The sequence below is a fragment of the Mixophyes fleayi genome, chromosome 2, assembly GCF_038048845.1.
Source record: "Mixophyes fleayi isolate aMixFle1 chromosome 2, aMixFle1.hap1, whole genome shotgun sequence".
NCBI lineage: Eukaryota > Metazoa > Chordata > Amphibia > Anura > Limnodynastidae > Mixophyes > Mixophyes fleayi.
This window is the reverse complement of record NC_134403.1, coordinates 15359335-15431423: the sequence shown is the minus strand read 5'-3', so window position 1 is coordinate 15431423 and position 72089 is coordinate 15359335. Positions and strand designations below refer to the sequence as shown.

General features: G+C 45.5%; 1 protein-coding gene across 4 annotated transcripts; it reads right to left on the bottom strand.

Annotated features, from left to right (window-relative positions):
* Positions 1-24230: 24230 nt before the first annotated feature.
* LOC142140724 (kelch-like protein 35) lies at positions 24231-47465 on the bottom strand. Of its 4 annotated transcripts, XM_075198548.1 has the most exons (8): positions 47032-47465; positions 46394-46470; positions 33665-34547; positions 31892-32076; positions 30636-30754; positions 30309-30497; positions 29645-29833; positions 24231-24619 (listed from the first exon to the last, which is right to left on the bottom strand). In XM_075198548.1, exons 1-8 carry the CDS (start codon positions 47154-47156, stop codon positions 24431-24433), a joined length of 1956 nt encoding a protein of 651 aa, XP_075054649.1. In that variant the 5' UTR covers positions 47157-47465; the 3' UTR covers positions 24231-24430. The 4 variants fall into 4 exon arrangements, with proteins under 4 accessions (XP_075054649.1, XP_075054648.1, XP_075054650.1 ...); XM_075198547.1 differs by lacking the exons at positions 46394-46470; positions 47032-47465 and adding an exon at positions 46064-46378; XM_075198549.1 differs by lacking the exons at positions 46394-46470; positions 47032-47465 and adding an exon at positions 45661-45724.
* Between the last annotated feature and the right edge of the window lie 24624 nt (positions 47466-72089).

Here is a 72089-nt window from a genome sequence, read left to right as displayed (position 1 = left end):
AACCATGTTACAATGCAAGGGGTGAAAATAAGTTTTTTTATTTTGCACGTAAGTTAAATACTGACTGTTTTTTCATCTAGGACACAAATACTTGATAGCTTTATTTGTACACTGAAATTTAAAGTTGATCTAGGAAAAAAAAGCCAGTATTTTCCTTATGTGCAAAAAAATAAATAAAAAAATTGCACCACTTACATTGTAACATGGTTTTGTCTAGAAGAAAAATAAAGTAAAACTATGAGTCCTTTCCTTAATGAATGAGGCCCTTATAGATATTAATAATCCCTCTCCTTTCGAATAAGATATTCTTGTGATATTTTTTACAATGTGATTATTACACTATAGTGTATGTATAACAAAACAGTAATAAAATGCCCTGTAGGCTGAATTATGCTCTCCCAAAAAATAAAAAAATAAAAATGTGACTTTTTGCAAAACAGGAAGTAGGGAAAAAAACGGCAAGATTTTCAAATTTAGACTTCCAATTTTGTCATTTTTTTATCCTTTTATTCTGAATTTGGCATTCAGCACCCAGAGGCTTTTCTCCGCTCGAATGCTAAATTTCAACTTAACAGCTCCAATACTTTTAAAGACGTTGCCCTTCAGATGCCCCCCCCCCCCCTCATCATTAACATGGCGGAATGCGGTTTATTAAAGTCGACATTAAGCTAAGGGGCCGACGGTGCTAGAAAAAGTATGTGAATCCTTTGGAAATACCTGGATTTTAAATGGGTCATAAAATGTGATCTGATCGTCAGCTGAGTAGCAAGAATAGACAAATATAGCCTGCTTACACTAATATCACACACTCGCAAATATATTATATCATACTTGCCTACTTTCGAGAAGTTATTTCCGGGAGAGGGGCATGACTGGAGGGTGAGAGGGGGCAGGACAAGGCCAAATGCGTCATTTTGGCCCCACAATGAAAATTCCGGTTTGTCGCGGGGGCGGGACCAAAATAACGCGATTCACCGCGAATCGCGTCATTTTTGGAAGCCAGTAGCGGGATGCGGGACACTTGCCAGCTCTCCCGGGAGTACGTGAGACTGACCCGAATTTCGGGAGTCTCCCGGACATTCTGGGAGAGTTGGCATGTATGTATTATATTCAATAGGGTTAATGCTGATATAAAAAAAAATGTCACCCTGCAGGTATAACTGCGGAGGGTAATGCTGGTATAATGAAATATGTTAAATCCTGGATAATCAATAGGGGACAGCTTGTATACTTGTGTGAGTGTGAGAGTACATCAAGTGGAATCAATACAGGTACGTTATTACATATTTTTAACACATCCTACAAGTGTTTATAATTAAACAGACAAAAGGGGGGGGGGGAGGTCGGACAATTTCACACTTCACCTTGGTAGCAGAAAGTAGAAGAATCGACTCAGTGAAATCAAATTTTTTATGTTTCTTTTTCTGATATTACTACTAAACATCACCATTTTTATTACATGTTTGCCACCAGAATTTATGCGTTTGTAATGCTAAATTAATGCATTTTAGGAAGTATACAATATAGAGGATCTATAAACCGTCCTCTGCCTTACAACCCTGAGATATGCTAAGAATGCTATTGAGCCATAATATACATTTAGTATTCACTCCTGTGCATTTACGTTTGTGAGTAATTGTCCTAACCGGAAGGTTAATGGATCATTTCAAGAGAAGACTCATCTACATAACTGTTGCTAAACAATTTCTCTCCTTTGGCTGGAAGTCGGCGGCTAATTGTTAGTTAGTTTAGTAGTTTCCAATGGATCTTACATCACATTTAATAGGTGTTGTATCTTTTACACTTATGTTATTTGCATTCTTCCTTTTCTGCAACAAGGTCTTATCTATGTCCCATAACATATATTTCATATGATTATCCTATTTTTGAGATGGATTTATCCCCCTCTCCATTTTTTTTATTTATGGCAATCTCTTGTGATCTATATTGTCTTAATAAACTGTATAGTGTTTATTGTTAATGTTACAATGGTATAGTACTAGTGGTGTGTCCTCTGCAGGTTTGGAATCCTCTCACATTGTCACTTATTGTGCACCGTTTGTGTATACATAAAGTTAATTCTGGTTGGCAGCACGACGTAGTTGTCTCACTGCCCAGCGGTTACCCATGTGATCTGCCGCTGCTGCACATACACGGGGGGAATTGGCAAGGGGTACATTTGGGGAGGTCTGAGTGTCATGTCGGGAGTTTCCAGGGTCATGTGGGATATGAAGGCATGTGACGGCTTTTCGTGACAAGTGGGGGTCTGAAGGCATGTGGGGCTATTTTGTTGCAAGTGACAGGTCTGAGTGGTCTGTGGTGGGATTTTGGAGCAGGCGGAGGGCAAGTGGGTGCATTTTGGGATGAGTAATGTTACGGTGCCGAAGTTGTTTTAGGGCTGTTTTTTTATATTCTTGAAATCAAGGGTAATGTGCGGCCGTGTTGGAGGTTGGAGAGCTGCACATGAAGTACATCGTGTTGCCCATCACTGGCATAAAGACTTTACTACCTAAGTTGGTTCATAGCAACCCAGTGGGATTTGATCTGCGATGCGAAGCTCACAATAGCATAAATAAACTTAATACATCATATTTCACAGTTAGACACTCCATCTATACCCCTGTCACTAGAACCAGAGAAGGTCTTTGATAAGGTGGACTGGAATTTCATGAATGGCTTGCTGAGGCAGCTGGAAGTGGGGTCTTATCATCATCATCATCATCAGTTATTCATATAGCACCACTGATTCCGCAGCGCTGTACAGAGAACTCACTCACATCAGTCCCTGCACCATTCGAGCTTACAGTCTAAATTCCCTCTGTAATAATCATTTTAATTTAAAATATACCTTTTATTTGTATGGTTTAAAATATAGTGTTCCCATTAGAAGCCTAAATATAGTAGGCAGCGAAATAATAAAAGGAAGAAAAAGTAATGAAAATAAAGACTTAAAATAAAGATGTTAATAAAGTGGCAAAATATGCCTCGCTGTGTTGTTTTATTTATTTAAAGATATATTTCATTAATTGATAATTCTCACGCTGTATGGATCCACATAACCAAATATATCAATGTATGAATGCAGATTACTATATATCACCTTAAATTACACAACACAAGACATATTTTTGTATATATAAATGGTGATTATATTATACACATTTATGTGAATTATGTGACTTATGACAACTGAGAAGGACTACGGCAGCCTGAAGACGTGGGGGCCAGAAGAAGAGGAGGGATAATATTCCAGCAACATTTCACTTGTACACAGGAAAATTACATGAAACTTAACTATGGATTTGATTTACAGCGTAGAGGAAATTAGCTGCAATTTTTCAACCATGGTATAGGCTATAAAGTTTCGATGCAACTGATATAAATGCAAAAACATGCTGCACACAAATACTGGGCGTCTGCGAGATTGTGCACTTAACTGTATAGCTTGTCCTGCTCACGTCGAATTCCATGACCTAAGTTGGATGACACGTTGGATGCTCTGCAGCATTTCCTCTTCTGCAGCACATTGTGACATGAAAAGTTAGGCCTATTTGACGTCCTAAGTCACACCTTATCTTATGACATGTTCATACGGCATGATTGAATACTTATAAGCATTTTGGCTTAATCATTCCCCCCGGATGGTGGATATCGGGCCGGTACCGGTAAGAGACTATTATTAGTGTGTTATACACCTACCTACGCTTTGGAGAGTGAAAGGTGAGGATCCCTTATGCCAATTGAGGTACTATCGTTGGGAACTGGAACCCCTCTCTATGGTACTATTGCCGACTATTACTTTGGCGTGCCTGTTGTCCGACTAATTCATCAGATACATGACACATTGAAAGTGGATGCCTACATAATTGCCTATTGGCTAATATATACATTACTGAGTCAGGAGATAATCCCATCCAGTTGATTTCTTTATATTGTTCATTATGTTATATTGTGTATTTATTTATTATCTATTTTATTTTTAAATAAATGTGTGGTTTTACTAGAACCAATCCTTTATTTTATTGTAAGATGAGGAGTCTTTTACCCTATATTACCACGTGCATCTGATTACTGCATCATAATATCCACAGTGCGTTCCTTTTGTTTTGTGTTTTCTTTAGCAGTTGCATATGTTTTATTAGAAATTCAACATAAAACAGTTTAATGTATAAGCTAAAAATAAAAAAGACATTTCTTTGCCATTGTATATGTTCAGCTCATAACCCATATAACACTCTAAACTGAAGGAACATATATATAAATGTGTTATGGAGATTATAACATGTGAATAATATGTAGAACATTCAGATGCATGTGTCGTTACTTCATTTCTCAGGTTCTCTTTATACATTGTGGCAGACGGTCAAAATCAAGTCAATAAAAACGAGAAAACCCCAACAGTACCCCTACGTTTTGACTGGACTTCCTGCACGAGAGTCACGGAGTGTCCACTGGTGTAACTCTGAATGAGAGAGACTGACAGGCGTCAGGTAATCACATTGGGCCTGAGGCATTAAGGAAAGTAAGGCAAAAAAAGAGGAGTAAATGTTCTCCGGGACAAACCATGTTACAATGTCAGGGGTGCAAATTAGTTTATTATTTTGCACATAGGTTAAATAATGGCTGTTTTTCCATTCAGCACACAAATACTTTATTTATTTTTAAACTGACATTTAAAATTGATCTGGGACATGTCCTACCCCAACTATAAATCAGTCTCCATATTTTTAAATTTACCCTCCCCCCTCCAATGCAACATGGTTTTGCACAGGTGCAAAGTTACTCCTTTTTATGATTGGCTCTCCTTAATGGCCCCTTGTGTGAAAGGAATGAAATGACTATTATAGGAGACGGGAAGAGAGGAACAACAAAAGAGAGAGATAAGTGAAACAATAGAGCAATAAAGAGAATTTGGGCAGTGAGAAAAGTAACAGGAAAGGGATGAAAAGATTAGAGCATGTGTAAAGAGTTTATTAGCCAGAGAAATAGCAGACGGTCGGGTAATAAGAGTGAAAAGATTCAGACAAAGACAAGAGTGATAGGTAGTAAAGAAAATTAAGAGATAGATTCTAGCATGTGAAGAATTTCAGGCAGAGAAGTGACAGAAAGAGAAGCATTGCTGGAGGATGATTACTGCAAGTTAAGAGGAAGAGAAGTGACAGACAGAGAAGCATTGCTGGAGGATGATTATTGCAAGTTAAGAGGAAGAGAAGTGACAGAACGAGAAGCATTGCTGGAGGATGATTATTGCAAGTTAAGAGGAAGAGAAGTGACAGACAGAGAAGCATTGCTGGATGATGATTATTGCAAGTTAAAAGGAAGAGAAGTGACAGAACGAGAAGCATTGATGGAGGATGATTATTGCAAGTTAAGAGGAAGAGAAGTGACAGAACGAGAAGCATTGCTGGATGATGATTATTGCAAGTTAAGAGGAAGAGAAGTGAAAGACAGAGAAGCATTGATGGAGGATGATTATTGCAAGTTAAGAGGAAGAGAAGTGACAGAAATGGTTTCCATGTGAGAGAAAGGTTATAGTAAGCAAGAAGAGGCAGTTAGAGAGAGAAGTGACAGACAGAGAGGTGATGTGACGGAGGAATTTGAGTGATTCAACCTAGACAGAGAGGAAGATTATTAGATATAAAGAGAAAACACATAAAAGCAAGTAGCAGAGAGCAACAGTGCAACTTACAGAGAAGTTACAGTAAGAATATAATGGAATAAATCAAGAGACAACAAGGAACCTGGATGCCAGGAGAGATTTCAGTGGCAACTGAGAAACCAAACCCTGCAGGTATAAGTGTCGAAGTCAGATAATTGGAGACGGTCATTTCAATTAATATCTAACAGCTGATTGTCTTTGTCTGAAAATTATGCATATAGCACACTACAGCGTGGAGGAGCGTAGTCAACCGCAACACGTGGAAAACACTTACACACACATTTACACAAACACTTACACACACATTTACACAAACACATACACTTGTAATTAGCTCATATTAAAAGTAGTTGCAACACATAGTTATTTGTACTGAAATGTAGCAGAGTTTATGGTTAAATATTATAATGTTATATACACATTAGTGAGATCTAAGGTTCAGAACATAGGAAACATATAATGTCAGGGATAAGCCCCTCTAGCTACTCCCTGATTGGATATCTTATCATAAATTCCAACAGTCATACAATATATCACCTCTATTCTGTCAGGAAACCGCTTCTAAACCCCTTTATCTATCACAAACAAACCTCTGCGCACTTGTGACTTGGAAGTTTATTGTAAGAGAACACAGGATTCCAGCCCAAATCTATCACTCACCTCTTTCTCTAAGGCTACAGATTTCGCTGGTCCCTTTTCCCAACACAGACGCAGTCTTCACACCTCTCAGCAACAGCCACCAGCTACAAATAAGGCCCATAGCAAACCTATGACCTAATCACCAAATTGTGCACACTCTGTGCTCTGGTAGCTAAATAGTTAACCCTTCACACACTGGTTTCTAAAGAGTTAATCCAGCCAAGCAATCTGTCTCTTCTAAACAGGCAATGGATTCGTTTAGAGCACTAAGGACAGAACTATTACATTTTAGATTTAATATAAAAAAAGTACAAAGTTTACAGAGAATAAAAAAAACAGTTAAAGATTTGACATACAAGTAAAAAATTGCAAACAGTTATAAAAACAAATGGGACGAAAGTACAGAGCATCACTTACATATAATAATCTGTATGCCTGAGGCAGGCAGAAAAGATGGACAGTCCTTCAATTATATTGATCCCCAAGAAGCTGGTCCATTGTGCAATATGATGTAGCACGTGCCCTTGTGTTTCAAACTCCCATTGTCCCATAGATTGTAAGCTTGCGAGCAGGGTTCTCTTACCTCTACGTATGTATGTATTACCCAGTATTGTTTTTTTAATGTTTGTTCCCAATTGTAAAGCGCTACGGAATTTGCTGGCGCTATATAAATAAATGTTGATGATAAAATGTTGATGATGATGTTTGGTATCATTCTAATCCCCTATTTATTCTCAGACGACTGGTTCAATCGCCAAACAGATCGCATCTTGTGTATGCTAGATATGAATTATAGAGGAATAAATGATCAGAATGGTATTGTCTGTATAATGCTAATAGACCAGTTTGAACTAGTTCTTGGTGGGAAGATTAGTATGCATCTTCTGGAGAGCTGACCCCCACCCTTGGAGGGCATCGTTTGAACTGGCCAATGACCTGCATTATACTGGACCTTCCTGAAGCCTGAACCTATAGAAACATGCCAAGTCATCTGTATTGTTTTCACTGTATCACTGATTGTATATAAGTAGGGGCTCTGGGACCAGTGTTCAGTCTACTTGACCACAGACTTCAGGACTGAATGACTGTACGCTGGATCCAAGGCGCCTGCTATAAGTAACGGCTGTACTTATTTTATATTGCATTGTTACTCTGCTGTTTTTTTCTATTAAATTGCATTGTGCTTTGGAACCACATCACTGGAAGCGGACAATCGTTATTGGATAGCGACTAGACGTACAGGTGCCAGTGACCAATAGCGACACTCCAGTAAATTCTGGACATCACCAGATAAATGATACTGAATCACTACTGGACATTCAAAATTGTAGTAAAGCTCACTGAGTCCTGTCAGGTGGAATTATTTAATATATTCATCTCTGCAGATGTTTCAACAATACCTAAAAGCGAAAATTTAAAAACTGCAAATTTATAAATTAAATTTGAAACTGAACATTGTGAGTCATTGCCCAAGTCTTCCCTGCTTTGGTAACTGGACTTTCCCCCCTACCAGGGGCAACAGTACTGAATATTTAATTGTTCGAAGACTAGTTATCAACTCATCAATGATTTTCTTACTCGTTAGGGAAAATGTAATGTTTTGTTTTAGATAGGAAATAGTGCTGCCTCTTATTTGGTGGCATTATTTTTCACCTAATTTATTACCTAGCAGAGAGTTTTACAAAGCTTTCACAATTTAATTGTTCTGTTGTGAAGAGATGCTAATTAGTTAAGAGGATTCTCATCGTGTTCACAGGACAAACTGTATTAACATTATTTAGTATTCAGTATAGTAGAACTTTGTGTTAAACTAATGTGATAATTATTGCAGAGTGTAAGTATAGAATTCTAGAGAATTATTATTAATATGTTTCTTCCTCCTCAGTTTCCCAATGCTTACCCGTCCCCAAACCTCTCCCTATTCACTCTCTAATAAGCACCATTGCTAAGTCTATGTCCTGGTTTCTTGAAGTCTTCTTCCAATTGGTGTCTTATGTTCTCTCTACATCACTATCAGCGGCACTGTCTCTCCAGGAGACAAGGACCATGGTGCAGCCGTTGGTAAGAGCCTGACAGCACCAAACATCACCGGCAACGGTCAGATTCAGACACAGGTTAAAGTTGGCCGTGCTGCCCCCCTTCACTGGAACGACCTCCCTCACTCCATTCGTCTCTCACCCAATCTGTGCTCCTTCAAGCGGGCTCTTAAAACTCACCTGTTCCTTAAGGCCTACCAACCATCCACTTAACCTCTCACCTCTTCTGGTTCTCCCCTGCCCCCTTTCTCTCTCCCCGTTGCTTCACTGGCTCCCTTATGTACCTGATTCTGTTTACCCTCCCTTAGGATGTAAGCTCGTATGAGCAGGGCCCATCTTCCCTCCTATATCCATACCTGTTCTTCCACTCCGTCTCTACTGTATCTGCCTGCCTGGAGTTTTTGAAGTACTGGTACTTTGTGTTTATTGTTCTGTACTGTCTTACCCTGTATAGTCTACTGTTTGTACCATGTACGGCGCTGCGGAAACCTTGTGGCGCCTTACAAATAAACGATAATAATAATAGACCAGTGTGGGCTAACCTGTGACACTCCAGGTGTTGTGAAACTACAAGTCTCAGCATACTCTTCCAGCAATAAGCTGCTATATTTTGGCAAAGCATGCTGGGACTTCTAGTTTCACAACACCTGGAGTGTCACAGGTTCGCCACTACTGCTGTAGATGGTCCAGAAGGATTTGCCTACTGCCTAACTTTGCATTTATAATTTCACTTATTTCCACATTTACCTTTGTGTTCTTGTTTATCTGCAATGTCCCTTGTCTTGTTTACTGAATTTTATCACGTCACCAAATCATACTTTATTCCCATTATGTCAATCATCTTTGTAAACTGAGATTTCTGTACTTAAGCTTTTATATTTCCATCACATGCCAGGCCGTCCCGGGTTTCAAGCTGCAGCTTTGCATGTGGTTTTAAATCTGTCTTCCTTTGGATGTGGTTTTAAAACACAAACCGATTTACTTATAAGAATGCAGTGCACAAAAAATAGCATCTGATGTGTGTTTTATGACATGCAAACCACAGGCAGTCTACGGTAATATATATAGGAATACAGGAATAAGTGCATTTGTGCATCGTGTCTCTTCAATTTTGTCACACGACCCATGCAAACAGCATGTCACCGTGATTTGAGCTGCGTATATCTTACACTCGCAGCTCCCTTTATTAGGCGAGGTGGAGAGGGGCTTCACATATGCTGTACAGTAGGGGCATGCAGACACAAGTTAACCACATTGCATTGTAATGCAATTTTGTTTGCACATATAAGTATTAGTTGCCTACTCTCCCAGAATGTCCGTGAGACTCACGAATTTCTGGGAGACCTCCCAGGAGATCCTCCCGTTTCCAGCTCACTTCGTTAGTGAAGTGGGTGGGGGCAGAGATTAATGACGTCACTCACGAGTCATCGTGGCCCCGCCCCCTGTTGCAATAGGCTAAAATGGTGCTGCCCGTTTAGGGGGCGAGGCCAAAATGACGCGATTCGCCGAGCCCCGCCACCACCCCCCCACCTCCCCCTGGGATTTACAGGAGACCAACACACAAAAGTTTGCAAGTATGATATTAATAGATGTATTTTTGCTTCTATGTTCGGCCTGCATTTTTCCAATCAACTCTAAGGGGTATATTTACTAAACTGCAGGTTTGATAAAGTGGAGATGTTGCCTATAGCAACCAATCAGATTCTAGGGCCTGATTCATTAAGTATCTTAACTTAAGAAACTTCTTATTTCAGTCTCCTGTACAAAACCATGTTACAATGCAAGGGAGGCAAATTAGCATTCTGTTTTGCACATAAGTTAAATACTGATTGTTTTTTCATGTAGCACACAAATATCAACTTTAAATTTCAGTGTACAAATAAGCTATCAAGTATTTGTGTCCTAGATGAAAAAACAGTCAGTATTTAACTTATGTGCAAAACAGAATACTAATTTGCACCCCTTGCATTGTAACATGGTTTTGTCCAGGAGACTGAAATAAGAAGTTTCTTAAGTTAAGATACTTAATGAATCAGGCCCCTAGTTATCATTTATTTAGTACAGTCTACAAAATGACAGCTAGAATCTGATTGGTTGCTATAGACAACATCTCCACTTTTTCAAACCCGAAGTTTGGTAAATATACCGATAAATCAGGCACCTTTCTAGAACCATTATTGTGAAATGTGGGATTTGAGCAAATTCACCAGTGAGCAGTTTTGCAAACCGCTGTTTGATACGCTGCAACGTTTGTATGGATAACAGGTTGGTAAACTGGAGGTGCAGTTTGCTATATGTCAGTGCGAAAAGATGCGTCTTGATGTTTCGCTGTAACTTTGATAGAGTGTTTGGTTTGTAACCGAGTACAAATAAATTTAAAATTGGGAAAAACTACATTTATAGACATCCCAGGCAAAGCCTTCAGCAGTCAACATGTATTAATCATAACAACTGGCTTCAGTTGTCATATCTAGTCTGCAATTCACACAGTCCTTACACAGATGATCTTTATATTAATCTGGAATGCTGAGTTTGCAGAATAATAATTTGGAAAGTGGATCACATCTATGCACAAAAACATTTATATCCAAGACAAGATTAATGCACAAAAGGGAGAAAAATTCCTCTTGTGCAAACTACATCCGCCACCAGGATGTCTGTATTTACGGTTAGCGCATATCGTGATGATGCACATGGGGAATTGTGAATGTTCTGCAAGACATGGATATATTAATGTAACATGTGTCTTGTACCCCCTCCACCCCTCTCAGACCCCAGAGTCTGTATCATATCCTAGACCTGTCTGTATGCACAGATGATCTGCTATCTATAACAGCCAATCAGATTCTGTCATTTTTGTAGTATGGTATAAAACATGACCAGAGAAAAATAAGCCCGCGCTCGGTATATCATCATCATCATTTATTTATATAGCGCCACTAATTCCGCAGCGCTGTACAGAGAACTCATTCACATCAGTCCCTGCCCCAATGGAGCTTACAGTCTAAATTCCATAATATATGGACACATGGATATATGGGTATATCCCATATTGTATGTGGTACCAGCTACATGGCAATATAAATGTCCATATATGTATACAAAACAAAAAGACTTGTCAGCACTTATCCTGAACACTACATATCTGTGTGTGTCAAGCAAAATGAAAACATGATGTATTAGTTCATATTTTGATCAAAACATTTAAGCCTGCATCCCAGCGTCAAGGGCACCTCATTATATGCAGGTCCTACACTGATCTATGTGCTTTAAACAACATTAAAATGCAGTTAAAATCAGATGCACTGACCTCCCAGGTATAGGGGTTTACATCTAACAAGGGCTGGCTTGTGAGCCACACATAAATGTGCCTTAAATAGGCTTGATGGACAGCTGCTATGACAATAAGGCAATATTTTGAAACAAAACCAGAGGAAAAACAAGCCCACGCTCGGTATAAAACATGAAATACAATGCCTGGTTGTCGGGGGTTTCAGTACGTTTGTGTATGTAGCATCACTGCGCTTATTTAAAGGAACCTTAACATTTTCTTTCTTTCTTTTTATCGTGTGCAGGAAAGTGAATGACAATATATTGTGGGGGCAGCCAGTTGGCGAACACAGAGCTGGCAGCTGTGAGTGGTTCTTAGCGGCTCTATCTACTCCCTCCATCTCGTCTCTCCCACCCACCCTCCTCACCTGCAAGACAGTAAAGTATTTCTGTCTATAGTATGGTACAGACAGGTGGAAGGGTTTTCACACGTTTAGGAGATGGTCTTCTTTCTAAACTGTGCCGTAGAGCAAAACAGGAATAAAGTAAATAATGAAATTCATACTGCAATATATGTTTAACTGGCCAATAATCCCTTATTTGATGAGTTATGTGAAAGGGTAACTATTCAAAAATGATGTTGACTAATTAAAATCAAGGATGAATGGAACCAATGGGTGAAATTTCTGCCTGTATTCACGGGTTGAAATCTCATAACCATGCTAGAACTTGTTTAAGAAGAACGCTGAATGCGCACTGCAAAATGCCTTGGTTTGAACTGGTGTATCTGGGCATTCTAATCCAGCAAATATATGTGCTGGTTCACACTGTAATGTTTGTGAAGGGATAGAGCACACAGCATTGCCTGAGTATTTTAGCGGGAGGGATGGGGTTGGAGAGGAGCCTACCACTATCTATAATGATAACCACGCCCATTGCACACTGGTTATGCCCACTGTGGTCACATGGTGTGCATGGTGGCCTAGTGGTTATCACTTCTGCCTCAGATCACTGGAGTCATAAGTTCGATTCCCAACCGTGGCCTTATCTGTGTGGAGTTGGTATGTTCTCCCCGTGTTTGCGTGGGTTTCCTCCGGGTGCTCTGGTTTCCTCCCACACTCCAAAAACATACTGATAGGTTAATTGTCTGCTAACAAATTGACCCTAGTCTGTGTGTGTGTTAGACTGTAAGCTCCAATGAGGCAGGGACTGATGTGAGTGAGTTCTCTGTACAGCGCTGTGGAAATAGTGGAGCTATATAAATAAATGGTGATGATGATGATGGTGTGAAAATTCCTCTCTAGAAATCCTCTGTTTGCCCTTCATACAATACTAACAAAAATGTCATTGTCACGAGAGAGAGGAGATTTTGACGTTGATATGGAATCAGTTCCTCTGTGAGGAATTAAGGAAGGAGATAATGTGATATCCCAGAAAGTCTGCAATGTAAAACTTCATGCGTTAAATGCCATGTTTTCTTTTCTCTGATGCTGGTGGTTACATAGGGAGCACATTTACATAGTATATGGTGCATAAACACAGAAGAGATAACCTGAATTTGACTTATTGACATAACAGAGAAGCGTAGATTTAATTTCTTCTGTAAATGACTGAAAAAAATCAAATAAAATATGGGTTAGAAATAACTATTACATGTGCTCATTGTCAGTGACAGGGCAAGTTCTGGGGGTGCCTTGTGTACCACAACCCCCCGTGAATCTCGCCACGCCCCCCTGCTGCTTCTTACCCTACCAAGCGGTAGGTGGGGGCGGCCTCAGACTTGGAGTTTGGAGTGTGACATCATAACCAGGCGCCACTGTCCCAGCATCACACAGTGGCAGATCCAGGGGGGCGCGATCGGGTCATGCGCCCTCCCCTAGCGGCAGAAAGCCTACCTTTAAAATAGTTCCCAGCCGCCAATCAAAACGGGAGGGGGCAGGGACAATCGCGAGCAGAAGGCGGGGCTAAACGCGGGCCAGCCATTCAGAGTGGTCCCAGCCGCCAATCAAAAAGGAAGGGGTTGGTGCCAATTGCAAGCGGAAGATGGGGCTAAACACGGGCCAGCCAATCATTGTAAAGGAGGGGGGTGATTATGCAAAATCGCCCCCCATAAAAATAAAGTCTAGGCCCGTCCCTGGCATCACATGTACGGAGCTGCTTCTCCTTCGTGCCAGCAGCTGGCGCTACACGTGGGGGTGCAACGGGGGCTTTAAAAACACTGGATGAGTGATATTACGTCACTTTATCGATTTATTGAATAACTCCTTCACCTTTGGCGCCCCAGAGTCACCTAACGGTTGTATCGAAAGCGGCCTATTTTCCTACCAAAATCAAAAGCAATAATTTGTAAATCACCGGATTACCAATTTGGGGGGACCGGTCACCTACACACAGTGGAGACATTTATTATGGAGGTGCAGCCTATCAAACGGCTAGGAACCGGTGACATCACTGAGCCACTGCCTGATTAATATTCACCAGGCTCTGACTTTTAGGGAAAGGATTGGTCACTTTCTGTTTTTATTTGTCAAAAATGCTTTATATAATGATACATTTGAGAAAATATTTTGTTTAAAATAGTATTCCTACTCTTTGGTCCCCTGTTTATTGTATGTTTTAACAATAACTAATCATACAACACTAAATGACTCACTACGACAGTACATGACTCACTACGACATTACAGTGCAGAGATAATTCAGACATAATTTGGGTCAAAGATACTTAAGCATCCTTGTTCTAGTGCATCAGGGTGGAGGATTATGTTGAAAATGAAAATTTCAATGTATATGATTAGTTTAATGAGCATATGGTTGTGCAACCTGTAACTCCTATCTCATTAATTACTTGAAAACATTTTGTATTGTTTATGCTCAGCATGAAATATGTACCAGATAAACCATTTGCTGTGAATTTCTTCCTCCCATACAACAGACAGGTTCCTCTACTTTGGGATGTTGACTTTGGCACGTAGTCTAAAATAATACGGTATAATTACAATGCACTTGGCACAACTACAATAATAAGTCACAATGGGAATAATATTCATACATGCACCTAGCAATTACTGGCATCTCACTGACTTTCTTAACTGGTCTTCCACCTTCAAATAAATTTAATTGATTGGTTTGTATATCACCTCTTGCAAGTTTTATTAAATATATTGCTTTTTTTTTTTCCTGGCTTGCTGCTAAGCTTTTCAGCCATGAATTAATATAATCGGCATACATGGAGTTCAGGGAGTACTGTGGTTAGGGTCTCTGAACTGACTGGAGGGTCCCACCGAAGTAGATGATTGACCTGATTGGACAGGTGTCATTGTCAGCCAATAACAGACCTGTGGACTCACCTGGTCTCATCACCCGACACAATGTTTAATATGGGCACAAGTTAACTGGTTATACTGGAGCTCATCACACGAGGAATTATGGTCAGGGAAAATAGCAATTGTTGGAAAGTAATCTGCACCTGCTAAAGATTAGTGCAACAGTTATGATTCCCATTAAGCATTAAGAACTCCATCCAAAGGGAGCACGTTGTTACTTCAGATACGCTCCTAAAGCCCCCGGCACTCAACGGAAAGGGATTCTAATTTAGAAGGCTCATAGACACATAGCCCAAGTGCCAAGTACCCCAAAAAAAAACAAGACGAACTTCCATCTGAACGTAGCCAAACTTTGTAAGGATGTCTGAGTGGAGTTCTAGGTATCACTGTACATGATGGATATCGGACTCAATGTGGTAGGCACGGGACTGTAGATGATGGACATAAGGCTATATGTGGTGGACATGGGACTGTAGATGATGGACATAAGGCTATATGTGGTGGACATGGGACTGTAGATGATGGACATAAGGCTATATGTTATGGCCATGGGACTGTGCATGATGGATATGTGGCTAGATGTTGGAGGCATGGGACTGTACATGATGGACATAAGGCTATATGTGGTGGACATGGGACTGTAGATGATGGACATAAGGCTATATGTGGTGGACATGGGACTGTACATGATGGACATAAGGCTATATGTGGTGTACATGGGACTGTAGATGATGGACATAAGGCTATATGTGGTGTACATGGGACTGTACATGATGGACATAAGGCTATATGTTATGGCCATGGGACTGTGCATGATGGATATGTGGCTAGATGTTGGAGGCATGGGACTGTACATGATGGATATAAGATTATATGTGGTTGGCATGGGACTGTACATGATGGATATGTGCCTACATGTGGTAGGCATGGGACTGTGCATGATGGACATAAGGCTATATGTGGTGTACATGGGACTGTGCATGATGGACATGAGGCTATATGTGGTGGACATAGGACTGTACATGATGGACATAAGGCTATATGTGGTGGACATGGGACTGTACATAATGGACATAAGGCTATATGTGGTGGACATGGGACTGTACGTGATGGACATTAGGCTATATGTGGTGGACATGGGACTGTACATGATGGACATAAGGCTATATGTGGTAGACATGGAACTGTACATGATGGACATAAGGCTATATGTGGTGGACATGGGACTGTACATGATGGACATAAGGCTATATGTTATGGCCATGGGACTGTGCATGATGGATATGTGGCTAGATGTTGGAGGCATGGGACTGTACATGATGGATATAAGATTATATGTGGTTGGCATGGGACTGTACATGATGGATATGTGCCTACATGTGGTAGGCATGGGACTGTGCATGATGGACATGAGGCTATATGTGGTGGGCATAGGACTGTACATGATGGACATAAGGCTATATGTGGTGGACATGGGACTGTACATGATGGACATTAGTCTATATGTGGTGGACATGGGACTGTACATAATGGACATAAGGCTATATGTGGTGGACATGGGACTGTACATGATGGACATTAGGCTATATGTGGTGGACATGGGACTGTACATGATGGACATAAGGCTATATGTGGTAGACATGGAACAGTACATGATGGACATAAGGCTATATGTGGTGGACATGGGACTGTACATGATGGACATAAGGCTATATGTTATGGCCATGGGACTGTGCATGATGGATATGTGGCTAGATGTTGGAGGCATGGGACTGTACATGATGGATATAAGGTTATATGTGGTTGACATGGGACTGTACATGATGGATATGTGCCTACATGTGATAGGCATGGGACTGTGCATGATGGACATTAGGCTATATGTGGTGGACATGGGACTGTACATGATGGACATAAGGCTATATGTGGTGGACATGGGACTGTACATGATGGACATAAGGCTATATGTTATGGCCATGGGACTGTGCATGATGGATATGTGGCTAGATGTTGGAGGCATGGGACTGTACATGATGGATATAAGGTTATATGTGGTTTACATGGGACTGTACATGATGGACATAAGGCTATATGTTATGGCCATGGGACTGTGCATGATGGATATGTGGCCAGATGTTGGAGGCATGGGACTGTACATGATGGATATAAGGTTATATGTGGTTGACATGGGACTGTACATGATGGATATGTGCCTACATGTGGTAGGCATGGGACTGTGCATGATGGACATTAGGCTATATGTGGTGGACATAGGACTGTACATGATGGACATAAGGCTATATGTGGTAGACATGGAACTGTACATGATGGACATAAGGCTATATGTGGTGGACATGGGACTGTACATGATGGACATAAGGCTATATGTGGTGGACATGGGACTGTACATGATGGACATAAGGCTATATGTGGTGGACATGGGACTGTACATGATGGACATAAGGCTATATGTTATGGCCATGGGACTGTGCATGATGGATATGTGGCTAGATGTTGGAGGCATGGGACTGTACATGATGGATATAAGGCTATATGTGGTGGACATGGGACTGTACATGATGGACATTAGGCTATATCTGGTGGACATGGGACTGTACATGATGGACATAAGGCTATATGTGGTGGACATGGGACTGTACATGATGGACATAAGGCTATATGTTATGGCCATGGGACTGTGCATGATGGATATGTGGCTAGATGTTGGAGGCATGGGACTGTACATGATGGATATAAGGTTATATGTGGTTGACATGGGACTGTACATGATGGATATGTGCCTACATGTGGTAGGCATGGGACTGTGCATGATGGACATTAGGCTATATGTGGTGGACATAGGGCTGTACATGATGGACATAAGGCTATATGTGGTAGACATGGAACTGTACATGATGGACATAAGGCTATATGTGGTGGACATGGGACTGTACATGATGGACATAAGGCTATATGTGGTGGACATGGGACTCTACATGATGGACATAATGCTATATGTTATGGCCATGGGACTGTGCATAATGGATATGTGGCTAGATGTTGGAGGCATGGGACTGTACATGATGGATATAAGGCTATATGTGGTGGACATGGGACTGTACATGATGGACATAAGGCTATATGTGGTGGACATGGGACTGTACATGATGGACATAAGGCTATATGTTATGGCCATGTGACTGTGCATGATGGATATGTGGCTAGATGTTGGAGGCATGGGACTGTACATGATGGATATAAGGTTATATGTGGTAGGCATGGGACTGTGCATGATGGATATAAGGCTATATGTTATGGACATGTCACTGTGCATGATGGACATAAGGCTATATGTGGTGGACATGGGACTGTAGATGATGGACATAAGGCTATATGTGGTGGACATGGGACTGTACATGATGGACATAAGGCTATATGTGGTGGACATGGGATTGTACATGATGGACATAAAGCTATATGTGGTGGACATGGAACTGTACATGATGGACATAAGGCTATATGTTATGGCCATGGGACTGTGCATGATGGATATGTGGCTAGATGTTGGAGGCATGGGACTGTACATGATGGATATAAGGCTATATGTGGTGGACATGGGACTGTACATGATGGACATAAGGCTATATGTGGTGGACATGGGACTGTACATGATGGACATAAGGCTATATGTTATGGCCATGTGACTGTGCATGATGGATATGTGGCTAGATGTTGGAGGCATGGGACTGTACATGATGGATATAAGGTTATATGTGGTAGGCATGGGACTGTGCATGATGGATATAAGGCTATATGTTATGGACATGTCACTGTGCATGATGGACATAAGGCTATATGTGGTGGACATGGGACTGTAGATGATGGACATAAGGCTATATGTGGTGGACATGGGACTGTACATGATGGACATAAGGCTATATGTGGTGGACATGGGACTGTACATGATGGACATAAAGCTATATGTGGTGGACATGGAACTGTACATGATGGACATAAGGCTATATGTTATGGCCATGGGACTGTGCATGATGAATGTGTGGCTAGATGTTGGAGGCATGGGACTGTACATGATGGACATAAGGCTACATGTGGTGGACATAAGACTGTACATGATGGACATAGGACTACATGTGGTGGACATGGAACTGTACATGATTTACATAGGGCTACCTGTGGTGGACATAGGACTGTACATGATTGACATAAGGCTACATGTGGTGGACATAGGACTGTACATGATGGACATAAGGCTACATGTTGTGGACATAGGACTGTACATGATTTACATAGGGCTACATGTGGTGGACATAGGACTGTACATGATTTACATATGGCTACATGTGGTGGACATGGGACTGTACATGATAGACATAAGGCTACATGGGGTGGACATAGGACTGTACATGATTTACATAGGGCTACATGTGGTGGACATAGGACTGTACATGATTTACATAGGGCTACATGTGGTGGACATAGGACTGTACATGATGGACATAAGGCCACCTGTGGTGGACATGGGGGCCGTGTAGGATGTGCACTGGGATAGTTTAGATGGGGTATATAATACTGACATAATATGGACAAGGTTGGTTCTGCACCACATGAGCTCATTTGTCGTATAACACAGTATTTAACCCTTCACACTAAGTTGTCTCGGGCACATTATTTGTGTCCGGCTCTGTAAGTTACTCATTTGCTGTGATGCCTCCTTGTGCCATATTTTTTGGATCACACAGGTAAAAAAAACATGTCTAACTGGACAGGTCTTATATGGTGAGTATAAGTGTCCCTTAATATGTAAAATACCCCAGGTCCACCAAAGTATACTGTCCCTTCCTGCCCCAGAAACTGAAAAATGGGGGGATTGCATTCCAATTAAATGTTGAGCGGTTCTGTCCATAGGTTAAATTTTGCACAGGTGCGATAGTCCTTGTCCCTACTTTTGTATTTCCTCTTCCCAATAATGGTTGTTTACAGCACGAAAAGCACAAAACATTCCTCGCAGACGGTTTGTGCTGTTTAGAGGCAGAGTTCCTGTAAGTTATTCAGTGATGACATTGACGTCTCACCAGTCAGTTCAGTGTAGAAGTTACATAACAAACATTGCAATACATTATACTCTGCAAACACCACAGGTTCTGAGGATTAGTCTCAAGCAAAGAAATCAGACTTACATCTGGAGTGAGTCAAATTCTGAGTTACTCGTATAATTGCTTCTATTACGCTGTTACGCTGCTAATTTATGGACACGTCGGCTGTACACTGTTCTAGGCTTTCCAAAAAATATTGTACAGCAGGTGCCTCTTTAAATTAGTAGCTTAACAGCACGAATGATAGAGAGGACCTTGAAACTGACGACATTGTAGTCTGCCGGGATGTTCATTTGTCGAAACTGTTTGAAGTCTCCTTTTCAAACTGTCACTATTACCACTCTGTCGTGCATGAGACCTTCGGTCTAATCATGTCGAGCTATTTCATGTTGGTGTTTTCAACATCGTGCTAATGACTACCACTGTCATCATCCACTGATTACACCTGCCGATGACCACCCAAACATAAAACCCAGTTTTCAGACGCATCTGAGAATACGTCCTAGTCAACGTCTATTTATATAGCGCCACTTAATCTGCAGCGCTGTAGAACTCACATCAGTCCCTGCCCCATTGGAGCTTACAATCTAAATCCCCTAACACACACACACACAGAGACTAAGATCAATTCAATAGCAGCCAATTATCAACACCAAAACAACAAACACCATCCCCAACACACCACCACCAACACCAACACCATCAACACCAACAACACCATCATCACAATCTCATCCTCCTCATCTCATCATCTCATTGGGTGGAGGACTGGTTGTACAAAAGTGGGCCACCAACCTATCCAAGGGGATGGGACAGATAGCCTTTTGGATATTATATAGGGCAAAGGTTGCTCATGAGCTACCAACAGTTCATGTTTTCAGGATTTCTTTAATCATGCACAGGTGAGTCAATTTATTCTTGTGAGTCCGTTATTATCCCCCCTGTTTCTATAGCCAGATATCCTAAAAACATGACCTGAAAACACAGGTAAATTGTAGCCCTCTCCACTCATGGTATTGCCGCATTTACCATTGATTATAAAAATGAAAGTGGATGTCCCATTATTTTACCCTGGAGAAAATAGAAGAAAGAGAAGCATCTCTTGTACTGAGGCCACATGATTGCACGGAGTCTGTCACCAAAATGTTGTTATTCATAAAGTGTGTAAAATGAAGTTGATTTGCAACTATTTTGAAATACTTCATTGGCAGGGTAATATTCAGGGATGACGATCTATCACCGAGTACCTGTGTAGTAATATCCAAGTGGTCCTTGTCAGCATAGTAAGTTCAGTTATCTGTGTGAGGTGTTTGATCAGTTTTTGCTCAAGGGTGCCCCTGGTGTATACACACGAGAACTACATTTTTCTTTAAAAAAACGTTGCAGTATCATTACATCACATCCATGATGCTTAAAAAAATAAGACAACGGTTCTACATACTCATGGTAAACACCGTTCTAGCTTTTTGTTTTTAGAGAGGGGCCGATGTATCTTCAAGTTCAAAATGGGAATGGTGAAACAAGCAGCAGGACCACTGAAGGAAAACGAAAATAGGACAAGAGACTCATCTATATTGTCAGAAAACAAAGAGTAAAACATCCCAACACCTACAAAGGAAATACGCCAATCTAATTCAAGCAGACGGAGCTCTCAGCTTTCCAGAAGGTTCAAAACGCAAATACATTATTACTAGAAAGACCTCAATAACTATAATATAGAGGCGACCGAAAGGTAGGGACGGTGGGCTTGTTGCATGGAGACGGCCCCCCTGCACAGCGTCAGTAAATGACGACTTGTTGTTGCATTTCTGTTGGGGATATTTTGTTAAAATTGCTTTATGGAAACATGATTTCTTTTGTGAAGTGAAATTAGAAAGACAATGGTCCAAAAAACAAAGAAATCAAGTTTGGTCAACATCTGCCGAGCTTCTTCCATTGCCGGCTAAAAAGGATAAAAATAATTGTCCACAAAAAGAATCATGATAAGACATCACTGCACGTTACATGCTCTTCTGCTTAAATCTGGAGATATGTTGTATATGAAACATGGACAGCACAGATTTGATATGTGTAAGACCCCAGCATTGAGTTCCGGAAATAAATAATTCACCAAAACAGATTGATAACCAAAGCTGGAAAGTACAGAACGTAACAAGTACAGAACACCATCCATTTAAAAATTGCCTATTCCTTTAACAAAAGCTGTCGAAATAGTGTCCATCTTTCATTGTCATAATCACTCTGATGTCTTTTCATTGTTGTTGCTGTTGTGAGTATTGTACAGACATATGGAGAAAGTCTTATATAAGATGACTGTGAAACAAAAGACCAAGATACTTTGTATCACATTTCTTGCAACACAGTGAAACACCCCTGAGTCTAGCGATGCTCTCAGTACTCTGTGTAATGAGAAGTGTAACAAAGTAACAGGAGACATTGTGACCTTGCAAAGTTTCTGAGGAAAAGGCAAAAACAAACATTGGAAGAGAACCTGACCCCCTTCTGTTTGGCAGTTCCTGAGTGAGTCTCTTGTAGCTCAATTGTGGGGCACATTCTCCTTAATACTAATATGTATTTACCCCTGTAGCGTGTGATCACTACCTGGGGAATAATTCTGTGTTATTTTTCTTTCTTTGAAGCTGTTCAGGTGCTCAAACCATTGAGAAGGAGTTTGTGGACAGAAGGCGGCTGGTAAAGGCACTTAGAGAAGTTTATCTCACAGATGAAAGTCTCTGAGAGAGAGAATGTGATGTAACTGGGCCGAGTTGGAGAATTATACAACATAATACAGTCAAACAGATGGACGAGTGTTAGCTCAGGGAGACGAGGGGAGAAGGAGAGAGAGATGTACGGAGGGAGAACGGAGGGGGCAGAGGAGAGGTTGTGGCCGCACTGTATCAATAACTGATTTTTTTCCATACATTCTGATACTGAAAAAGTGATGATTAAGGTAGTCTGGCTTATTGTTTCCGTTACAAGAATTCCTTTAAACTAGAGACTGACATGGCCATTGGTAAGCTGCTACATTGCCACAAACAATACTGTATCGATAGCACCCATGGCGTTCTGTTGTGAGATGTACAAGACGATGCTGTCTGCAGAGAACTATTTTTTGCTATGGAGTAAGAGGCCTAAATAACTGAAGCTGGATTGTTTTATGAGCATGTGATATTAAACTAGAAACAATGGGCATCACGGTGGCTTGGTGGTTAGCACTTCTCCCTCACAGCGCTGGGGTCATGAGTTCAATTCCCAACCATGGCCTTATCTGTGTGGAGTTTGTATGTTCTCCCCGTGTTTGCGTGGGTTTCCTCCGGGTGCTCCGGTTTCCTCCCACACTCCAAAAACATACTGGTTAATTTGGCTGCTAACAAATTGGCCCTAGTCTGTGTGTCTGTCTGTGTATGTTAGGGAATTTAGACTGTAAGCTCAATGGGGCAGGGACTGATGTGAGTGAGTTCTCTGTACAGCGCTGCGGAATCAGTGGCGCTATATAAATGATGATGATGGTAAATGGTGAAGGTATAACGAACGTGCAGCCATGGCCGATATTTTGTTCAGCACCAGAGAGTGTCGCTATTGTCTACTTTGAAGGGAAATCTCTTTCTCTCGGCGAACATGATGCTTGTGACCACCAGTAAGTGTTTAGCCTTCTTACCTAAATTATGGAGACCTTTCTTCCGGGTCCTCCCTATCGTATTAATGTTGGGTCCCTGATGCAATAAAGAAAGGTTTGATCTTGAACTAGCCTCCTGCCCCCGTCGTAATGGTTCACTGGGCCGCTGGCATTAAAATTCCCAGGACCAATCATTATTGTCCTGGGACCAACGCGTCAGCGTCCAGAAGCGTCAGTGTGATGGGGCCCACGCCTCTCTGTTCCGGACTAATCCCAAATCAGTCCCATCTCTGCGAGGACCTGATTCCATCAGTGACCCTAACAACACAGAAGGAGGGTCACTCAAACAATTCGGATCAGGGGGAACAAAAGGGGGGTTGGGGTTACTATTTCAAATTTTGGATCCAATGGTGTCGTTGTCCTTTATTACAGCAAATAAAACAATGTTGACATTCGAAATAAATTCAGCGTTGTTGCCTATTTGCCATAATGAATTATTTATCCCAATTATTCAAATTTTCCTCCAGCGCACTTTTACCTTAGTATACAGAAAATGTGCATATATCAAGGATATTACACAGTATTTATTATTTATTCATGATACATTAGTCACATTTTGGCAGGTTTTATTCTAGTTGGCGTCTATTCCGGCCCCATACGTTCTCTCTTTCGTGTCGCTGCTGGACCGGTGCAGCGCAGAAGGCGGCGGTCCGGCGCACTTGTGTGAGACGCTAGTTCTTCTGTCTTTGTAGAAGCGGGTTTGAGGGCCAGTTATGTCCTCAGTCTCTGCAGGATGGTGACGCAGCCGTGGTGACTGGTGCCGCGCAGCAAAGCTCGTACTTCAGACAACGTTTTCGTTGTTGGATCGAACACTAAAGACCTGTCCGTCCCTTTCCCATTCTCGTCTCTGCCGCCCATGATGTAGATCTTCCCGCCGCACACCGTCAAACCACAACTTTCCTGCAAATAAACCGTGACGCAGTGTCAGTGAGACTCACAACCAGACAAAAATTAATTGTAAAGGGCTACGGAATTTGCTGGCGCTGTATAAATAAATATTGATGATGAAGCTCCGAGAGGGTCTTCTCCTGCTTCTGGTAGCGGTAGGTGGGCTGCACTATGCTGTATGTACCCACAGGTAAAACATGTATGGAGTTCTGCTGTACGGAGCAGTTTACTCAACACAAGTCAGTGGCTTGGGACCTACGCAGAAATATGGAAGCATCCAATGAGCAACTAATTGTTATTTTCAGAGTAAACAGAGCTATTTCAGCAATAACGTTCACACTATAAAGCAAAACTGACAACGATATACAAACTTATTCTTTAGATTTTGCTCCTACTTCATTCTAAGGGCGGCTGTGACATGTTGTATCACGTTACATTGATTGACGTGGTTTCAAGGCAAATAGACAAATGAATAGCTAGAATGACATGGGATTGAAAGAAAAGCCCATCAATCACAGTAATGATGATCCGGGGAATCTGAGCATAGCGTAAAACCTGTCACACATCGGTCTCTGATATCAGTTTTTTACTGTTGAAACAATGTTGCGATTATTTAACCTTAGTGCTGCATAGAAGCTGGTTTTCAGAGGGCAGAGATACTATTAACATAAATAAATAAAAAAAAGTAGTTACCAATCCAGCGCCGGATCCTCCTCCTGACTGTTCTCACTGCCTGCCGGGCGTAACGTCATCACGTCCGACAGTGTCAGTGAGGAGCAGCAGAGAGGACATCAGGACAGAGGACAGCAGAAAATGAGGAAAGAAGGAAAGTAAAGGAACGGAGAGTGAAGGGGAGACAGAGTGAGATGATGAAGGGGGGGACAGAGAGAGATGCTGAAGGGGGGGCAGAGAGAGATGCTGAAGGGGGGGCAGAGAGAGATGCTGAAGGGGGACAGAGTGAGATGCTGAAGGGGGGATAGAGTGAGATGCTGAAGGGGGGACAGAGTGAGATTCTGAAGGGGGGACAGAGTGAGATGCTGAAGGGGGAGACAGAGTGAGATGCTGAAGGGGGGACAGAGTGAGATGCTGAAGGGGGAGACAGAGTGAGATGCTGAAGGGGGGACAGAGTGAGATGCTGAAGGGGGGACAGAGAGAGATGCTGAAGGGGGGACAGAGTGAGATGCTGAAGGGGGGACAGAGAGAGATGCTGAAGGGGGGACAGAGTGAGATTCTGAAGGGGGGACGGAGTTAGTTGCTCAAGGGGGGACAGAGTGAGATTCTGAAGGGGGGACAGAGTGAGATGCTGAAGGGGGGGACAGAGTGAGATGCTGAAGGGGGGACAGAGTGAGATGCTGAAGGGGGGACAGAGAGAGATGCTGAAGGGGGGACAGAGTGAGATGCTGAAGGGGAGGCAGAGAGAGATGCTGAAGGGGGGACAGAGTGAGATTCTGAAGTGGGGGGACAGAGTGAGATTCTGAAGTGGGGGGACAGAGTGAGATGCTGAAGGGGGGACAGAGTGAGATGCTAAAGGGGGGGACAGAGTGAGATTCTGAAGGAGGGACAGAGTGAGATGCTGAAGGGGGGACAGAGTAAGATTCTGAAGGGGGGACAGAGTGAGATGCTGAAGGGGGAGACAGAGTGAGATGCTGAAGGGGGGACAGAGTGAGATGCTGAAGGGGGGACAGAGAGAGATGCTGAAGGGGGGACAGAGTGAGATGCTGAAGGGGAGGCAGAGAGAGATGCTGAAGGGGGGACAGAGTGAGATTCTGAAGTGGGAGACAGAGTGAGATTCTGAAGGAGGGACAGAGTGAGATGCTGAAGGGGGGGACAGAGTGAGATTCTGAAGGAGGGACAGAGTGAGATGCTGAAGGGGGGGACAGAGTGAGATGCTGAAGTGGGGGGACAGAGTGAGATGCTGAAGGGGAGACAGAGTGAGATTCTGAAGGGGGGACAGAGAGAGATGTTGAAGGGGGGACAGAGTGAGATGCTAAAGGGGGGGACAGAGTGAGATTCTGAAGGAGGGACAGAGTGAGATGCTGAAGGGGGGACAGAGTGAGATTCTGAAGGGGGGACAGAGTGAGATGCTGAAGGGGGAGACAGAGTGAGATGCTGAAGGGGAGGCAGAGAGAGATGCTGAAGGGGGGGACAGAGTGAGATTCTGAAGGGGGGACAGAGTGAGATGCTGAAGGGGAGGCAGAGAGAGATGCTGAAGGGGGGACAGAGTGAGATTCTGAAGTGGGGGGACAGAGTGAGATTCTGAAGTGGGGGGACAGAGTGAGATGCTGAAGGGGGGACAGAGTGAGATGCTAAAGGGGGGGACAGAGTGAGATTCTGAAGGAGGGACAGAGTGAGATGCTGAAGGGGGGACAGAGTGAGATTCTGAAGGGGGGACAGAGTGAGATGCTGAAGGGGGGACAGAGAGAGATGCTGAAGGGGAGACAGAGTGAGATTCTGAAGGGGGGACAGAGAGAGATGCTGAAGGGGGGACAGAGTGAGATGCTGAAGGGGGGACAGAGAGAGATGCTGAAGGGGGGACAGAGTGAGATTCTGAAGGGGGGACGGAGTTAGTTGCTCAAGGGGGGACAGAGTGAGATTCTGAAGGGGGGACAGAGTGAGATGCTGAAGGGGGGGACAGAGTGAGATGCTGAAGGGGGGACAGAGTGAGATGCTGAAGGGGGGACAGAGAGAGATGCTGAAGGGGGGACAGAGTGAGATGCTGAAGGGGAGGCAGAGAGAGATGCTGAAGGGGGGACAGAGTGAGATTCTGAAGTGGGGGGACAGAGTGAGATTCTGAAGTGGGGGGACAGAGTGAGATGCTGAAGGGGGGACAGAGTGAGATGCTAAAGGGGGGGACAGAGTGAGATTCTGAAGGAGGGACAGAGTGAGATGCTGAAGGGGGGACAGAGTAAGATTCTGAAGGGGGGACAGAGTGAGATGCTGAAGGGGGAGACAGAGTGAGATGCTGAAGGGGGGACAGAGTGAGATGCTGAAGGGGGGACAGAGAGAGATGCTGAAGGGGGGACAGAGTGAGATGCTGAAGGGGAGGCAGAGAGAGATGCTGAAGGGGGGACAGAGTGAGATTCTGAAGTGGGAGACAGAGTGAGATTCTGAAGGAGGGACAGAGTGAGATGCTGAAGGGGGGGACAGAGTGAGATTCTGAAGGAGGGACAGAGTGAGATGCTGAAGGGGGGGACAGAGTGAGATGCTGAAGTGGGGGGACAGAGTGAGATGCTGAAGGGGAGACAGAGTGAGATTCTGAAGGGGGGACAGAGAGAGATGTTGAAGGGGGGACAGAGTGAGATGCTAAAGGGGGGGACAGAGTGAGATTCTGAAGGAGGGACAGAGTGAGATGCTGAAGGGGGGACAGAGTGAGATTCTGAAGGGGGGACAGAGTGAGATGCTGAAGGGGGAGACAGAGTGAGATGCTGAAGGGGAGGCAGAGAGAGATGCTGAAGGGGGGGACAGAGTGAGATTCTGAAGGGGGGACAGAGTGAGATGCTGAAGGGGAGGCAGAGAGAGATGCTGAAGGGGGGACAGAGTGAGATTCTGAAGTGGGGGGACAGAGTGAGATTCTGAAGTGGGGGGACAGAGTGAGATGCTGAAGGGGGGACAGAGTGAGATGCTAAAGGGGGGGACAGAGTGAGATTCTGAAGGAGGGACAGAGTGAGATGCTGAAGGGGGGACAGAGTGAGATTCTGAAGGGGGGACAGAGTGAGATGCTGAAGGGGGAGACAGAGTGAGATGCTGAAGGGGGGACAGAGTGAGATGCTGAAGGGGGGACAGAGAGAGATGCTGAAGGGGGGACAGAGTGAGATGCTGAAGGGGAGGCAGAGAGAGATGCTGAAGGGGGGACAGAGTGAGATTCTGAAGTGGGAGACAGAGTGAGATTCTGAAGGAGGGACAGAGTGAGATGCTGAAGGGGGGGACAGAGTGAGATTCTGAAGGAGGGACAGAGTGAGATGCTGAAGGGGGGGACAGAGTGAGATGCTGAAGTGGGGGGACAGAGTGAGATGCTGAAGGGGAGACAGAGTGAGATTCTGAAGGGGGGACAGAGAGAGATGTTGAAGGGGGGACAGAGTGAGATGCTAAAGGGGGGGACAGAGTGAGATTCTGAAGGAGGGACAGAGTGAGATGCTGAAGGGGGGACAGAGTGAGATTCTGAAGGGGGGACAGAGTGAGATGCTGAAGGGGGAGACAGAGTGAGATGCTGAAGGGGGGACAGAGTGAGATGCTGAAGGGGGGACAGAGAGAGATGCTGAAGGGGGGACAGAGTGAGATGCTGAAGGGGAGGCAGAGAGAGATGCTGAAGGGGGGACAGAGTGAGATTCTGAAGTGGGAGACAGAGTGAGATTCTGAAGTGGGGGGACAGAGTGAGATGCTGAAGGGGGGACAGAGTGAGATGCTAAAGGGGGGGACAGAGTGAGATTCTGAAGGAGGGACAGAGTGAGATGCTGAAGGGGGGGACAGAGTGAGATGCTGAAGTGGGGGGACAGAGTGAGATGCTGAAGGGGAGACAGAGTGAGATTCTGAAGGGGGGACAGAGAGAGATGTTGAAGGGGGGACAGAGTGAGATGCTGAAGGGGGGACAGAGTGAGATGCTGAAGGGGGGACAGAGTGAGATGCTGAAAGAGGGGACAGAGTGAGATGCTGAAGGGGGGACAGAGTGAAATACTGAAGGGGGGACAGAGAGAGATGCTGAAGTGGGGAACAGAGTGAGATGCTGAAGGGGGGACGGAGTGAGATTCTGAAGGAGGGACAGAGTGAGATGCTGAAGGGGGGGCAGAGTGAGATGCTGATGAAAAGGGGGACACAGAGTGTGAGATGGCGAAGTGGGGGGACAGAGTGATATGGTGAAGGGGCACAATATGATGGTAAAGGGGCCTAAATACATCTTACGTTATTTTGACCCAACTACTTAAAAAGCGGGACTACCCGGTAATTATTTTGGCAATAGGTGTCTTGAAAAATTATGGTGACCCTAAGGGTGCCTCGAACTGAGAAAGTTTGAGAACCACTACCCTAGAATATACTTCTCACCAGGGGTCCGGGTAAAGCGGCCGCCTCGCTCCACGTGTCTGCTGCTGGGCTGTAACTGAAGACTGCGCTCATTAATCCCCCCACAACGTAAATGGTCCCGTCCAATTCAACGCCGCTTATATGTTCTCTGCTGAAAGGGGCTGGTGTCAGAACCTTCCACGTGTTCTCCTCCGGATCATAGCACTGAACCTGGGGAACGGAAAACAAGGGTCCAACACATAAACAGAATCTAATTATAAGGTGCTAAATGTTACATGTTAAACAATAGTCTAATAATGAACTGATACATTTCAAGTTACTACAGTTGGAAAATAACTGTAAAAGCAGAAGCTGCGACCACTTTCTGACAAGGAGCCGATATAACAATTATTTACTTAGATGTTTCTAACCTATTTTTAACTACTATATCCTGAATTCGTTATTTCATTTTAAGAGTACCTGAAACTCTAGTTAATGTATTCAGTAATAGGCAACATTATCAGGGAGATTCTGCACAAACATTATTTTTCCTTTTTTTAAAATCCAAGTGATTACATGGACTCAGTTGTGTTGTCCCCTCTGTCCCTCCTACAGACTGAGAGGTACAGACGGCACTTTATGTGCTTCATCAGGAATGCCCAGTGCCCGTGGCTTAAAATATGTATCCTCGAGCGTCAAACAGTACCGTGTCCGTGCTTGTATTATCCGCCACAGATCCGCCAATGACGTAGAGCTTGTTCGTACAGGAAACAACCGCCGCGGAGCTGACGGCTTCCAACATGGGGGCGACCTGGGACCAGACGTTGGTGAACGAGTTGTAGCGTTCCACCGTGTTCAACCTCTTCAGACCGTCAAAGCCTCCAACACAGTAGATCTAAGGAATGAGAGTGTCAGGAAAGGTTTACTCTGCAGCCATGCTCAGAGTGCCATATATATATATATATATATATGCCACCGTAGTCCTACCAAAGAGGACAGTAAAAGTTGTCAGCGCTAACTGTAATGCACTTACCTGGCCTTTTAATGCCACCATTCCGTGCCTCCACCTGCCCGTATTCAGCAAGGCGACCTTTACCCAGCTATTGATGTGAGCGTTAAGCATCCAGACATGGTGGCTGTTTATGTGACCTCCTGGGGGGGGTAATAATGAACTGTGAGCCCACAAGTAACACAATCCTTACACACTGCGGTACGGATGGACGAAGCCAGGCTGCAAAAACTCACCAGGATTAGAGTCAAGACGCCAACTGGTTTGCGCAGACATAGAGGGGTCATTTTAGTGCATGTATCCATAGCAACCAGCAATTAGCTTTGATCTTTGTAGTGCAAATTAAACTATGTAACCAATTACTGATTGGTTGATTCTGGTTACTGCATCAGATCAGTGCAAAATATCGGGACATATTTATTAGAGGGCGCATTCGCCTTATACAGGGCGAGATTACCACCAGGCTATCGAACAAGCATCGCAGCGGAGAAGACTATTTAAAGTGCTTCATTTCAAGATGTCGATAACGAGAAGAATGAATAATGCTTTAGTATTTGAAGAAAGCATTTTTTCAAAGGCCAATAGTATTCAAATTTATTTTTTTTAAATTTTATTAATCTATTTTTACTTTTTATTGATAAATGAATGATGTCAATAACAGAATTTGTTTTTTATAGCCGTGATAGTTATAAACTAGTCTTTGTGGCTGTACAGTATCACCATCAATAACATAGACTGTACACAACGCTGCCACCTAGTGACCGAAAGGCAGAAGGCTTGCATGAGATCTTATAACAGTAGTATAAATAGAAGAGACACAAAAGTGCACTTGTTTTACCATATCCGTACAATGCACAACACTCAGTAAAACAAGAGATCTCTGTGCTGAAATAAAACCATTTGTTGACATAATTGTGATGGGTGTTAAGACAATGAGTCTGAATCATTGAGAAGAGCAAAGCAAAAAAATGAGTAACTTTGCACCTGGGCAAAACCATGTTGCATTGGAGGGGGAGATAAATTTAAAAAGTGGGGACATATTTACAGTTGTGGTAGGGCATGTCCTAGATATACTTTCAATTTCAGTGTAAAAATAAAGTTATCAAGTATTTGTGGGCAACATAATAAAAGCGCCTGTATTTTCTTTATTTGCATAATAATAAACTAATTTGCACCCCTTGCATTGTAACATGGTTTGTCCAGGATCAAATTTACTCCTTTTTTTGCCTTGCTCTCCTTAATGAATCAGGCCCAATGTGTTTATTAAGGGATCTTCTTACCTGACATATAAATGTTATTCTTTAATGTGCAGACTGCGGGTTCAGATTTGGTGTATCCAGGGACCCCAGATAACGCCGTCCACTGTCCTCTTTTGGGGTCATAGCTGTCAATGTACGGTAACTTTAAGACCCCCTTTTCGTCATAGCCGCCAATGATAATGATCAACTCTGACAAGTCCATGAATCTGGAAGTATAGTGCAATGCATTGGTATAGTATAATAATCATTAAACATTGCTCTCATCGCCTAACATGTCCTAGATCATTCTCTCACAATCTGGCTCTCTGTTGTGGAACTACATGTCCCAGCATGTTTTGCCAATCAGACCACAGTTTGCCTACCTCCGTCCTAGATCAATGAAAGCTGACTGCTGATTGGCTGCTAGAGTAGTAAATAACATTAAGGTATAATAACTAGAAATGACTGGGTCTCACAGGACGGCAGACTTCACTGAGTTCTCCCTTGCAACTCCCGGTGGGATGCTCTAAAAGTTTACACCTATATTTGAAAGGAGTCCTTCTCTCCCGTGCTAAAGCCACACCTATCGAGATCTGCCACATCATCTCTCCAATCTAACACTAGGCGAATGTCTCAATTATATATAGATCCCTCTATCCGCTGTATCAATAAGCAGCCAGCCCAAGGTGTGTGGTTCTGTTTAATGTTCAATTATAGGGGGATTGATGTTGTGAGCTCAAGTCGGCCCATGTCTTCTCCATAGACCTCAATAGACCAATCTCAGTGAGCATTATGGAACAGGTAGGAATTGTCTCCCACTTGCACTCACAGTGCAATCAACTCCTGGCTGCTTCCTGCTTCAGGTATAGGATGGGGGTGTCCCAGACGAGGACCAGTTTAGAAATGGAGGTTCTATAAAAATGAACTTTTACTCTAAGCATTGGTGTGCACAGAGGGTGTGTCAGGTGCCCCCCAATGATGGGTCCCGAACCCTTCTCTTAATCTTTTTATATAAGTCTGAAAGTCTGAGTAGGAGATTGAAGAAAGAAGTAATCTGCCAACACAGCAGCTAATTAATGTTCTCTAATGTAGCCGCAGGCAGAGGGCATGGAAAGCCCCAGACAGGACTTTATACCCATCTGAGTGTTGGGGAGAGTGGTCGGGTGGAGGGCAATGTGAGGATTGGGTGAGTAATGACGGATGCTGATGAGAGGGAGTTAACAATGGCTTTATGAGGGGTTAATGATCGATGGCTGAATGATCGACTTTTATAAAAAAAAAGTTGCTGGGCGTAGACCCTAATGAAGTTTGTCTTGTGTAAGTCTGATAACTGTCGGTTACAGGACGTGTGCTGTGACTAGCAAGATGCTGCGATTGGCTGAGAGGAGCATTCCATGTGTGCAATGGTTGAGACAAAGTAAATATAACTAAATGTGGATAGAGGTTATGAGTCTATGGAACGTGCAAAAAAGCTGAGACATATATTTAACTCTGGCTTCATGATGCTGTCACCAATTCTGTCATGTTCAATATCCGAACACTATAATTGTGAGGGAGTAGTGTGTTCACCTGTAGTAGGAGGTAGGAGAATTTTCAATTGCAAGAACCCAACAACTCACTACAAGAGAGTAGGGTGCTGTTGAAAATGACAAATTCTCCTAGCAAGAGTATTAACCATTAGCGGGACCAGTGAAGTAGTGGTGAGATTCTGGATACCTAGGGGAACAGAGGTTTCTGTGTGAATTATAGGCAGGGTTGAGTCAATGTTTAACAGTGATAGACCTTCCCCCATATTTTACAATATCGCATTGTCACCTTCTCGGTCTCACTCTGACGGAATTGAGCCGGTTTCCAAGAATATGATACATCCGAGCCTCATGCAACAGAGGGAAGCAGTCAGGACAGCCTTGAATGGTCTTGTCTGTTTCCACCTTCTCCAGAAAATAAGCTGGGTCCAGCAAGGGCAACCTCACATGTTCCAGAAGGTCCCTCAGAGCTTTTCTTTCCATGCTTTTATCTTCCTTGACCCATCTCATGACTGCCTCGAAGACAAATTCTTCCCTGTTGACCACTAGATCATCGTTGGACAAGTACTCAATCAGTTCTTCTTTACTCAACTGCAGAAACTCCTCATGGCAGGAGACCTCCACAAAACCCTCCAGCATCAGCTTCTTGCTTTTCTCGGACAAAGAAGGGATGGAGAACATGTCTGCGAACTTCATGATGCCTACACAGTTGGAAGGGTCCAACTGTCCGTCAATGAATTTCACACACTGATCTCGTAAGCTACAAATGTTGAGTAAATCAGATACCTGTAGAACGTCCTGGACGTTGTCTTCTTGTAGTGCAAGTTTACCTTCATACATGAAGTCCAAAACAAGACCAAGAGTTGAAGCTGATACGTCACGAAGGGTCACGTTGTTGAGATTGGTCTCCTTAAGGCTGTTGCTAAACATGGCCCGGAAGTAAGGGCTTTTGGAAGACAAGACGACTCTATGGCAGGGAAACATCTTATCGTCTACTAGAAGAGTAACATCTGTAAACACTCCGCTTTGCCTGGAAATGTTTAAACTCTGGAGAATATCATTTGCGTGGCAAGTCCCACAACACGGCCGTGTATTTATCTCTTGCGCCATATTTTTGTTGATGGAGTTTTGAAGGCCTTCGGCTTCGTAACCTGGTTCTGTTTTCATTCTAGCTGATAAAACATAAACATAAAATAAATGGGTGATAGGTTTACAATAGCAGGGCACATTCATCTTTAAGCACGGTGACATTTTTTATAAATTAATATATAAGAATAAAATATTTTCATTAATCATATCTTGGCACTTTTGTATTCTTAAATTATCCAACTGCACCTCATGGCTCTAGAACTGCTTTAGAAATGGTTATGAAGGTGCTTATCTGCTCTGTTTATCTAGTCGTCATTAAATTACATTTAGGCTGACTACTAAGTAACTAGTGACAGTCTATGGTGACTGAGTGTGACATGATTCTATGTTAGGCACCTTTCCGTCACGCTACAACGCCTTCCCCCCACCTAGCTCAAGAATATCAGGGATGCCTCTAGTTCATTGCTCTAGTGTCCATGCATTGTACAGAGGTCAATAGAATGCACTCTGTATTGTATAGAGGTCAGCAGAATGATCATTGTATTCTATAGATGTCACTAGAATGCTCTCTGTATTGTATAGAGGTAAGAAAAATGTTCTCTGTGTTGTATAGATGTCACTAGAATGCTCTTTGTATTGTATAAAGGTCAGTAAAATGATCTCTGTATTGTATAGAGGTCACTAGAATGCTCTCTGTATTGTACAGATGTCACTATACTGCTCTCTGTATTCTATAGATGTCACTAGAATGCTCTCTGTATTGTATAGAGGTCAGTAAAATGATCTCTGTGTTGTATAGAGGTCAGTAGAATGCTCTCTGTGTTCTATAGAGGTCAGTAGAATGCTCTTTGTATTGTATAGAGGTCAGTAAAATGAACTCTTGCATTGTACAGAGGTCACTAGAATGCTCTCTGTATTGTATAGAGGTCACTAGAATGCTCTCTGTATTGTACAGATTCACTATACTGCTCTCTGTATTCTATAGATGTCACTAGAATGCTCTTTGCATTGTATAAAGATCAGTAAAATGATCTCTGTATTGAACAAAGGTCAGTAGAATGCTCCCTGTATTGTTTAGAGGTCAGTAAAATGATCTATGTGTTGTATAGATGCCAGTAGAATGCTCTCTGCATTGTATAGAGGTCAGTAAAATGATCTCTGTGTTGTATAGAGGTCAGTAGAATGCTCTCTGTGTTATATAGATGTCACTAGAATGCTCTCTGTATTGTATAGAGGTCAGTAGAATGCTCTCTGTATTGTATAGAGGTCAGTAAAATGATCTCTGTGTTGTATAGAGGTCAGTAGAATGCTCTATGTGTTGTATATATGTCACTAGAATGCTCTCTGTATTGTACAGAGGTCGGTAGAATGCTCTCTGTGTTGTATAGATGTCAATAGAATGCTGTCTGTATTTTATAGAGGTCAGTAGAATGCTCTCTGTATTGTATAGAGGTCAGTAAAATGATCTCTGTGTTGTATAGAGGTCAGTAGAATGCTCTCTGTATTGTATAGAGGTCAGTAGAATGCTCACTGTGTTGTATAGATGTCAGTAGAATGCTCTCTGTATTGTATAGAGGTCAGTAGAATGCCCTCTGTATTGTACAGAGGTCAGTAGAATGCTCTCTGTATTGTATAGAGGTCAGCAGAATGATCATTGTATTATATAAATGTCACTAGAATGCTCTCTGTATTGTATAGAGGTCACTAGAATGCTCTATGTATTGTATAGAGGTCAGTAGAATGCTCTCTGTGTTCTATAAATGTCACTAGAATGCTCTCTGTATTGTGCAGAGGTCAGTCAAATGTTTTCTGTGTTGTATAGATGTCACTAGAATACTCTTTGTATTGTATAAAGGTCAGTAAAATGGCCTCTGTATTGTATAGAGGTCACTAGAATGCTCTCTGTATTGTATAGATGTCACTAGAATGCTCTCTGTGTTGTATGGATGTCACTAGAATGCTCTCTGTATTGTATATATGTCACTAGAATGCCTTCTGTATTGTATAGAGGTCAGTAGAATGCTCTCTGTGTTGTATAGATGTCACTAGAATGCTTTCTGTATTGTATAGAGGTCAGTAGAATGCTCTCTGTATTGTATAGAGGTCAGTAAAATGATCTCTGTGTTGTATAGAGGTCAGTGGAATGCTCTATGTGTTGTATAGATGTCACTAGAATGATCTCTGTATTGTATAGAGGTCGATAGAATGCTCTCTGTATTGTATAGAGGTCAGCAGAATGATCATTGTATTCTATAGATGTCACTAGAATGCTCCCTGTATTGTATAGATGTCACTAGAATGCTCTATGTGTTGTACAGAGGTCAGTAGAATGCTCTCTGTATTCTATAAATGTAACTAGAATGCTCTCTGTATTGTGCAGAGGTCAGTAAAATGTTTTCTGTGTTGTATAGATGTCACTAGAATGCTCTTTGTATTGTATAAAGGTCAGTAAAATGGCCTCTGTATTGTATAGAGGTCACTAGAATGCTCTCTGTATTGTATAGATGTCACTAGAATGCTCTCTATATTGTATAGATGTCACTAGAATGCTCTCTGTATTGTATAGATGTCACTAGAATGCCTTCTGTATTGTATAGAGGTCATTAGAATGCTCTGTGTATTGTATAGAGGTCAGTAAAATAGTCTCTGCTTTGTATGATGGAGTTGGTAGATATTGTATTTGACTATTGCCCTAAGACATAATATTTTTATATAATTGGCTATATAAAACCACATCCACATTAGACAGAACAAGGCCGCAAGTTTTTTGCCATGATCATATTTCCGTTGCGGTGGTAGAAGTGCCTGAGCCTCTTGCTTGTGTTTCATCCCCTCCAGGCCAAACGTTCCCAGCCATCCCCGGTGTCGCATCCCATCTGTTTTCAGTCTTTTTTCATATCAGTCTGACATACAGATATAGTTGTATTTTATTTTATTTTTATTTTTACACTGCAATGTAGAATTGAGGTAGGACCCGACCTAACTCCAAATCTGTCCACACATGTGTGATTTCCCCCCTGCAGTGGAGCATAGCTTTGCCTATGTGCAAATGTCCTCCATTTATTTGCTTTGCTTCTCGGTCTAACTGAGGCCCTATATTGGTATATTATTTAGTTCCTGTATTTTTATTAAGGAAGATTTAGCATGTAAGCAGGCGCGGGCTGGGAGACTTTGATGCGGCCGCAGGTAAAAATCCTGAAAAATGATATCAGGGGGCGGCCGGCCCTTAAGCGGAGAATATGAGCGGCCCGGGGCCGATGCCCCCCGGCCCTGCCCGCCCCTGCACATAAGCGATAAGTATTTTAGTTACCGCTGTACAGGTTGTTCTGCCACACACAGTCCAATCACATCACACAGATTTCATCATCATCATCATCACCATTTATTTATATAGCGCCACTAATTCCGCAGCGCTGTACAGAGAACTCACATCAGTCCCTGCCCCATTGGGGCTTACAGTCTAAATTCCCTAACACACACACACACAGACACACAAAGACTAGGGTCAATTTGTTAGCAGCCAATTAACCTACCAGTATGGTTTTTTTGGAATGCGGGAGGAAACCAGAGCACCATGGTTGGGAATTGAACTCGGGAATTGAACTCATGACCCAGTGCTGTAAGGCAGAAGTGCTAACCACTATGCCACCGGATTTGTGTCTTATATCCAATTTACTCCATTGCTCCATCTGAGGGTCCAAAACGAACCAGCAAACCCAATCATGATTGGACTGATCAGTGGCCAGAATCCACTGTTCAACAACTGTCCCTCACCTGCTCGTTGTTAAATATATGCAAAGAATAATTTATAGGTGAGTAGATTGTTGCAATGAGAACTTAGACAAGTGTAGCAGATACTGTATTAGTGAGCGTTCCATAACCTTGCGTTATATATTCCTGTAGCAATTATCTTTTACACACAGTAACTGGTGGCTCTGTACATACACTTTGCAAGTAACATGTCATGTTCATTGTATACCCAGCCACTTGGCCCGATAGACAATATTTAACATTAAAGGCTTTTTTGAACCTGCAGATGACTTTCATTTCTTGGCTTGCACACGGTCTGCTGTGACTTTTATGAAACACATTGTTTTTTCTTCCCAGCAGCCTCTGGGGCTCTTTATATAAGGCGGGAGAGATAATCATCTGCATTGCTCAGGGTTATAAGAGATTCGCTGAGCTGACTGCAGTACAATGGAATTCCGAAAACTTCATGTGATATCTACAGGCAACACAAATAACCATTATAGTGATAGAAAAACGCAGTCAGGAGCCGGAAAGAGCAAAGTATCTAGTAAAAGTACCAGGAAAACAAATAGCAGCCGATATTAAACATAAGATTAGTGTTCGACCAAGAAACAAGCAATTCCTTGTAAACCCTATTGCTGCACTAGTATAATTACTTGTGCTAACAACATGTTGCTTATATTTATTTTACAGTTCAGTAAATGTACATTTTGTCCCTGTGATTATTTTATGACTTGAACTGTGTGAACATGTAAACCAAGTACTCTGGGAAGATTAACAACTACCTAGTATAGCTAGGTACACACTACACAGTTTTCATCCAATAATCGGCTAAATCAGCCGACATACGACCGCTCCTTCAAAAGTCGGGTCAGTGTGTGCAGTGACACGATGGTCGAAAGTCTGCCCAAATGGACGATTGTCGCCTCATTTGGTTGGTCGTACCGTGTAATATTTTCGTTCCAATCTTGTTTCCGCTGTGTAGTGTGTATAAACTTCCGTCCGATCCACAACAGTGAGTACGAAATTACAGTCATTGCTCACGATAACATGGCTGTAAAAAGTCGCTAAAGGGACATCCGCTCTTCCCTTTATCGTCCTAAACAAGGCTAGTGTGTATGCAGTCCATGGATCGAGCGATCGGACCATCGATCGCATGTAAAATCGCTCGGCATGAAAAGTTGGTGTAAAATTCTGTAGTGTGTACCCAGCTTAAGGACTACGTCCCAGTTACCCCCACAGAGACTTACGTAGAGTTCAGCGCAATTTGCGTAAATGTACGCTACAATAATTGCGCTCACATGTGGTAATTTTGAATCTGTTAGAATGCGTCAGCTTCAAGATACATTTTAAAGCAGATCTATTATTATTATTATTATATTATTATTATTATTATTATTATTATTATTATTATTATATATATTTATTTCTACACCGATCAGCCACAACATTAAACCACTGACAAGCAATGTGAATAAAATTGATTATCTGGTTACAACGGCAATGACGTCTATCGATACTTAAAAAACAACTTTATTAATCTTTGCTTTAAAATTTGTCTAATAATTAAAAACAGCGACATAATGTAAGTTTGTGCAAATGCAAATAAACAAAAAGTGAGATAAAAATTGCTGCAGGCAACTTTTTAATTTTAGTTCCTCTAATTTATTGAGTTAAGAGTTACTTGCTAGATCAGCATTTACAATGTATCTTATGAACAACAGTTTCATAGAATTGTTTTGCTGATGTTAATACAAGCTTATGTGAAAAGTTAGGGGGGATGGTAGTAGGATTTGTATTGTTTTATGATTGAATAATAGTTTTCATTATAATCCACTCTCCTCTGTTAATATTTCACAGTGGATTAAATGCATACTTGCCAACTCTCCCGGAATGTCCGGGAGACTCCCGCACTTAGTTCCTGAAATATTAATAAGAGGTGCATTGAAAGAACTTATTAACAAGCAATGTGATGGATTAAGCACGCCACAGCTTCGTATAGCAACACACCTTGTACGAATGAATGGAAATGATTACACAGCTTTCTGCAAACAGTCTAAATAGTGAGACTCCGATAGATACATTTGTAGATGAAGAAGTTCAACAAAGAACAAAAAAAAAATTAATAAATCCAATAAATTAAATCGAAAGCTATGAATGCGAAAGCTTTGAATTCTGATTTAGGGGTGATAGTATCTCATTTAATTCGAAGTGCCCTCTTTCAGCAGGATAATGCTCCCTGCCACACCCCAAACATTGTTCAGGAATGGTTTGAAGAACATGACAAATGGTTCAAGGTGTTGACTTGGCCTCCAAATTCCCCAGATCTCAATCCCATCGAGCATCTGTGAGATGTGCTGGAAAAACAAGTCCGAGCCATGGAGGCCCCAGCTCATAACTTACAGGACTTAAATCCTGCCGCTTCCAGCTTCGCAACATTGCCCGCATACGGCCCTTCCTCTCCCAGGATGCCACCAAATCTCTCGTCCACTCCCTGATTATCTCCCGCTTGGACTACTGCAACCCTCTCCTTATTGGCCTCCCCCTCTCTCATCTCGCTCCTCTTAGATTCTTACTTAACACCGCCGCTAGGCTTATTTTCCTCTCTCGTCGCTCCACTTCTGTCTCCCCATTCTACCAAACCCTTCACTGGCTCCCCTTCCCCTACAGAATCCTTTTCAAGCTCCCCACTCGCCAACTCAACTGCTCCCTACATCTCTAACCTTATCTCTATTCAACACCCGCTCCCGCCCTCTGCGATCGTCGCCTCTCCTCCCCTCTGATTATCTCCTCTCACGCACGTATCCAAGACTTCTTCCGCGCCGCAACCCTCCATTGGAACAAGCTCCCCGGCTCCATGAGAACTTCCCCCAATCTGTCCTCTTGCAAACAAACATTAAAAACCCACCTTTTCTTAAAAGCCTTCCAGTCTCATGCCTAACCTCCCACCGGTCGGCTACCTCTCTTTCTCATCACTTCTTCCCTTCTCCCCCCTTCCTCGACTCCGTCTCCGTTTCTCCTGTCTCATCCATGTGTCTGTCTGTCTTCCCCTCCCTTTAGATTGTAAAAATGAATAATAATAATTAAAGGATCTGCTGCTAACGTCTTGGTGCCAGATACCACAGGGCACCATCAGAGGTCTTGTGGAGTCCATGCCTCAACGGGTCAGAGCTGTTATGACAGCATGAGGGGACCTACATAATATTACGCAGGTGGTTCTAATGTTGTGGCTGATCTGTGTATAGCGCTAGAATATTCTGCAACGCTTTACAATGGGGAACAAACACAACAATAAAACAAGACTGTGTATTAACAGACAGACAAAGACATAAGAGGGCGCTGATCACAAGCTTACAATCTAATAAACATCTCCAAAATACGCATATATCTCACACAATGCAATAACTTTCATTCATTATCTCTGGCATTGACTAATTCCCGACTAAATAGACTGTGACCCCCTAAAATACATTTTGAATATAGTAACTGGTCCCTATTATCTCTTTGTCTGTCAGTTAATTCCTAATATTGTTTTATTATTGTGATTGTTCCTAATTCTAAATCCCTGCAAAGTATTCGAGTGTTATCATCATCATCACCATTTATTTATATAGCGCCACTAATTCCGCAGCGCTGTACAGAGAACTCACTCACATCAGTCCCTGCCCCATTGGGGCTTACAGTCTAAGTTCCCTAATATACACACACACACACACACACACACACACACACATACACAGAGACTAGGGTCAATTTTGATAGCAGCCAATTAACCTACCAGTATGTTTTTGGAGTGTGGGAGGAAACCGGAGCACCAGAAGGAAACCCACGCAAACATGGGGAGAACATACAAACTCCACACATATAAGGCCATGGACGGGAATTGAACTCATGACCCCAGTGCTGTGAGGCAGAAGTGCTGACCACTGAGCCACCATGCTGCCCAAATAAACATTACTACTACTAATAATAAAAATAATAAAAATAATAAGAAGAAGAAGAAGAGGAAACAATAAATGTAAAATACTTGTTCACAGCTCCTGAGCTGCCCATTGCCTGTATGTTCTAAAAAAAACTAAAATGTTAAAAGAGTTATTGAAGTGCGTTTTGTGAACTCGCCAAGGATTTGGGTGCTCAGAGCAATAGCCAGTCTGCCACGCTGTCAGCTGAAGAAAGAGCACTGCGCCCATTTCACACAAGGTGTGAAGAACCGTCAATAAGCAAAATAGGTCACAAGTTGCAGTTACATAATAACTATCACATATCAATTGCTACATTGTGAAAGAACTGGATTGATTAGAATGTAGCGCGCAGTGCATTATGGGTACATTAATTAACACTAGAGAATAACGAGTGTGACAACAGTGTGAATGTAATGATTAATACCACACAGGATAATGTACCTTTTCACATGAATATAGCATGCTTCAATGCCTTATCTAAAGCAACTTGAAAAAAACATGAGTAGTGTTGAAGCATTTCTGCAGACACGTTCCCTCCTCTAAACCTCTGTGTGTCTGAGTCATTAAGGAAGGTAAAGCAAAAAAAAATACTAACTTTGCACCTTGGCAAAACCTTGTTGCATTGGAGGGGGAGGTAAATGTAAAATGTGATGTTAGATTTATAGTTGGGGTAGGGCATGTCCTAGATCATCTTTAAATTTCAGTGTAGAAATAAAGCTATCAAGTATTTGTGTGTTACATGAAACAACTGCCAGTAATTAACATATGTGCAAAATAATAAACTAATTTACAGCCCTTGCATTGTAACATGGTTTGTCCATGAGAAAATGTAATCCTTTTTTTGCCTTACTCTCCTTAATGACTCAGGCCTTGTATCTCTCCCAATCAGGCCTTTGAGGGCGCCACCCGCCCGTAAGTAATGTCAAAACAAGTATAAACTAGAAATTAAAAATATTTTAAGTTACATAGGCGCCGGCGTGGCTTTGGCAAGTTCCGCGCCGGCGCCATTTTACCAGCTCACTTCATCATGGTGGTCTCCCGATGAAAGAAATCTTGCTCTTGCTGTCGGCTGACTGAGCTGCACCAAAAGCAGAGGGGTCCTGAGCGGCAAGCGGACCAATCACAGACTAGCAATGTCCTCACACAGTAAGCTCCAACCAATCACAGTGAGAATTGCCTGACAGTTTGTCAGACGATTCTCACAGTGATTGGTTGGAGCTCTCAGTGTCAGGACATTGCTGGCCTGTGATTGGTCCGCTTGCCATTCAACTCCCCCTGTGCTCTTGGTGCTTTTTCTCTGCGGGGTGACATGCTGTGTTCAGAAGATAGTGCGGATCGGGGGCGGTTTCATCAGCTGCTGTAGAATGTATCCTGACCCCCACCTGCACTTTGATGCTGGAAGCCTGGGACTGGACTGTGGTGCTGAGCCTTGCCCCTGCACATGGAGCTGACAGCCTGGGACTGGACTGTGGTGCTGAGCCTTGCCCCTGCACATGGAGCTGACAGCCTGGAACTGGACTGTGGTGCTGAGCCTTGCCCCTGCACATGGAGCTGACAGCCTGGGACTGGACTGTGGTGCTGAGCCTTGCCCCTGCACATGGAGCTGACAGCCTGGGATTGGACTGTGGTGCTGAGCCTTGCCCCTGCACATGGAGTTGACACCCTGGAACTGAAGGTAAGTACATCTTGATAAACATATTATAATTTTATATGCTTTTCTGTATACACAGTCTTTCTTATCTTCACTGCTGTCTGTGCCATTATATCTGCCCTTCCTCTATCATTTCTGCCCTTCCCCTGTTTGTACCAGCCTCTTTGCCATTCCCCCATCTATGCCATCATTTCTGCCCTTCCCGTTTGTGCCAGCCTCTTTGCCTTTCCCCATTTATGCCACCCTTTCTGCCCTTCCCTCATCTGTACCACCCTCTCTGCCCTTCCCCATCTATGCCAACCTCTCTGCCCTTCCCCATCTATACCTCTATGCCCTTCCCCATCTACGCAAGCTTCTCTGCCCTTCCCTCGTCTGCGCCAGCCTCTTTGCCTTTCCCCATTTATGCCACCCTTTCTGCCCTTCCCTCATCTGTACCACCCTCTCTGCCCTTCCCCATCTATGCCAACCTCTCTGCCCTTCCCCATCTATACCTCTATGCCCTTCCCCATCTACGCAAGCTTCTCTGCCCTTCCCTCGCCTGCACCACCCTCTCTGCCTTCCCTCGTCTGTACCACCCTCTCTGCCCTTCCCTCATGTGCGCCAGCCTCTCTGCCCTACCTCTGTCTGTGCCAGCATCTTTGCTCTTCCCCCATCTATACCAGCCTCTCTGCCCTTCTCTCATGTGCGCCAGCTTCTCTGCCATACCTCTGCCTGCCACAGCCTCTCTGCGCTCCTCATCTGCACCAGCCTCTCTGCCCTCCTCATCTGTGCCAGCCTCTCTGCCCTTCTCCCATTTGTGCCAGACTCTCCACTCTTCCCCTATCTGTGCCAGACTCTCCTTCCACTTTTTGTGCCAGTCTTTCTCCTTCTACTTCCTGTGCCCCACCTGTCTCCCCTTCTTCTGCCTGTGCCAGTTCCTCCACTTCCTATTTTTGTGCCAGTCTCTGTCCCCTCGTCTGTACCTCTGGTGGTGGTATTGGTGTAATGTATGTGGAGAGAGGTGGGGCTGTTGCTGGCTTATTGTCACAAGTTTTTTGTTTTGTTTTTAAGTCTAACATTTGGAAACCCCTCCTTCTGGAATACCTGTGTTTGCCCCTCTGACAGCGTTCTGCATCAGACATCAGTGCATCTGGACCACAGCCTTAACTGCTAACCAGAAGGAGGTAAAAGTTACTATTTTTCTTTTACAAAAGTCAAGTGTGTGAGGGTGTTCAAAGTGGGTAATTTTTTGGGGTGGTGGGGCGGTAGGTCATAGCTTTGCCTAGGGTGCTGAGAATCCTTGCACTGGCCCTGCTCCCAATAGCTAACTCGATTGCCAGCTCTTTGTGATAGATGGTTTAATCCTTTGCATTTATTTTCATCTAAGCTTCTCTTGTATTTTATACTTTAATTTATCATATACTCTGCCGTAATGTCTCCCAGATTATTAGGAGACCTTGCAGAATCTCCCAAAAGGCCGCTCGCTGGCCACGATGATGCAAATCGTGCCATTATACACTTAACCCTGCCCACTTGTTGCCCAGAATGCCGTCACCAGCTCATGCCCACTCTCTGCCATCTACTGCAGAAGACAAATACTTTTTTTACGTCATTTTTGCACCTCTTTAATTGTGTTGCAGGCGCTGCGTAACTCTTCTTATGCTAAGATGTGCAGCATACCGCTATATACAGACAAAATAACTAATCTGCACACGATGGGATATATTTACCTTTAAAATACCCACAAAATGGTGCTACCTTACTTTAAAGGTTAAATATACTTATTTATTTTATACAATTTTATATTATTTATTCATATATTTATACATTGCAGGGTTCATTTTTGATTATTACCAATTGATTGCCATGATTCATTCTGGGCAGAGGTCTAGTTTCCTAAACGTTTGCATTTATCCACCTAACGGAGCAGTCACAAGGCTTTGTCAGCAGAAACAACATGACATGTACTCCATAGCGCCACCCTGTGGCCAAGCAATCTGGGGAACTGGCAGAATGCCAATCATTATGCTGCGAACAGATTGTCAGAGATAAAAGCATTGTTGTATCAGTCGTCATAAAGGCACAGTTACCGTTTTTTTAAATGCATAATATTTATTAAAATGTGTATTAAACAATAGATACTTTGTATCCGTCCTTGGAACGTTGCACTATCCTCAGTGCCCATCTATATGCCTAGATGACAAATACAGCTCATTATTGCAAACAGACAGACACAACAAAGACATTGTCACATTACCTGGGATGGGGAGATTGGGTCCTTGCAATGATCCTCCTGTGTGTGAGTAACGGGTGTGATGTTTGTGTCTCTGATATGATTTGGGGAGGGGGTGATGTGGGTGGGGGGGACTTGCAGAGAAAGGAATTAATGTCTCCTGCTTCCTCCTGTGTCTCTCCCAGTCCCCAGCTGTGCACAGTGAGCAGGTTACATGCAGATAAGACTGCTCAGTATCATACAAAGGCCAGGGGGCTCCCAGGGGGGGTACTAATAACAGTGTAAGAGATGAAAGAGACGTCTCCCCCATTAAATCATCCCGAAAACCCCTGGAGAGCTGTAATATATACTTACCCACTCTCTCTGCTGTCAAGGCTCTATAGTCCCGATTTTTTTCAGTGTAGAGATTGCACAGTACAATTTCTCTTAAGCTGGGTACACACTACAGAAATTTCGACTAACTTTTTATGCCAAGCAATTTTGCATGCAATCGATGGTCCGATCGCTCGGTCCATGGACTGCATACACACAGCCTTGGTTTGGACGATAAAGGGAAGAGCGGACGTCCCTTTAGCAACTTTTTACTACCATGTTGTCGTGAGCAATGACTGTAATTTCGTACTCACTGTTGTGGATCGGTCGGCAGTTTATACACACTACACAGCGGAAACGAGATTGGAACGAAAATATTAAACGGTACGACCAATCAAATTAGGCGACAATCGTCCATTTGGGCAGACTTTCGACCATCGTGTCACTGCACACACTGACCCGACTTTTGAACGAGCGGTCGTATGTCGGCTGATTTATCCGATTATTGGATGAAAACAGTGTAGTGTGTACCCAGCTTTACTCTGTAGACACAATGCAATTCTCACTGGTTATTCTTATTATCTGGTCGTTATAAAGTATTGAAGTGGAGTATGAAACAAGCAAAAATGAAATAGTTTTATTTATGTATTTTTAGCAGATAATATAATAACATTAATAACCTTATTATTGGTTCTCCGGTACTTCTCTTGAACACCCCATCATTGAAAAGATTCTGTAAAAATACAAATACATGTTCATAGTTATTATGCAACCATTGAATATTCCGCCTCAGCTGATAAATCATTGTTAAAATAATAAGAGAGGACCACTAAACCATAAAATTGATATTCTCAGATATTAACTATATAAAGGTAAAAAAGAAAAGCAAATTATTACCTCTCCCACTCCATTACAGAGGGCTGAAACCACGCCCACATCATTAATACAGGTCACAAAAGCTGAGGTTGCAGTCATTTGAGCTGCTGTGGCATTGGGGGTTCTGACCCTAAGGGGGGAATTCAATTAGCCGTGAGGAACATGGTGGTAAAAATATACGCTCAGTTTTCCTCTCACCTCTATGTGGTGCAAGGAAAAATGAGCATATATATATCTGTAAAAATATACATTGCAAAGTGTCTCCAGAATGCCTGCGAGACACTTCGTGCTGAATTGAATTCCCCTCTATGCATGAATCCACCAAAGCACACAGTGTATTCAGGCAAGATAAGTCTACAAGCCTGTCAGTCACTCTCTACCTGTTCTGCTGGAGAACTCCTCCCTCCTGACATGGCAGCCTGCTACCATGGAGGGAAACAGAGCAGTGAAGCATACACACATCAGTAATTTCATGTATAATATTCAGCTAAACACTGCACCACATTTGCTATATATTAATGTAATAATATCAATGTTAAAGAGTGGGATTACTTGTTCTATAGCCCCTATAATAGACACACTGCCAGTATACACTGACACTTTTCTGAACACTTAGTGAATTACTATAAGCACAAGCTGAGTTCCTGTTCGGCCAAATATTCCAAACAGTATCAGCCAGTGTGCAATAAGGGTTTATGATCCCTATTTTAACATGGGCGAGCAACAGAGCTGGAACGTACGTATCTCCAGCTCCGATTTGTACATACCCTAAATGACTGTGTCCCCGTGACAGATATATCATTATATGTCATTTCTAAACTGATACAATTGACCTTGCAAAGTCTTTTCTCCATACAGACAGAATCCGTTATAAACCATATTACCCAACATGAGATTAGTGTGTCCTAAGGCAGGAGATCCCCTCTAACACAGACCATCTGGGCTAGCAGCATGCCGGAGGTGTAAATGGATGTCACATATGTCTCCTGTATGCTGCTCAGTGGGGTGACATTCAGGATGTCATCGACTAATACGTGACCTTGACACTAAACAGCAAATCCTGATTTTTACCTAACATGAATGATGATATTTGTATACAGTTCCCACTTTGTTGTTGGATCAATGAATCTATTCATTATTTACACTGGTTTATAAAATGACAGCACTCAGCAATTTCGAACCAACACAGAAATAAAAAGAGACCGAGTATTACCAGACAGACAAAAAGGTAAAATAGCCTTGCTTGCACGCTCACAATCTGTAGGGACATATGACTTTAAATCCCGAAGAACAGGGAGTAGTACTCCCAGTGACCACTGTGGGGCACACTACTGCGGCAGAAGCACAACAGATGTTTGTATTTAATGTCATTTAATTTGTATGTAACATCAGCATTTATTAACAACTGTCACAACAGTAATCTCTCTTTCGTACCTGCGTACAACTCTACAGGAGACCCTTAGGAGGGGAGCCAATATATGTTCAATGCTACTTTATAGCATACATCGGGGTGTAGATATGATTGCAAGATATTGGGAGACAAGGGAAGGGATTTCCACTGGTGCAGATCTGTTCATGGGTTTGTATGTTAGTAGAACTATTTTAATTGTTATGGGGCCGACCATTGCACGGGAACTAAAGGCATGTCACCCACATTATACCAAGACGTCACTGTATACCCTAGGAAGACGAGGCACAGTACGTACAATTATATCCTTGCGGAAAATGATTAAACATTATTATTTCTATTGCATGGGACCTGAGTTAAGTGTCACATTTAGGTTCAAGCCATAGGGATTACACGGTTGCTAGGTGGTTAGCACTTCTGCCTTACAGCAATGGGGTCATGAGTTCGATTCCCAGCCATGGCCTTATCTGTGTGGAGTTTGTTTGTTCTCCCCGTGTTTGTGTGGGTTTCCTCCGGGTGCTCCGGTTTCCTCCCACACTCCAAAAACATACAGGTAGGTTAATTGGCTGCAACAAATTGCCCCTAGTCTTTCTGGCTGTGTGTGTGTGTGTGTTAGGGAATTTAGACTGTAAGCTCCAATGGGGCAGAGACTGATGTCAGTGAGTTCTCTGTACAGCGCTGCGGAACCAGTGGCGCTATATAAATAAATGATGATGATGTGGGATTGACTTTGGGATGCTACCGTCTCATCCTCTGCCATATAGCCTTCTCTCCATCTAGTGCCCTGGTGGTCTCTGAACAGCATGGAACCATAACTGACTAGAAGCAGCCTGTAACATTTTGTACTAGGAGTGAAAATGAAATATACCCATTGGGCAATATCTGCATGTGAGGAATACTAAACTAATACTTTGTTTTGGAATCCGAATCTATAGGAAGTCTTGAGTAGGTTGATCCTAACTAACCAGATTAGAACTCCTTGTGACCTCAAGAGAAAACACTAATAGATTTATCAAACTTTCTAAAAAGGAAAAGTAGAGGTGTTGCCCATAGCAACCAGATTCTAGCTATTATTCACTAGAATGTACTAGATAAATGATAGCTAGAATCTGATTGGTTGCTAAGGGCAACACCTCCACTGTTCCCTTTCAGAAGGTTTGATAAATCTGCCCCTAAGTTGGGAATCCCAGATCCAGACACCTCCAGTGATTGGATGACTGCTAATCATTGCCTTATGTTGGTTAATGAATTTCTGCCCCAGACAAACCCTGTTTGGTCTCTATTTATAATATCTGGGAGGATTATTTTCAGTCTTTCTGCTAATATTTTATTACATTTTTTATAATTAATATATTCAAAGCATATTGGGACTTCTAGATCTATTCCTGGTTTTGGTAAGACTTTTATTATTGAGTTATTAAAATTCTATTTTAATTGTATTCAAGACATGTTTTTATAGGATGATGTTGTACATTTCACCTCTCCACCTGGACCAGGTGATTTAAGGAGCTTTAAAACAATGTTTTGCTTCTTGTACTTCTTCAACGCTGATGGGTGAATTAAGTGTGTCAATTTGATACCTTGGAAGCTGGGGTAATTTAATGTGATTTCAGAAACTCTTTTTGTTGTTTAAGTTCAGCTGGTCTGGTCTATATGAGCTCTTACAAAACTCTTTTAATACATCTATGACGTCTTCCCCTTTATGTTTAGTTCCCCTCGTTGTGTTTCTGACGGCTGCGATGTCTGCGTTCCGTCTGGTTCTCCTTAATAAATTGTAGAGTAACCTGAAAGACTTGTTCCCGTATTTGTAAAAACTGACATTTATCCCTGTTTACATATTTCTTTCCTGGTTCAGATACAATATTATCAAAATGGATTTTCTTTTCCTGGTTCCTCTTTCTGTTTTCAATCATAGGTTAAAATGTACATTTTTATGAACCAGATCGGGCTTTGGGCTATGATGCTGGAGATTAAGAGAGTCTGTACGCGGCAATGTGTTATGAGCAACTGAGGGACACGTATAATCCAACTCATCTGGTTGCCTTAGTCTACAAATACTATATTATATGTATATATACAGGGCCGCCATCAGAAATCGTGGGGCCCAGTACAAATGAAGCAGGCAGGGCCCCCCCGATGATCACCTCCCCCCCCCCCCCCCAATGAACCAGGGCGATCTTTCGAACTGCGCACGATGGGCAGGTGCTCGGGGGCCCAGGGGAAAAGGGGGCCCATGGCAAAGAAAAAAAAAATCACTGAACTTAATCAATTAAGTTCAGGTAAGTTAAGGGGGCAACTAATATATACATATATATATATATATATATATATATATATATATATATATATACACATACACACACACCAAATATTGGCATTGTCCCTACTAGAATCACAACATTTCACAGACTCTCCTACCTGTTCTTCTCACTTTCCCCACCTGTGGCTGCAGGTGTCTTTGGTTGCGGCTTGTCTGGATCCTGGAATGTTGGGGGCCCTATTTGGAAAAAAAAAATGGGTACATTTAGAAAATGACAGCCAGCCCCGGCGTTAAACCCACGATTAATAATTAGGCCTTCCTCCAACCCCAACATTAAAATAACAGTATTCACATTTAATAAATAAACCTATTTCCCTCCCTACAAACAGCCCCAGCAATAAATTAATAGTATTTACATTTCAGAAATATACTTAATCACTGACATTAAATAATTCAGTCACATTTAATAGAGTGACCTCATTCTCCCCCACATTCAGTAGCCCCCAAACCACCCCATCTTAAATAATAGTCTGCACTATAAAATTGCCCAACCATTACCCCACAAACAAACTTGCACCCATTAATTAGCCACCACCTACCTCACACTATATTGCCACAAGCCCCCTGTACCATCACACACACATTACTGTGCCCCTTCATCACCATGTTTTGTCCCCTTATGATCACACTGCGCCCTCCATGCTGCTTTTCCCCCTTCACCTGGCTCCCCATTATCACACTGTGCCTTCCTGCTCCCCTCTCCATCACTCGGTGACTTTCTGCCCCCCCCCTTTTTCCTCATGGTGTCTGTGCCTCTCACCCCCTTTTCCTCATGGTGTCTGTGCCTCTCACCCCCTTTTTCCTCGTGGTGTCTGTGCCTCTCACCCCCCTTTTTCCTCGTGGTGTCTGTGCCTCTCACCCCCCTTTTTCCTCGTGGTGTCTGTGCCTCTCACCCCCTTTTTCCTCATGGTGTCTGTGCCTCTCACCCCGCTTTTTCCTCATGGTGTCTGTGCCTCTCACCCCCCTTTTTCCTCATGGTGTATGTGCCTCTCACCCCCCTTTTTCCTCATGGTGTCTGTGCCTCTCTTCCCTACTTTTTCCTCATGGTGTCTGTGCCTCTCTTCCCTACTTTTTCCTCATGGTGTCTGTGCCTCTCTTCCCTACTTTTTCCTCATGGTGTCTGTGCCTCTCAACCCCCTTTTTCCTCATGATGTCTGTGCCTCTCACCCCCCTTTTTCCTCATGGTGTCTGTGCCTCTCACCCCCCTTTTTCCTCGTGGTGTCTGTGCCTCTCACCCCCTTTTTCCTCGTGGTGTCTGTGCCTCTCACCCCCCTTTTTCCTCATGGTGTCTGTGCCTCTCACCCCCCTTTTTTCCTCATGGTGTCTGTGCCTCTCACCCCCCTTTTTCCTCATGGTGTCTGTGCCTCTCACCCCCCTTTTTCCTCATGGTGTCTGTGCCTCTCTTCCCTACTTTTTCCTCATGGTGTCTGTGCCTCTCACCCCCCTTTTTCCTCATGGTGTCTGTGCCTCTCACCCCCCTTTTTCCTCATGGTGTCTGTGCCTCTCACCCCCTTTTTCCTCATGGTGTCTGTGCCTCTCACCCCCCTTTTTCCTCATGGTGTCTGTGCCTCTCACCCCCTTTTTCCTCATGGTGTCTGTGCCTCTCTTCCCTACTTTTTCCTCATGGTGTCTGTGCCTCTCACCCCCCTTTTTTCCTCATGGTGTCTGTGCCTCTGTTCCCTACTTTTTCCTCATGGTGTCTGTGCCTCTGTTCCCTACTTTTTCCTCATGGTGTCTGTGCCTCTCACCCCCTTTTTCCTCGTGGTGTCTGTGCCTCTCACCCCCCTTTTTCCTCATAGTGTCTGTGCCTCTCACCCCCCTTTTTCCTCGTGGTGTCTGTGCCTCTCACCCCCTTTTTCCTCGTGGTGTCTGTGCCTCTCATCCCCCTTTTTCCTCATGGTGTCTGTGCCTCTCACCCCCTTTTTCCTTGTGGTGTCTGTGCCTCTCATCCCCCTTTTTCCTCGTGGTGTCTGTGCCTCTCACCCCCTTTTTTCTTGTGGTGTCTGTGCCTCTCATCCCCCTTTTTCCTCGTGGTGTCTGTGCCTCTCACCCCCTTTTTCCTCGTGGTGTCTGTGCCTCTCACCCCCCTTTTTCCTCATGGTGTCTGTGCCTCTCATCCCCCTTTTTCCTCATGGTGTCTGTGCCTCTCACCCCCTTTTTCCTTGTGGTGTCTGTGCCTCTCATCCCCCTTTTTCCTCGTGGTGTCTGTGCCTCTCACCCCCCTTTTTCCTCGTGGTGTCTGTGCCTCTCACCCCCTTTTTCCTCGTGGTGTCTGTACCTCTCACCCCCCTTTTATCTCATGGTGTCTGTGCCTCTCACCCCCCTTTTTCCTCATGGTGTCTGTGCCTCTCACCCCCCTTTTTCCTCATGGTGTCTGTACCTCTCTTCTCTACTTTTTCCTCATGGTGTCTGTGCCTCTCTTCCCTACTTTTTCCTCATGGTGTCTGTGCCTCTCTTCCCTACTTTTTCCTCATGGTGTCTGTGCCTCTCACCCCCCTTTTTCCTCATGGTGTCTGTGCCTCTCACCCCCATTTTTCCTCATGGTGTCTGTGCCTCTCACCCCCCTTTTTCCTCGTGGTGTCTGTGCCTTTCACCCCTTTTTTCCTCGTGGTGTCTGTGCCTCTCACCCCCCTTTTTCCTCATGGTGTCTGTGCCTCTCACCCCCTTTTTCCTCGTGGTGTCTGTGCCTCTCACCCCCCTTTTTCCTCGTGGTGTCTGTGCCTCTCACCCCCCCTTTTTCCTCATGGTGTCTGTGCCTCTCACCCCCCCTTTTTCCTCATGGTGTCTGTGCCTCTCTTCCCTACTTTTTCCTCATGGTGTCTGTGCCTCTCACCCCCCTTTTTCCTCATGGTGTCTGTGCCTCTCACCCCCCTTTTTCCTCATGGTGTCTGTGCCTCTCACCCCCTTTTTCCTCATGGTGTCTGTGCCTCTCACCCCCCTTTTTCCTCGTGGTGTCTGTGCCTCTCACCCCCTTTTTCCTCATGGTGTCTGTGCCTCTCACCCCGCTTTTTCCTCATGGTGTCTGTGCCTCTCACCCCCCTTTTTCCTCATGGTGTATGTGCCTCTCACCCCCCTTTTTCCTCATGGTGTCTGTGCCTCTCTTCCCTACTTTTTCCTCATGGTGTCTGTGCCTCTCTTCCCTACTTTTTCCTCATGGTGTCTGTGCCTCTCTTCCCTACTTTTTCCTCATGGTGTCTGTGCCTCTCAACCCCCTTTTTCCTCATGATGTCTGTGCCTCTCACCCCCCTTTTTCCTCATGGTGTCTGTGCCTCTCACCCCCCTTTTTCCTCGTGGTGTCTGTGCCTCTCACCCCCTTTTTCCTCGTGGTGTCTGTGCCTCTCACCCCCTTTTTCCTCATGGTGTCTGTGCCTCTCACCCCCCTTTTTCCTCATGGTGTCTGTGCCTCTCACCCCCCTTTTTCCTCATGGTGTCTGTGCCTCTCACCCCCCTTTTTCCTCATGGTGTCTGTGCCTCTCTTCCCTACTTTTTCCTCATGGTGTCTGTGCCTCTCACCCCCCTTTTTCCTCATGGTGTCTGTGCCTCTCACCCCCCTTTTTCCTCATGGTGTCTGTGCCTCTCACCCCCTTTTTCCTCATGGTGTCTGTGCCTCTCACCCCCCTTTTTCCTCATGGTGTCTGTGCCTCTCACCCCCTTTTTCCTCATGGTGTCTGTGCCTCTCTTCCCTACTTTTTCCTCATGGTGTCTGTGCCTCTCACCCCCCTTTTTCCTCATGGTGTCTGTGCCTCTGTTCCCTACTTTTTCCTCATGGTGTCTGTGCCTCTGTTCCCTACTTTTTCCTCATGGTGTCTGTGCCTCTCACCCCCTTTTTCCTCGTGGTGTCTGTGCCTCTCACCCCCCTTTTTCCTCATAGTGTCTGTGCCTCTCACCCCCCTTTTTCCTCGTGGTGTCTGTGCCTCTCACCCCCTTTTTCCTCGTGGTGTCTGTGCCTCTCATCCCCCTTTTTCCTCATGGTGTCTGTGCCTCTCACCCCCTTTTTCCTTGTGGTGTCTGTGCCTCTCATCCCCCTTTTTCCTCGTGGTGTCTGTGCCTCTCACCCCCTTTTTCCTTGTGGTGTCTGTGCCTCTCACCCCCTTTTTCCTTGTGGTGTCTGTGCCTCTCATCCCCCTTTTTCCTCGTGGTGTCTGTGCCTCTCACCCCCTTTTTCCTCGTGGTGTCTGTGCCTCTCACCCCCCTTTTTCCTCATGGTGTCTGTGCCTCTCATCCCCCTTTTTCCTCATGGTGTCTGTGCCTCTCACCCCCTTTTTCCTTGTGGTGTCTGTGCCTCTCATCTCCCTTTTTCCTCGTGGTGTCTGTGCCTCTCACCCCCCTTTTTCCTCGTGGTGTCTGTGCCTCTCACCCCCTTTTTCCTCGTGGTGTCTGTACCTCTCACCCCCCTTTTATCTCATGGTGTCTGTGCCTCTCACCCCCCTTTTTCCTCATGGTGTCTGTGCCTCTCACCCCCCTTTTTCCTCATGGTGTCTGTACCTCTCTTCTCTACTTTTTCCTCATGGTGTCTGTGCCTCTCTTCCCTACTTTTTCCTCATGGTGTCTGTGCCTCTCTTCCCTACTTTTTCCTCATGGTGTCTGTGCCTCTCACCCCCCTTTTTCCTCATGGTGTCTGTGCCTCTCACCCCCATTTTTCCTCGTGGTGTCTGTGCCTCTCACCCCCTTTTTCCTCGTGGTGTCTGTACCTCTCACCCCCCTTTTATCTCATGGTGTCTGTGCCTCTCACCCCCCTTTTTCCTCATGGTGTCTGTGCCTCTCACCCCCCTTTTTCCTCATGGTGTCTGTACCTCTCTTCTCTACTTTTTCCTCATGGTGTCTGTGCCTCTCTTCCCTACTTTTTCCTCATGGTGTCTGTGCCTCTCTTCCCTACTTTTTCCTCATGGTGTCTGTGCCTCTCACCCCCCTTTTTCCTCATGGTGTCTGTGCCTCTCACCCCCATTTTTCCTCATGGTGTCTGTGCCTCTCACCCCCCTTTTTCCTCGTGGTGTCTGTGCCTTTCACCCCTTTTTTCCTCGTGGTGTCTGTGCCTCTCACCCCCCTTTTTCCTCATGGTGTCTGTGCCTCTCACCCCCTTTTTCCTCGTGGTGTCTGTGCCTCTCACCCCCCTTTTTCCTCGTGGTGTCTGTGCCTCTCACCCCCCTTTCTCCTCGTGGTGTCTGTGCCTCTCACCCCCTTTTTCCTCGTGGTGTCTGTACCTCTCACCCCCCTTTTTCCTCATGGTGTCTGTGCCTCTCACCCCCCTTTTTCCTCATGGTGTCTGTACCTCTCTTCTCTACTTTTTCCTCATGGTGTCTGTGCCTCTCTTCCCTACTTTTTCCTCATGGTGTCTGTGCCTCTCTTCCCTACTTTTTCCTCATGGTGTCTGTGCCTCTCACCCCCCTTTTTCCTCATGGTGTCTGTGCCTCTCACCCCCATTTTTCCTCATGGTGTCTGTGCCTCTCACCCCCCTTTTTCCTCGTGGTGTCTGTGCCTTTCACCCCTTTTTTCCTCGTGGTGTCTGTGCCTCTCACCCCCCTTTTTCCTCATGGTGTCTGTGCCTCTCACCCCCTTTTTCCTCGTGGTGTCTGTGCCTCTCACCCCCCTTTTTCCTCGTGGTGTCTGTGCCTCTCACCCCCCTTTTTCCTCGTGGTGTCTGTGCCTCTCACCCCCTTTTTCCTCGTGGTGTCTGTACCTCTCACCCCCCTTTTTCCTCATGGTGTCTGTGCCTCTCACCCCCCTTTTTCCTCATGGTGTCTGTGCCTCTCATCCCCCTTTTTCCTCATGGTGTCTGTGCCTCTCACCCCCATTTTTCCTCATGGTGTCTGTGCCTCTCACCCCCCTTTTTCCTCGTGGTGTCTGTGCCTCTCACCCCCTTTTTCCTCGTGGTGTCTGTGCCTCTCACCCCCTTTTTCCTCGTGGTGTCTGTGCCTCTCACCCCCCTTTTTCCTCATGGTGTCTGTGCCTCTCTTCCCTACTTTTTCCTCATGGTGTCTGTGCTCTCACCCCCCTTTTTCCTCATGGTGTCTGTGCCTCTCACCCCCTTTTTCCTCATGGTGTCTGTGCCTCTCACCCCCCTTTTTCCTCATGGTGTCTGTGCCTCTCACCCCCCTTTTTCCTCATGGTGTCTGTGCCTCTCACCCCCTTTTTCCTCATGGTGTCTGTGCCTCTCTTCCCTACTTTTTCCTCGTGGTGTCTGTGCCTCTCACCCCCCTTTTTTCTCATGGTGTCTGTGCCTCTCTTCCCTACTTTTTCCTCGTGGTGTCTGTGCCTCTCACCCCCCTTTTTCATTGTGGTGTCTGTGCCTCTCACCCCCTTTTTCCTCGTGGTTTCTGTGCCTCTCACCCCCCTTTTTCCTCATGGTGTCTGTGCCACTCACCCCCCTTTTTCCTCATTGTGTCTGTGCCTCTCTTCCCTACTTTTTCCTCATGGTGTCTGTGCCTCTCACCCCCCTTTTTCCTCATGGTGTCTGTGCCTCTCACCCCCCTTTTTCCTCATGGTGTCTGTGCCTCTCACCCCCTTTTTCCTCATGGTGTCTGTGCCTCTCACCCCCTTTTTCCTCGTGGTGTCTGTGCCTCTCACCCCCTTTTTCCTCGTGGTGTCTGTGCCTCTCACCCCCCTTTTTCCTCATGGTGTCTGTGCCTCTCACCCCCTTTTTCCTCGTGGTGTCTGTGCCTCCCACCCCCCTTTTTCCTCATGGTGTCTGTGCCTCTCTTCCCTACTTTTTCCTCATGGTGTCTGTGCCTCTCACCCCCTTTTTCCTCATGGTGTCTGTGCCTCTCTTCCCTACTTTTTCCTCATGGTGTCTGTGCCTCTCACCCCCCTTTTTCCTCATGGTGTCTGTGCCTCTCTTCCCTACTTTTTCCTCATGGTGTCTGTGCCTCTCACCCCCCTTTTTCATTGTGGTGTCTGTGCCTCTCACCCCCTTTTTCCTCGTGGTTTCTGTGCCTCTCACCCCCCTTTTTCCTCGTGGTGTCTGTGCCACTCACCCCCCTTTTTCCTCATGGTGTCTGTGCCTCTCACCCCCTTTTTCCTCGTGGTGTCTGTGCCTCCCACCCCCCTTTTTCCTCATGGTGTCTGTGCCTCTCTTCCCTACTTTTTCCTCATGGTGTCTGTGCTCTCACCCCCTTTTTCCTCGTGGTTTCTGTGCCTCTCACCCCCCTTTTTCCTCATGGTGTCTGTGCCACTCACCCCCCTTTTTCCTCATTGTGTCTGTGCCTCTCTTCCCTACTTTTTCCTCATGGTGTCTGTGCCTCTCACCCCCCTTTTTCCTCATGGTGTCTGTGCCTCTCACCCCCCTTTTTCCTCATGGTGTCTGTGCCTCTCACCCCCTTTTTCCTCATGGTGTCTGTGCCTCTCACCCCCTTTTTCCTCGTGGTGTCTGTGCCTCTCACCCCCTTTTTCCTCGTGGTGTCTGTGCCTCTCACCCCCCTTTTTCCTCATGGTGTCTGTGCCTCTCTTCCCTACTTTTTCCTCATGGTGTCTGTGCCTCTCTTCCCTACTTTTTCCTCATGGTGTCTGTGCCTCTCTTCCCTACTTTTTCCTCATGGTGTCTGTGCCTCTCACCCCCCTTTTTCCTCATGGTGTCTGTGCCTCTCACCCCCCTTTTTCCTCATGGTGTCTGTGCCTCTCACCCCCCTTTTTCCTCATGGTGTCTGTGCCCCTCACCCCCTTTTTCCTCGTGGTGTCTGTGCCTCTCACCCCCTTTTTCCTCGTGGTGTCTGTGCCTCTCACCCCCCTTTTTCCTCGTGGTGTCTGTGCCTCTCACCCCCCGTTTTCCTCATGGTGTCTGTGCCTCTCTTCCCTACTTTTTCCTCATAGTGTCTGTGCCTCTCTTCCCTACTTTTTCCTCATGGTGTCTGTGCCTCTCACCCCCCTTTTTCCTCATGGTGTCTGTGCCTCTCACCCCCCTTTTTCCTCATGGTGTCTGTGCCTCTCACCCCCCTTTTTCCTCATGGTGTCTGTGCCTCTCACCCCCTTTTTCCTCATGGTGTCTGTGCCTCTCACCCCCTTTTTCCTCGTGGTGTCTGTGCCTCTCACCCCCTTTTTCCTCGTGGTGTCTGTGCCTCTCACCCCCCTTTTTCCTCATGGTGTCTGTGCCTCTCACCCCCTTTTTCCTCGTGGTGTCTGTGCCTCCCACCCCCCTTTTTCCTCATGGTGTCTGTGCCTCTCTTCCCTACTTTTTCCTCATGGTGTCTGTGCTCTCACCCCCCTTTTTCCTCATGGTGTCTGTGCCTCTCACCCCCTTTTTCCTCATGGTGTCTGTGCCTCTCACCCCCCTTTTTCCTCATGGTGTCTGTGCCTCTCACCCCCCTTTTTCCTCATGGTGTCTGTGCCTCTCACCCCCCTTTTTCCTCATGGTGTCTGTGCCTCTCACCCCCCTTTTTCCTCATGGTGTCTGTGCCTCTCACCCCCTTTTTCCTCATGGTGTCTGTGCCTCTCTTCCCTACTTTTTCCTCATGGTGTCTGTGCCTCTCACCCCCCTTTTTCCTCATGGTGTCTGTGCCTCTCTTCCCTACTTTTTCCTCATGGTGTCTGTGCCTCTCACCCCCCTTTTTCATTGTGGTGTCTGTGCCTCTCACCCCCTTTTTCCTCGTGGTTTCTGTGCCTCTCACCCCCCTTTTTCCTCATGGTGTCTGTGCCACTCACCCCCCTTTTTCCTCATTGTGTCTGTGCCTCTCTTCCCTACTTTTTCCTCATGGTGTCTGTGCCTCTCACCCCCCTTTTTCCTCATGGTGTCTGTGCCTCTCACCCCCCTTTTTCCTCATGGTGTCTGTGCCTCTCACCCCCTTTTTCCTCATGGTGTCTGTGCCTCTCACCCCCTTTTTCCTCGTGGTGTCTGTGCCTCTCACCCCCTTTTTCCTCGTGGTGTCTGTGCCTCTCACCCCCCTTTTTCCTCATGGTGTCTGTGCCTCTCTTCCCTACTTTTTCCTCATGGTGTCTGTGCCTCTCTTCCCTACTTTTTCCTCATGGTGTCTGTGCCTCTCTTCCCTACTTTTTCCTCATGGTGTCTGTGCCTCTCACCCCCCTTTTTCCTCGTGGTGTCTGTGCCTCTCACCCCCTTTTTCCTCGTGGTGTCTGTGCCTCTCACCCCCCTTTTTCCTCATGGTGTCTGTGCCTCTCTTCCCTACTTTTTCCTCATGGTGTCTGTGCCTCTCTTCCCTACTTTTTCCTCATGGTGTCTGTGCCTCTCTTCCCTACTTTTTCCTCATGGTGTCTGTGCCTCTCACCCCCCTTTTTCCTCATGGTGTCTGTGCCTCTCACCCCCCTTTTTCCTCATGGTGTCTGTGCCCCTCACCCCCTTTTTCCTCGTGGTGTCTGTGCCTCTCACCCTCTTTTTCCTCGTGGTGTCTGTGCCTCTCACCCCCCTTTTTCCTCGTGGTGTCTGTGCCTCTCACCCCCCGTTTTCCTCATGGTGTCTGTGCCTCTCTTCCCTACTTTTTCCTCATAGTGTCTGTGCCTCTCTTCCCTACTTTTTCCTCATGGTGTCTGTGCCTCTCACCCCCCTTTTTCCTCATGGTGTCTGTGCCTCTCACCCCCCTTTTTCCTCATGGTGTCTGTGCCTCTCACCCCCTTTTTCCTCATGGTGTCTGTGCCTCTCACCCCCTTTTTCCTCGTGGTGTCTGTGCCTCTCACCCCCTTTTTCCTCGTGGTGTCTGTGCCTCTCACCCCCCTTTTTCCTCATGGTGTCTATGCCTCTCACCCCCCTTTTTCCTCATGGTGTCTGTGCCTCTCACCCCCCTTTTTCCTCATGGTGTCTGTGCCTCTCTTCCCTACTTTTTCCTCATGGTGTCTGTGCCTCTCACCCCCCTTTTTCCTCATGGTGTCTATGCCTCTCACCCCCCTTTTTCCTCATGGTGTCTGTGCCTCTCACCCCCCTTTTTCCTCATGGTGTCTGTGCCTCTCTTCCCTACTTTTTCCTCATGGTGTCTGTGCCTCTCACCCCCCTTTTTCCTCATGGTGTCTGTGCCTCTCACCCCCCTTTTTCCTCATGGTGTCTGTGCCTCTCACCCCCCTTTTTCCTCATGGTGTCTGTGCCCCTCACCCCCTTTTTCCTCGTGGTGTCTGTGCCTCTCACCCCCTTTTTCCTCGTGGTGTCTGTGCCTCTCACCCCCCTTTTTACTCGTGGTGTCTGTGCCTCTCACCCCCCTTTTTCCTCGTGGTGTCTGTGCCTCTCACCCCCCTTTTTCCTCGTGGTGTCTGTGCCTCTCACCCCCCTTTTTCCTCGTGGTGTCTGTGCCTCTCACCCCCCTTTTTCCTCATGGTGTCTGTGCCCCTCACCCCCTTTTTCCTCGTGGTGTCTGTGCCTCTCACCCCCTTTTTCCTCGTGGTGTCTGTGCCTCTCACCCCCCTTTTTACTCGTGGTGTCTGTGCCTCTCACCCCCCTTTTTCCTCGTGGTGTCTGTGCCTCTCACCCCCCTTTTTCCTCGTGGTGTCTGTGCCTCTCACCCCCCTTTTTCCTCGTGGTGTCTGTGCCTCTCACCCCCTTTTTCCTCATGGTGTCTGTGCCTCTCTTCCCTACTTTTTCCTCATGGTGTCTGTGCCTCTCACCCCCCTTTTTCTTCATGGTGTCTGTGCCTCTCACCCCCCCTTTTCCTCATGGTGTCTGTGCCTCTCACCCCCCTTTTTCCTCATGGTGTCTGTGCCTCTCACCCCCCTTTTTCCTCATGGTGTCTATGCCTCTCACCCCCTTTTTCCTCATGGTGTCTGTGCCTCTCACCCCCCTTTTTCCTCATGGTGTCTGTGCCTCTCACCCCCTTTTTCCTCGTGGTGTCTGTGCCTCTCACCCCCTTTTTCCTCATGGTGTCTGTGCCTCTCACCCCGCTTTTTCCTCATGGTGTCTGTGCCTCTCACCCCCCTTTTTCCTCATGGTGTCTGTGCCTCTCACCCCCCTTTTTCCTCATGGTGTCTGTGCCTCTCGCCCCCCTTTTTCCTCATGGTGTCTGTGCCTCTCTTCCCTAGTTTTTCCTCATGGTGTCTGTGCCTCTCACCCCCCTTTTTCCTCATGGTGTCTGTGCCCCTCACCCCCTTTTTCCTCGTGGTGTCTGTGCCTCTCACCCCCTTTTTCCTCGTGGTGTCTGTGCCTCTCACCCCCCTTTTTCCTCGTGGTGTCTGTGCCTCTCACCCCCCGTTTTCCTCATGGTGTCTGTGCCTCTCTTCCCTACTTTTTCCTCATAGTGTCTGTGCCTCTCTTCCCTACTTTTTCCTCATGGTGTCTGTGCCTCTCACCCCCCTTTTTCCTCATGGTGTCTGTGCCTCTCACCCCCCTTTTTCCTCATGGTGTCTGTGCCTCTCACCCCCCTTTTTCCTCATGGTGTCTGTGCCTCTCTTCCCTACTTTTTCCTCATGGTGTCTGTGCCTCTCACCCCCCTTTTTCCTCGTGGTTTCTGTGCCTCTCACCCCCCTTTTTCCTCATGGTGTCTGTGCCACTCACCCCCCTTTTTCCTCATGGTGTCTGTGCCTCTCTTCCCTACTTTTTCCTCGTGGTTTCTGTGCCTCTCACCCCCCTTTTTCCTCATGGTGTCTGTGCCACTCACCCCCCTTTTTCCTCATGGTGTCTGTGCCTCTCTTCCCTACTTTTTCCTCATGGTGTCTGTGCCTCTCACCCCCCTTTTTCCTCATGGTGTCTGTGCCTCTCACCCCCCTTTTTCATTGTGGTGTCTGTGCCTCTCACCCCCTTTTTCCTCGTGGTTTCTGTGCCTCTCACCCCCCTTTTTCCTCATGGTGTCTGTGCCACTCACCCCCCTTTTTCCTCATTGTGTCTGTGCCTCTCTTCCCTACTTTTTCCTCATGGTGTCTGTGCCTCTCACCCCCCTTTTTCCTCATGGTGTCTGTGCCTCTCACCCCCCTTTTTCCTGATGGTGTCTGTGCCTCTCACCCCCTTTTTCCTCATGGTGTCTGTGCCTCTCACCCCCTTTTTCCTCGTGGTGTCTGTGCCTCTCACCCCCTTTTTCCTCGTGGTGTCTGTGCCTCTCACCCCCCTTTTTCCTCATGGTGTCTGTGCCTCTCTTCCCTACTTTTTCCTCATGGTGTCTGTGCCTCTCTTCCCTACTTTTTCCTCATGGTGTCTGTGCCTCTCTTCCCTACTTTTTCCTCATGGTGTCTGTGCCTCTCACCCCCCTTTTTCCTCATGGTGTCTGTGCCTCTCACCCCCCTTTTTCCTCATGGTGTCTGTGCCTCTCACCCCCCTTTTTCCTCATGGTGTCTGTGCCCCTCACCCCCTTTTTCCTCGTGGTGTCTGTGCCTCTCACCCCCTTTTTCCTCGTGGTGTCTGTGCCTCTCACCCCCCTTTTTCCTCGTGGTGTCTGTGCCTCTCACCCCCCGTTTTCCTCATGGTGTCTGTGCCTCTCTTCCCTACTTTTTCCTCATAGTGTCTGTGCCTCTCTTCCCTACTTTTTCCTCATGGTGTCTGTGCCTCTCACCCCCCTTTTTCCTCATGGTGTCTGTGCCTCTCACCCCCTTTTTCCTCGTGGTGTCTGTGCCTCTCACCCCCTTTTTCCTCGTGGTGTCTGTGCCTCTCACCCCCCTTTTTCCTCATGGTGTATATGCCTCTCACCCCCCTTTTTCCTCATGGTGTCTGTGCCTCTCACCCCCCTTTTTCCTCATGGTGTCTGTGCCTCTCTTCCCTACTTTTTCCTCATGGTGTCTGTGCCTCTCTTCCCTACTTTTTCCTCATGGTATCTGTGCCTCTCACCCCCCTTTTTCCTCATGGTGTCTGTGCCTCTCACCCCCCTTTTTTCTCATGGTGTCTGTGCCTCTCTTCCCTACTTTTTCCTCATGGTGTCTGTGCCTCTCTTCCCTACTTTTTCCTCATGGTGTCTGTGCCTCTCACCCCCCTTTTTCCTCATGGTGTCTGTGCCTCTCACCCCCCTTTTTCCTCATGGTGTCTGTGCCTCTCACCCCCCTTTTTCCTCATGGTATCTGTGCCCCTAACCCCCTTTTTCCTCGTGGTGTCTGTGCCTCTCACCCCCCTTTTTCCTCGTGGTGTCTGTGCCTCTCACCCCCCTTTTTCCTCGTGGTGTCTGTGCCTCTCACCCCCCTTTTTCCTCGTGGTGTCTGTGCCTCTCACCCCCTTTTTCCTCATGGTGTCTGTGCCTCTCACCCCCCTTTTTCCTCATGGTGTCTGTGCCTCTCACCCCCCTTTTTCCTCATGGTGTCTATGCCTCTCACCCCCTTTTTCCTCGTGGTGTCTATGCCTCTCACCCCCCTTTTTCCTCATGGTGTCTGTGCCTCTCACTCCTCTTTTTCCTCATGGTGTCTGTGCCTCTCACTCCTCTTTTTCCTCATGGTGTCTGTGCCTCTCTTCCCTACTTTTTCCTCATGGTGTCTGTGCCTCTCTTCCCTACTTTTTCCTCATGGTGTCTGTGCCTCTCACCCCCCTTTTTCCTCATGGTGTCTGTGCCTCTCACCCCCCTTTTTCCTCATGGTGTCTGTGCCTCTCACCCCCCTTTTTCCTCATGGTGTCTGTGCCTCTCACCCCCCTTTTTCCTCATGGTGTCTGTGCCCCTACCCCCTTTTTCCTCGTGGTGTCTGTGCCTCTCACCCCCCTTTTTCCTCGTGGTGTCTGTGCCTCTCACCCCCCTTTTTCCTCGTGGTGTCTGTGCCTCTCACCCCCTTTTTTCCTCATGGTGTCTGTGCCTCTCACCCCCCTTTTTCCTCATGGTGTCTGTGCCTCTCTTCCCTACTTTTTCCTCATGGTGTCTGTGCCTCTCACCCCCCTTTTTCTTCATGGTGTCTGTGCCTCTCACCCCCCTTTTTCCTCATGGTGTCTGTGCCTCTCACCCCCCTTTTTCCTCATGGTGTCTGTGCCTCTCACCCACCTTTTTCCTCATGGTGTCTGTGCCTCTCACCCCCTTTTTCCTCATGGTGTCTGTGCCTCTCACCCCCCTTTTTCCTCATGGTGTCTGTGCCTCTCACCCCACTTTTTCCTCATGGTGTCTGTGCCTCTCACCCCCCTTTTTCCTCGTGGTGTCTGTGCCTCTCACCCCCTTTTTCCTCGTGGTGTCTGTGCCTCTCATCCCCCTTTTTCCTCGTGGTGTCTGTGCTTCTCACCCCCTTTTTCATCATGGTGTCTGTGCCTCTCACCCCCTTTTTCCTCGTGGTGTCTGTGCCTCTCACCCCCCTTTTTCCTCGTGGTGTCTGTGCCTCTCACCCCCTTTTTCCTCATGGTGTCTGTGCCTCTCACCCCCCTTTTTCCTCATGGTGTCTGTGCCTCTCACCCCCCTTTTTCCTCATGGTGTCTATGCCTCTCACCCCCTTTTTCCTCGTGGTGTCTGTGCCTCTCACCCCCCTTTTTCCTCGTGGTGTCTGTGCCTCTCACCCCCCTTTTTCCTCATGGTGTCTGTGCCTCTCACCCCCCTTTTTCCTCATGGTGTCTATGCCTCTCACCCCCTTTTTCCTCGTGGTGTCTGTGCCTCTCACCCCCCTTTTTCCTCGTGGTGTCTGTGCCTCTCACCCCCTTTTTCCTCGTGGTGTCTGTGCCTCTCACCCCCCTTTTTCCTCGTGGTGTCTGTGCCTCTCACCCCCCTTTTTCCTCATGGTGTCTGTGCCTCTCACCCCCTTTTTCCTCATGGTGTCTGTGCCTCTCACCCCGCTTTTTCCTCATGATGTCTGTGCCTTTCACCCCCCTTTTTCCTCATGGTGTCTGTGCCCCTCACCCCCTTTTTCCTCGTGGTGTCTGTGCCTCTCACCCCCTTTTTCCTCGTGGTGTCTGTGCCTCTCACCCCCCTTTTTCCTCGTGGTGTCTGTGCCTCTCACGCCCCTTTTTCCTCGTGGTGTCTGTGCCTCTCACTCCTCTTTTTCCTCATGGTGTCTGTGCCTCTCTTCCCTACTTTTTCCTCATGGTGTCTGTGCCTCTCACCCCCCTTTTTCTTCATGGTGTCTGTGCCTCTCACCCCCCTTTTTCCTCATGGTGTCTGTGCCTCTCACCCCCCTTTTTCCTCATGGTGTCTGTGCCTCTCACCCCCCTTTTTCCTCATGGTGTCTATGCCTCTCACCCCCTTTTTCCCCATGGTGTCTGTGCCTCTCACCCCCCTTGTTCCTCATGGTGTCTGTGCCTCTCACCCCCCTTTTTCCTCATGGTGTCTGTGCCTCTCACCCCCCTTTTTCCTCATGGTGTCTGTGCCTCTCACCCCCTTTTTCCCCTGGTGTCTGTCCCTCTCACCCCCTTTTTCCTCGTGGTGTCTGTGCCTCTCACCCCCCTTTTTCCTCGTGGTGTCTGTGCCTCTCACCCCCTTTTTCCTCATGGTGTCTGTGCCTCTCACCCCCTTTTTCCTCGTGGTGTCTGTGCCTCTCACCCCCCCTTTTCCTCATGGTGTCTGTGCCTCTCACCCCCCTTTTTCTTCATGGTGTCTGTGCCTCTCTTCCCTAGTTTTTCCTCATGGTGTCTGTGCCTCTCTTCCCTAGTTTTTCCTCATGGTGTCTGTGCCTCTCACCCCCCTTTTTCCTCGTGGTGTCTGTGCCTCTCACCCCCCTTTTTCCTCGTGGTGTCTGTGCCTCTCACCCCCCTTTTTCCTCATGGTGTCTGTGCCTCTCACCCCCCTTTTTCCTCATGGTGTCTGTGCCTCTCTTCCCTACTTTTTCCTCATGGTGTCTGTGCCTCTCTTCCCTACTTTTTCCTCATGGTGTCTGTGCCTCTCACCCCCCTTTTTCCTCATGGTGTCTGTGCCTCTCACCCCCCTTTTTCCTCATGGTGTCTGTGCCTCTCACCCCCCTTTTTCCTCATGGTGTCTGTGCCCCTCACCCCCTTTTTCCTCATGGTGTCTGTGCCTCTCACCCCCCTTTTTCCTCGTGGTGTCTGTGCATCTCACCCCCCTTTTTCCTCATGGTGTCTGTGCCTCTCACCCCCCTTTTTCCTCATGGTGTCTGTGCCTCTCTTCCCTACTTTTTCCTCATGGTGTCTGTGCCTCTCACCCCCCTTTTTCTTCATGGTGTCTGTGCCTCTCACCCCCCTTTTTCCTCATGGTGTATGTGCCTCTCACCCCCCTTTTTCCTCATGGTGTCTGTGCCTCTCACCCACCTTTTTCCTCATGGTGTCTATGCCTCTCACCCCCTTTTTCCTCATGGTGTCTGTGCCTCTCACCCCCCTTTTTCCTCATGGTGTCTTTGCCTCTCACCCCCCTTTTTCCTCATGGTGTCTGTGCCTCTCACCCCCCTTTTTCCTCGTGGTGTCTGTGCCTCTCACCCCCTTTTTCCTCGTGGTGTCTGTGCCTCTCACCCCCCTTTTTCCTCGTGGTGTCTGTGCCTCTCACCCCCTTTTTTCCTCATGGTGTCTGTGCCTCTCACCCCCTTTTTCCTCACGGTGTCTGTGCCTCTCACCCCCCTTTTTCCTCGTGGTGTCTGTGCCTCTCACCCCCCTTTTTCCTCGTGGTGTCTGTGCCTCTCACCCCCTTTTTCCTCATGGTGTCTGTGCCTCTCACCCCGCTTTTTCCTCATGGTGTCTGTGCCTCTCACCCCCCTTTTTCCTCATGGTGTCTGTGCCTCTCACCCCCCTTTTTCCTCATGGTGTCTGTGCCTCTCTTCCCTACTCTTTCCTCATGGTGTCTGTGCCTCTCACCCCCCTTTTTCCTCATGGTGTCTGTGCCTCTCTTCCCTACTTTTTCCTCATGGTGTCTGTGCCTCTCTTCCCTACTTTTTCCTCATGGTATCTGTGCCTCTCACCCCCCTTTTTCCTCATGGTGTCTGTGCCTCTCACCCCCTTTTTCCTCATGGTGTCTGTGCCTCTCACCCCCCTTTTTCCTCATGGTGTCTGTGCCCCTCACCCCCTTTTTCCTCATGGTGTCTGTGCCTCTCACCCCCCTTTTTCCTCGTGGTGTCTGTGCATCTCACCCCCCTTTTTCCTCTTGGTGTCTGTGCCTCTCACCCCACTTTTTCCTCATGGTGTCTGTGCCTCTCTTACCTACTTTTTCCTCATGGTGTCTGTGCCTCTCACCCCCCTTTTTCTTCATGGTGTCTGTGCCTCTCACCCCCCTTTTTCCTCATGGTGTATGTACCTCTCACCCCCCTTTTTCCTCATGGTGTCTGTGCCTCTCACCCACCTTTTTACTCATGGTGTCTATGCCTCTCACCCCCTTTTTCCTCATGGTGTCTGTGCCTCTCACCCCACTTTTTCCTCATGGTGTCTGTGCCTCTCTTCCCTACTTTTTCCTCATGGTGTCTGTGCCTCTCATCCCCCTTTTTCCTCATGGTGTCTGTGCCTCTCACCCCCCTTTTTCCTCGTGGTGTCTGTGCATCTCACCCCCCTTTTTCCTCATGGTGTCTGTGCCTCTCACCCCACTTTTTCCTCATGGTGTCTGTGCCTCTCTTCCCTACTTTTTCCTCATGGTGTCTGTGCCTCTCACCCCCCTTTTTCTTCATGGTGTCTGTGCCTCTCACCCCCCTTTTTCCTCATGGTGTATGTGCCTCTCACCCCCCTTTTTCCTCATGGTGTCTGTGCCTCTCACCCACCTTTTTACTCATGGTGTCTATGCCTCTCACCCCATTTTTCCTCATGGTGTCTGTGCCTCTCACCCCCCTTTTTCCTCATGGTGTCTGTGCCTCTCACCCCCCTTTTTCCTCATGGTGTCTGTGCCTCTCACCCCCCTTTTTCCTCGTGGTGTCTGTGCCTCTCACCCCCTTTTTCCCTCGTGGTGTCTGTGCCTCTCACCCCCCTTTTTCCTCGTGGTGTCTGTGCCTCTCACCCCCTTTTTTCCTCATGGTGTCTGTGCCTCTCACCCCCTTTTTCCTCGTGGTGTCTGTGCCTCTCACCCCCCTTTTTCCTCGTGGTGTCTGTGCCTCTCACCCTTTTTCCTCGTGGTGTCTGTGCCTCTCACCCCCTTTTTCCTCATGGTGTCTGTGCCTCTCACCCCGCTTTTTCCTCATGGTGTCTGTGCCTCTCACCCCCCTTTTTCCTCATGGTGTCTGTGCCTCTCACCCCCCTTTTTCCTCATGGTGTCTGTGCCTCTCTTCCCTAGTTTTTCCTCATGGTGTCTGTGCCTCTCTTCCCTACTTTTTCCTCATGGTGTCTGTGCCTCTCACCCCCCTTTTTCCTCATGGTGTCTGTGACTTTCTCCTTTTATTTACTTACCTTTGTATTAGCTTTTTTCCCTCTCTTCTCTTTTCTTCTGTCTTGTTCCTCTCTGCACAGTTCCTCACTGAGTGTCAGGCGTGACTTGATGATGTCACGCCTGACACTCAGTGTAAATAGTGCAGAGAGGAAGAAGGAGGGACGCCGGCGCTGCCATCACAGGTGAGTATCTCTGGTTTTCCACTACCCAGCTCCCCCCTGAACACCAGCACCAATGGCGCCCCCCCCTCCCCCGGCGGGTGGGTGCGCGCACGAAAAAAAAAAGTTTAAAAAAAGAAAAAAAAGAAATGTGGGCAGTGAGGGCCCGGGTCAGACAGGGGGCCCTGCTGCCAGGCCCCCTGGTGAGCCCGGGCCCGGTACAGGAGTACCCCCTGTACCCCCCTGATGGCGGCCCTGTATATATATATAAAAACTATGCTGTATTTATTTATTTTGGGTATGTATGCTGTATAGGGTAACTCTTGTACCTTCAATTGTAACATCTAGGATGATATGTCTGATTCATCTACATATTTATAATATGCCTCTGCCTGCAGGCCTCTTCATATAAATATTTCCACCCTTCTATCATCATCATCATCATCATTTATTTATATAGCGCCACTGATTCCACAGCGCTGTACAGAGAACTCATTCACATCAGTCCCTGCCTAATTGGAGCTTACAGTCTAAATTCCCTAACATACATACACACAGACACACACAGACACAGACAGAGACAGACAGAGACTAGGGTCAATTTTTGATAGCGGCCAATTAACCTACTAGTATGTTTTTGGAGTGTGGGAGGAAACTGGAGCACATGGAGGAAACCCACGCAAACACGGGGAGAACATACAAACTCCACACAGATAAGTCCATGGTCGGGAATTGAACTCATGACCCCAGCGCTGTGAGGCAGAAGTGCTAACCACTGAGCCACCCTGCTGCCCCTTCTAGATTTAGAATTCTAGGAAAATACGAGCAAGTATCCTTTGTCTTCACATATTGAGTTTCACAAGCTCCTTATGTGTTAAATGCATTACTTGAGAATCATTGTTGAGCTTGTTTATATAAGATGATTCTTCTTCTGTTTATCGATGAGTTAATACCTCGTAAGTTCCACCAGCAAAATTTTATTTTAATTCATTTTTGACTTTTCCTACCGATATTTAAGCATGAAATTAATCTAACTTGGTAATATTACATTGTCCTAGCTTGGTAATATTCGTCTCCCCCCAAACCTCCCCTCCTCCCTCTGTAATATCAGCTCCATAACCTTCACAAGAGCAACTTAAGCAATAACAAAATAAAATACATTTGTAACAGTTATGATCAACCACGTAAATAAGAAGTGTAAACATGTTATGGTAACGGTTTAAGCCTTGTTTTACTTAAGGTGTTTCTAGCTAGATGTGTTATTACAAACCTTATCGTCTTTTTTCACTTACCTGGGGAAGTGTCTGTGTGGGCTTTTGGGGGTCATCGAGCCCCAAGTGGGCTCTATCTTTTGGCTCCAAGCACAAGATTGTCTGGTTACGTGGATATGTAAGGTTACATCGTAACTGAGTAGCAGTAAACAAGACTTTTCATGGAAAGATACCAGGCAGTTCTAGAGTCCATATAAACTTCTGGTTGATACATTTTATAAATGTATCTTTGAATTAAAAATGTATCAGGTTACCAAGACTACATTTATGAAGTACTAGCACAAAGAAAGAATGACACACACAAACTATGTATGAGAAAATGATTTAATAAATAATATCACCCTTAAATTCAACCTAGCTGCAATACGTTGTTAGACAAACACATAATTCCTCGGATTCAGTGCATGGAGACCCCGAATTCAACTGGCAGCCCTCAAGTTGCATCCTGCATCAAGGGATGCTTTAATGGAGACTATCTGTCCCAGTCTTCAGAACTCACAGGCGAGGTCTAAAAAAGGTCTGAACAATGTCATCCTTATATAACCCTTACATTACAGTGAACACTGATGCAATATGTGTAGTTGATGACAGTATTATTCAGTTAAGTATAACAGCTACGTTTGAAACTTAAGTAATTACATTTATTGCTTATAAACAAGCATTACAAAGTGTACTTAAGGATAAAAAAATATACTTAAAATAATCTCTGTCTGTTCTAAAATCAATATTACGTTGAGTTGCTAAACAATCGCTGTCTGAGTTCTAAATTACTTACAGAGCAGAGTTAACTGAGTGTATAGTCCACTGCACTAGTCTAAAAAATAACAGTGACATAAAAGATAAGAAAATAATGTGTGAAAAGAGCACAAAGCTGATAATCTGTTCATAAAGAGATGCGCACAATGACGCCATCTTGTTTGATAATAAAATTAAAATTACTGCTATCATTACTACAATCTTATACACATTTTTCACCTTCCAGAGAGACATGTGATATGACGAAGCCGAGTATGTCTTGGGCAGAAAATGGGTCACACTCCAGGATTGGGGCAGCAATGGAAGTTTCCCGGAGGGAATTGGGTGATGAAATGATCATGGTCGTTGGGAGATGGGGTTCCAGTTGTTTCAGAGATTTCGTAAGACGGCAGTGCAAAACATTAGCGAGTAACCATGGTGGAAGTTGATGTGGCAGATGGTTGAGAAGGAAGGAGATAAGGTAATCGGGGTGGAAGCATACGGTGGTGGTCGAGTATAAAGAGAAGTGTCCTGGCTGTTAAATAATAAAGAGATAACTGGAGGAAATGGTTTTGACAAAAAGTAGTTGTGACTGATACGTGGCCCATTTGGTAGAAACGGGGATTGAGATGAGGAGTCCACCAAGTGGTGGGGCTATGGTGGTAAGAAAGGTGGCAGAGTGGAAAGCTGTCAAATGGATTTAAGATATGAAATTAAACTGTGGTGTCAGGGGTGTCGAGGTAGCATTAATAGTCACGTGGGGTGAAAAGATAACATGATGTTACATTGGTGTTTCTTTATTATATTTCAGATCCTGTTCATTGTCTTGTTTGGATTGTGGGATATTCATACTTTATCTGGGCAGTACTTTTATCAGACCAGGATGGAAGCAGTTGGGTTTGCCAAAGGTGAGGTGGTAGGTACATGGCTAGGCATGTGGGGCA

What these genes read in the sequence shown, in the direction of transcription:
- LOC142140724 (XM_075198547.1), bottom strand. Translation starts at nt 46,349, where the DNA reads ATGGGGGAGACGTCTCTTTCATCTCTTACACTGTTATTAGTACCCCCC. An exon ending in GAATAACATTTATATGTCAG is followed by an intron (nt 30,755 to 31,891) that starts GTAAGAAGATCC and finishes TACCCCCCCCAG; the next exon opens with GAGGTCACATAAACAGCCAC. An exon ending in ATAATACAAGCACGGACACG is followed by an intron (nt 29,834 to 30,308) that starts GTACTGTTTGAC and finishes TCCGTTCCCCAG; the next exon opens with GTTCAGTGCTATGATCCGGA.